We start from the raw sequence: 72,089 nt of genomic DNA, 5'->3' as shown, positions 1-72,089 counted from the left end.
TAAACACACACACACACACAGGCCACATCCACATCACAGCAGCCTGTGGAGTCGTCACACCAGACCCACAATCAAACCTCAATCCCAGCTCAGGACAGCAGCCAGCGGTTGTGGAGCGTCGCCTCGAGTGCAGAACGCCACTCTTTTAGGCAACGGCGGTTACTTCCTGTTTCCTGCTGGTTTCCTTGAACTGGAGAATTTGACACTCACAACTCAAAAAAAAAATTGCTTTGGATAAAACTGTCTGCTAAACGAATGACTGTAAATGTAAATAAATGTATTTTTTGATCACAGAGTGCAAAATTGACACTCGACCAAAACCAAACTAAAATGAAAATAAGAAAATATAAGAATATATATATATAAAACAATTATTTGTTTATTATATAACGGATCATCATGGAAACTTGAAAAAAATATATATATATATCGATAAAGTAAAAAAATATATAATCGATATAATACATATCATACAGATATTAGTCAAATAAACCTAAATGGTACTGAATAAACAAAAAATAAAATATTTTGAAAATTTAAATTTTTGTATCATTTATATATTTAATTCTATATTATATATTTACATTTTATTATATAATTTTTTTAATTATTATTTGTGGTGTTTGCACAGGCAAGAATTATTACTACTACCAATCTGAACAAACTTCTACAGGTTAAAATTTAACTGTGATGCACAACTATGTGCTTTGGACATGAATGGCACTTTCCAGTGCACCTTTTCTTAAGAAAAAGTAAAAATCTCGTTTTATTAGATAATTTAATGCAGTGCCTTAGAGTTTCACATAAATCTGAGATGAAGCTGATCTTCAGCTGGTGTGTTTTAGTGTTTCAGCGAGTGACGGGGGGATCAGACGGACTGTAATGTGTGTCTGTACACTGCTCTCACACAAACACATCACATCCACAGGAAACACACTCTCAGCCCTCCGCATGCATGAATCAACCATAAAATTGAACAAAAAAACATGCATTCAATAACATAAATGGAAAATAAACCATGCAAGTATAAAAGAAAAAATTACAGAAAACAGAAAATAAATCAAGTATGAATAAAATAAAGTAAATAAAAAATAAACTAACACAACTTCTGCATGAATAATATGTACAATGAAATAATTAATAAAGAAAAATAAGAAATAAAAATAATATAAACCATGTCTAAATAAAATAAAATGTGGCAACAAAAATAAAATAAACCATACATGAATAAAATAATGATACAATTTTAAAAAGATATATTTTTAAATAAATATTAATCAAAATAAAATAAAAAAAAGATTAATGTATAAATAAAATATAATTTTTATATAAATAAATATATCACAAAATAAAAATATGTAGTAAATAATACTAAATGTAAACCATGCATGATGGTTTAATGACAAATAAAAAAATAAATCAAAATAAAATACAAATGAATAAAATAAAATGGTGAACGGTGAAGCTCAATGATCACCTCAACATGATAAAAATCCCTAAATAACCCAGCTAAGCAGAAGCTAGATGTTCTTGGTGTTATGTCTTATTTACTGTGTCTGTACCTTCATTTTCTCAAGCTCTTGCAGTCTCTCCTGCAGCTGCTGCTGTAAAACCTCGTTCTCGCTGCTCAGCTGAGCGCTGCGCTCTTTACTGGATCGAATCATCTCTTTGCATCTCTGCAGGAGACTCTCTTGCCTTTTGATTCGCTTCTGAAGAGCCTCAAGGTCCACCGCGCTGCCCGGCTCTCCGCTGCCCTCTGCTGGCCCCACACACAAAACACAAACAGGTTAGAGACGACGAGTGCTGAAAACTGTTCCAGGAACTTGAAAACCTTGACACACCTGTGTTAAGCGCAGAGCCGTCATCTTTCGAGGGGCTCTGAATGTCAGTGTTTGCATCGACCGTGTCTGTGGACTGAGAGGTCTCTACCTCAGAGGAAAGCACAGCTCCAGACGTCTGCAGACGCTTCTTCAACAGAGACACCTGAAGACAACAGCTTCGGGATCACATCGGGTAACTAGGACATGCACAATGAGATGGACACACACAGAACACTGGTGTACTTGCGTCTGAAGCACACTGATCATCTGGTCCTTCTCCTCCAGAGCAGCATCAAACTCCTCCTGCAGGTGTTTCTTGGCCTGCTGGTCCATCTGAAGCTCCTGAGGAGGACATATGAGGCTCAATAACTGATAATAATATCTTAAAATCATTTATTTATGCAACATGTTATTAAAATAATTCAAAAGTATTTCAAAAAGCTACATTTCGACTGTTTGTGCAAAAGAAAACTATAAAAAGACCTTTTCCATATTAATACAACAGTGTCAAGCAAGTCAAGTTTGGAGAATTTGACACTCTCTACTTTAATAAAAATTTCTTTGGATAAAACGGTCTTCTAAATTAACAATTATAAATGTAAATGAATGTATTTTTTGATCACCGAGTGCAAAACAAACAAAAGCAAATAAAAATGAGCCTATATAAACAAACTCTGCATCAATAAAATAAAATGCATTTACAAAATAAAGAAAGAAAAGAAAACATGCATAAAATAAAATAATACAACTAAATAAATAATATAAAAATAAACCAGAAAACAGAAAATAAATAAAGTATGAATAAAGTAAATAAAAAATAAACTAACACAACTTTTGCATGAATAATATATACAATTAAATAATTAATAAACAAAAATAAGAAATAAAAATAATATAAACCATGTCTAAATAAAATAAAATGTGGTAACAAAAATAAAATAAAGAAACCATACATGAATAAAATAATGAAAATAAATAAATAATGAAAACATGCATAAAATAAAACAACTAAATAAATAATATAAAAATAAACCATGTATGAATAATACAAAATAATCTATACATATAATGTATTAATATTTTTTTACATTTTTTAAATTTAAAATGTATTAATGTTAATTACAAATAAAAACGTTATGCTAATTTATTTATTTATAAACATTATATAGACATATTTAATAAACTACTAAAAATGACAAAAACGCAACAAAATTACTAAAGATTTTACTGAAATTAAAATAAAATACTAAAAACAAAAACTGATTCAATAGTTTATAACGCTATGCCAAGGTTTATTTTTATTTTATTCATGGTGTATTTAATTTAATTTAATTTAATTTAATTTAATTTAATTTAATTTAATTTAATTTAATTTAATTTAATTTAATTTAATTTAATTTAATTTAATTTAATTTAATTTAATTTAATTTAATTTAATTTAATTTAATTTAATTTAATTTAATTTAATTTAATTTAATTTAATTTAATTTAATTTGCCCAATTCCTCTCACAATCAATAAAAAGCAGATCCTAAACGTCACATTGCAGACGTTAAGTGCATTGTGAAAGCCGTTTCATAAGGACACAGTGTGAATGGAGCAGTAATAGAGATATCAGAGGCAGAAAAACATTGACGCAGAGCCTGTGATGAAGAGTGCAAGTGTGTGCCAGACAAACCTCCCTGAGCTCTCCTATTCTTCTCAGGGCTTTATCTTGACTCTGGCTGAGGATGGCCTGAGAGACACACAGACAGAGATGAATAACAGACTGACCTCACAGCAAAACAAACTACAGTCATGTATTCTGCTGCATCGACTGAATATGACATTACCTGCGTTTTCTCTTTATCCCGGAGTACGGTTCGGTAAGCTGTAACCAACTGAGAGAGAGAGAGAGAAAACATCAGTCATCTAATAATCATACACACACATTTCACAAATCAAACTGTTCCATTCCCAAATCAGTGATCACGTCTGATCAGAATCACTAGTTTGTGTATGAGTCGACTAGATGAAGGTCAGGTGCTGATACACAATCCCTTTCTGATGGTGGCCAATGAGTGCAACTATACATCTCAAATGATAAGCTACTACGAAATATATTGTAGGAACTGAATTTTGTGTAAAGCTGCTTTGCATCGAATTGTATCATGAAAACTAAGCACTATACCTGAATTGAATATACTCCATGAAATGCACACATTTTTAAGAAAAGGTAAACAAAAAAACGAATGGGGGAAAAAAACTAAACTAAAGTAAAGGAGGACATTTTAATTTTGTTGTGCATAACAATATTAATAACAATAAATATTATTATTATAATTGTAAATGTAACTTTCGTCATCATTTGTGATTGGATTTCGGTGTTATTTTAATATTACATATATAATATTATTTGTTCATATTTTTTATTTTTAGAATTTCAGTTTTTATTTTATTTTTAGTTTAAGTTTTAGTAATTTTGTTATATGTTTTTTTTTTCATTTTTATTCGTTTTTATTACTTTTATTTATGTTTTAATTTGAATAATTTTATTATGGATGAATGATTTTAGTATTTCAGCTTTCATTGATTTATTTCAGTTAGTTGCCAACATTCATTAAACCATTTTTTTAGTAATTTAAACATTAATGAATTGATTTTAGCATTTTAGCTTAAATGTCTTTCATATTCACTTAAATTAGTTATACATTTAGAATTTTTACATTTACATTTTTTTTCTGCTTTAATATTTAAATGTAAGTAATTTGATGTTCTTATTTCAAGTCATTTTTATTAGTTTTTTATATTTCTATACAACTAAAATTTGTATTTCCATTTTTAATTCAGTAATTTTAGGATGGATGGTTTTAGTACTTCAACTTCAATTTTTGTTTACAAAAGTTTATGCCTTTCAGTTTGTTTTTTCACATATTTTCAATTCCAATTTTATTTTACCTTTTTTTCAATAACCAAAAATATGTTTTAATAGCTTTAGTGTTGGTTAACAACAACATCACTGTTTCATATAAGAGTGGGTCACATTGTTCATGTGGCAAAGTTTATTGATTTATCACGGGACACATCCTACAGCAGAGGATACGAAGCGATTTCAAATGAGCAAAAGAGATTTTTGTGAAAAATTAAACACTACTACATCTCAGAAACCTTACTCTGCAAAACTTTCCAGATTGTGCTTAAATTTCCAATTAACTGTGCATCAGAGATGGCAGAACTTTAGATACAGAGGCTTGCTACAAGTCATTATTTAGATTAGCAAACTGTAGCAATTAACAAATGTTTGTTCAAATCCCTAATGAGCATTTGTAATATTTACGGGATAGAAATCTTAGGCCACTGGTTAAAATTACAAATTTTAAAAAGTAATTGTAACTTTTACCTTGTTTCTGCAATTGAGAGTTACAATAATAAATAAAAAAACAACAATAAAAAAGCAGATCTGGGAAATGTTTAGTTCATATCCCACCATCTAGTCTTTTTTCTCAGAATTCCAAGATAAAAATTCAAAATTGCAAGAAGAAAAGTCCAAATTGTGAAATATTAAATTGCAATTATGGTTTTATTTTTTAATCCATAAAAAATAAAAAATAAAAATAATAATAATTAAAAGCTAATTGCAACTTTTACATTATTTTTAAAATTTTTAATAACTCATACTTCTAGGCCGATTTTGCAAAAAATTTAAATCTTGATTTTTCCAAAATGTTTGACCAATTCTCAATGTTTGTTTAATGATTTTAAACCATATATTTATGGTCCTTCACATCGTTCATTTCTCTTTACGGTTATCACCGGCATATTGTCATAGTGTCTAATTCGAACATTTAGTCATTTCTATTCAAGATCGTGATTCCTCGATTTAAAAAAAAATAATATCATGGCAAAACAAAATTCAAATGAATCAATAAAAACGGGAAAAGAGCCCAGCCCTACATACTACTTAGATTTTGAATTATGAGACAAAAATGGACAACTACCTTGCAATCTTCCATAGTTACACCCTTCGTATAACAAGCACTGTGCACTTTTGTGTTTGACTTCAGAGGTAATCTGACCCTCATTTACAATAGAATTAGATCTGATCTCTAATGTTTAGAAGCGCTCACCTCGGAGTACTTCCCCCTGTAGTTCCCGAGGCTTCTCTCGACCCGGTGCAGGCGGTTCAAGAGCTGCTCTTTAGACAGACTCTCTGCGCTGCCGGGCGAATCCTCCGCCTCGCTCTCGATGTCCGACGGAGGGTCGAACGCCGGCGACGACTGGGCCTCATTCTCTCCGACGAGAGAGAGCGATTCTCTGGAGGAGCTTCTGACCAGACTGTCCCGGGAGCCGGAGCGTCCGAGCCCTTCACCGCGGGCCGAACCCCGGAGCAGAGACTCCACCGAAGAAACCTTCTGCTGCAGCTTCTGGGCCAGAGACTGAGACTCCTCTTTCTGGAGGACCGGTTTAAATAATCAACATTAGATGAACAATAAGCAGATTCTGTTTAAGGTCAAAGATTCAAACTGTGAGCAAGCCTCTTTCTCAAAAATGACATAAAAAATGTAATACATTATAATTCTAAGAACTATTTATATTAGTTCTACTGCCTCTAATAATGATGGTTGTTGTTGTTGTTGTTATTATAATACTAAAATATACTATATAAAGCTAATTAATCATTTGTATTTGTAATGTTATTAAAAATAATAATTAATAGCTATTTAATCATTTTGCTACTATTAAAATTAATTATTTGTAAAACGAAGATTAATTCTCATAGTAAAAATTATTATTAGTTAAATATTAGCAATTATTATAATGTTATTTACAATATATATTATATACTTATTTATTTTATAATTTCATTATTTCTATTGATATATAACTTGCATCATACATGTTAATTGAAAATAAAAATGGTATTTACACACCTAATGTTGCATTGACTGACTTGTGCAGATCTCAATTTAAAAGAATTATGCTACAGTACTGCATAATGAGAACTTATTTTGAGGGAAAATGTGTTTAATTGTCATTAAAACAATGCACAAGGGAGATGCGATGTCTGTCTTACACACAGTACTGTGCAATAGTCTCTTCTGCTCAGCAAGGCTACATTTATCGGATAAAAAAAAAAACATTAAAAACAGTAATATTGAGATATATTTTTACAATTCAAAATGGTTTTCTATTTGAATACAAGTAAAAAAAAATTCTGTGATGCACAGCTGTATTTTCAGCATCATTACTCCAGTCTTCAGTGTCACATGATCAACATTTATTGAAAACGGTAAAATTTCTGTGAAAACTGATGCTTTTAAGGATTCCTTGCCACCATGTGTGCCAACAAATATTCTGCATCAGACACTGTGTTCAAATCATTTACAATGCATCTCATTAAGCCACTTTCAGATGCAATGTGAACAGGTCTTTGGTCCATGAATGTGAAACACATGAACTATTACTTGCCTGAGGAGAAGCGATTCCATCCCCGTTCACACTGCCTCTCGGAGAGCTGCTGGCCGCTTTAATGCCCTGCATCGCAACAGAACCCACAAACATGAGTGAAAGTGCGTCTCTGCAATCAACAGGAGGGTTAGTATTCCTCCGGCCCATCGTGCTACACACCGCTTACTCTGGGAGCAGTATTAGTCAATGAAAAAGACACATATCAACAGATCTGCATAATTATATTGCCCCGAAGAACATCATAATGAGGCCAGTAATACAGCAGATCACGTGATGAGCGTGTGTGATGTGACTGGCTGTGCTGTTTGTCAGCTGATGTGTGTGTAATGAGCTCAGGTGTGTGTGTGTGTGTGTGTGTGGAGGATTATCTGTGTGTATAGAGATAAATCCTTCAGTCTGAGCGGAGCCTCTAATGTCATCTCAAACAAACATATAAGATGGAAATCTTAAACTTTATGTATGTAGCCTTGACAACAAACTAAACTAAAAATAAGTTTAAAAAAGAAATACAAATAAAGATAAATAGAGATATTTAAAGTTAAAACCTGAAGAATAATGACAAAATAACATAAAATTACTACAACTTAAACTTATAACTGAACTTGAATGATTTTAAATAAAAAAAAGCTAATTCAAAAATACTATTAAAATAGTATAATAGTATATAAAAAATAAAAAACAACAATAGCACAGATATTTAAAATAATAAATAATATAATAAATAATAATATTGTATATATATTATACAATTTCTTTTTTCTTTTTTTATCGGTTCAAGTTAAAAAATAGAGATGTGAATCATTACCCTACATTTTTTTAATTGGATGAATGAAACCTTTTTTAGACCCAAAGAAGCCTTTCACATTTTATGAGGATGCTGTTTAACAAGAAACTGTTTGCAGTCAAGAATGAACAAAAGAAAACATCATAGATGACATATCTGAGCAAAGAACAGAAAAAAAGTCTTTTAAAAAGCTAATTTTGTTTATACACCTCAGAAAGAAAAAAAAATAGAACAGTCTGATGTCAGGTGGGGATGTGCTTCCCAAAATCATTGTGAACCCAAGTAGATCATGCACATAGCTTCTACATCAACTAAGGCTTGCAATGTATTTATGAAACGCAGCCCTGATCGATACCAATTAGCCGATATTTAATACTATTTTAATTCAATTCAAATAGCTTTATTGGAATTACTATAATACAATATTGTTAAGGATATTTAAAAAATAAATAAATAAATAAACACCACATATTATTATTACTATGATATAAAATGTATTATTATATTATACATTTTCTAATGACAAAAAAAAATATTAAATTTTATTAAACTGTATAGTTTTGACTCAAGCGATATTCTTGGATTTTAAATTCTCTAACAAATAATGTAAAGATATAATATAAATACTTTTAAATAAAAAATATAAATTCAAATTATATTATTAGATTTAAATTTTATTTATTATTTATTATATTATTTATTTTTATTATATTACATTTAAAAATATATATTATATTATATTACATTTAAAAATATATATTATATTATATTACATTTAAAAATATATATTACACTTAAAAAATATATTATATTATATATTTTTTTACAAGAACTTAAGGGTCAGACTTCGTTCCAGAAATCAATGCGCTGGGAAATACTGACAGAGTCATGCAAAAGAACAATTTTCCAAATATAGAAATACGTTTAAACAAAGAATCAGCCAAATTAATTTCACAAGGAAATCAAAAGAACTCTCAGGGAAGAGCAAGGGAACATTCAACACTGTAACCGCGGGGAAGCTATGAGGATACGGGACAGGGAATCCATGAAAATATCTAAAACTACGGGAAGAACATTCATTCCTGGAGATGCCAAATCAGAAGAACCATTGCCAGGAACAAAAACGGAGAAAAGCAACTGCCATCCCACAAATCAGGCCTAACGAGGAACGCAAGATATTAGATGCAGGGGTTAGGAGCGAGATGCCTTTGAGTTATGCAGAAACGCTGCAAGCAGGTGTTACTCGGCCTCCTCTAGCCCATAACCTCCAAAGGCATCGCAGACGGGACGGGGTGAGGAAGAGGACAGACTCACCGCACTGGGCACCTGGGCCGCTCTGGGTCGTTTTGGGTGGTCCAGAGCAAAGATAGTATACTCAGAGAGAAAAGCAGGCTCTGCTATCATCCCAGCCAGCAGCTGAACGACCCCCCCACACGAGTCAACGCATTAATGAAGAGCAATGAGAAAACAACACAATGAGTGAGAGGACAGAAAAAGAGCCAGAGCGGAGGAGAGAATGACGTCTGTGGAAACAGAGAGAGAGTTGAGACAGCGGATCCACACTGTTAGATGTCTCCACTGAACCCTCCACTGAACCCCAGCTTGAGATCAAATCATCATATGTTGAGAATAGAGACATCTAACAGGTCAATCTAGCAGTCTGTGGCACAGAAGAGATTAGGGCTCAAAAATAAGGAGGAGATGACAAAGCAGTGTTGTCTCTTTTATCTTTATTTTGAAGATATACACAGGTTTTTGTATGTTTTATTCCTTTATCAAATATGCCTGTAAAGTTTTGATTTAAGTGATAGTCTTGGACTCTGGAAATGCAGAGATGATGTGGAATTCATTCTGAAATCTGATGAAAAAAATAAAAATAAATAAATAAAGAAAGAAAGAAAGAAATACAAAAAGAAAATGTGGTAAAAAGTCAAAAGTCTGATCAAAACCTTGGCTCACTGATCAGTAAACCCTGCAATGATGATCTGCTGTACTCTGAGGTACAATCTATTTTAGCTGCGATTCATAAAAGAAGACAAAATCTGAAAATGTTCAGAAAATGTATTCACATGTCAACATTTGTCGTGCTTAAAGGGGGTTTAATGTCACAGTCCAGAAATTACAAAACTGAACCGTCTAGACTATTATTAGCCTGCATTAGTACAATAATAGCATGTCATGTGATAACCAACCAGCTGGAGATAATCAAACTGATTTGATCTCTCCAAACAAAGTTCTCTTTAAAACAAGACTAGATCATTTAACTTAAGCAATGTACATTGACAGAATCTAGTGCCCCAGACCCAACCCCAAACAGTTATTTAGACATTTACAGGACATTTAATATTTCTAAATGTGACATTAGATTAAGTTTAATTTAAATGCATTAATTTAAATCAAGAATGAAAGCACGAGCACACTTTTTAAAACTCAACTTTTCAAGCACATTTCTTAGGTTTAAAATGATAAAATTCTAGATACATTATATATATTGTATCACGATGAACTGACAAACACCAAAAGATCACCTGAAGTAGCTGATTAATGTATCATGCCTGCATTCATGAGAAAAGCCTATTGTGTATTCTTATGCATAACAGTTCAGATATTAAACACACAAGAGCATATCTAGCACATGAAAGCAGTTGCTGCTCATATACATGCAATCAAGACCAGTGAGAAGATGGGCTGTGTGCATCTGACCGCTCACCTCTCTGTCGTTGGGAGAGGCCGGGTTCGGGGCATCTTGGTGCAGATGAGCGCGCCTCTCTCCTGAACTCACCTGCTGCACGCACACACACACACACACACACACACACACACACACACACACACACGTGACACACATCAAACACCGCAATCACAATCAGTGCACCAAATACACTTCAAATAAGCTTTCTGCTTAAAAACACTGCATTTATTTGATTAAAATATAGTAGAAATTGTGAAATATTATTATTATTATTATATAAATATTTTTAAATATATACTGGTTTTCTATTTTAATATATTTTAAGATCATATATTTTATTTCTGAGATGCCAAGCTGAATCATAAGTCTTCAGTGCGACATGATCATACAAAAATCATTCTAATATACTGACTTTTGGTGTTTAATATTTTTTAGAAATTTGCAGGAATTTGTGGGTAATAATTAAGCACATTTAAACATTTAAACAATTAAACCAGTCTGCTGTAACATAATGTGTGTGTGTGTGTGTATATATAGACAGACAGATAGATAGATAAATAGTACATAATAAAATGTTAAAATATTTTAAAATAGAATATACAATTTTACATGTAAATATTTTATAAAATATTAAAATATTAAATTAAATAAATTTAACAGATATATTACATTACGACACAGCGGCTGGTTTTAGATTTAGATTTAAAACCAAAATATCCAGCAAATTTACATAGATAATATAATAAAATATAAAAATATTGTAAAATAAAACTATAAAATCTATCTTTTTTGATCTATAAAATAAAGAATAAATTTTATATATATATATATATATATATATATATATATATATATATATAAAATAAAGAATAAATTATATATATATATATATATATATATATATATATATATATATATATATATATATATATATATATATATACACACATATCCTGCAAATTTACATTGTGTTCATGTGTGTTCCTAGCATTCTAATATAATTTCATTTTATTAAAACAAAGAGATACAAAAATAAATAACCTTCTTTTTTTCCAACTATGACATGTTTTGATCTTCTTTACTGTTTTTTTTTTTTTTATAATTCTCTGTTTATAGCTTTACTCAATAATTAAACGACACAGTCTTGAATGTAAACTGAAGTTCAACCTTTAATATTTAGTCTGTTTGGGGAGCTCTATTTAACAGGTCAGGCTGGTTTGGAGGTCATTAAGTAGTAGTCAAGCAAGATATTATTTATATTATTTAAAATACCGTTATACATGAATATGGTAATCTTCCAGCATCATGGTAATGTACCATATCATCTCCATCTGATTGCTTTTTTGGTACTGTTTGTTAGTGTATAACTAACGTTAATCAGCTACTTTATTAAGGTTTAAAGAGCTAACGGTGTAATTTGAATGTTTAATACAGTAACTAGGGTGTTAAACTTCATACCTGATGTTTTGTTTTGTTAGCATACATGCTACATGAGCAAAGTGCACTGACCTGCGCGCTGCTCCGCTGAGGCGACTGCTCCTCGATCACCTTCTGCTTCAGTTTCTTAAACATCACTCCATGCGATTATTGTCACGTCAGGAAGGATTTTACTGTCCGATTACCAGAGTAAGAAACCTAATATACTGTATGTGTGGATGACAGCAGAGCGCAGATGCAGCTGACGTGGAGGAAAAGCGAACAGCTACGGCTCCTCGAGAGGCTCAGAAAGGAAGGACGATTCTGAATCGCCGACTCGCATATTTCAGTAGACCATTAACTGAGACAACATTACATTAACAACACTTTGATATATATAACATGGTACTTAAATTCATTTACCCAGGGTATTTAAAGTGGTAATAATATATAAGTTATTATATATAAGTAAATATTTTTAAATCCCTTCTAACATATGTAAAAAATAATAAATAATAATAATGTTGCCAGTTACAGATGCATAAAGTAGTACTTTAATATAGTCCAAAAAGGGATCCCAAGTCTTATAAAAGGATTTGAGAGAACCCAGGGGCGGATCTAAAAAAAAAAAAAAAAAGTGAAGTGAAGTGAAGTGAAGTGACATTCAGCCAAGTATGGTGACCCATACTCAGAATTTGTGCTCTGCATTTATCCCATTCGAAATGCACACACACAGAGCAGTGAACACACACACACACTGTGAGCACACACCCGGAGCAGTGGGCAGCCATTTATGCTGCGGCGCCCGGGGAGCAGTTGGGGGTTCGATGCCTTGCTCAAGGGCACCTAAGTCGTGGTATTGAAGGTGGAGAGAGAGCTGTTCATGCACTACCCCCACCCACAATTCCGTCCGGCCCGAGACTAGAACTCACAACCCTTCGATTGGGAGTCCAACCCTCTAACCATTAGGCCACGACTTCCCCCTACCAGGGTGGTCCCTAAAAGAAAGCCCTGGCAGCAACGAATTAAAGGTTATGGCCAATTTAAAAAAATTAACAAGCGCTAATCTTTTGTGATTCGTGATCCCGCTCCGAACTCCCGAACTGATTCAAATGATTTGCGATCCCCAAACTGACTCAAATGATTCGCGAACCCACTTTGAACTCCCGAACTGACTCAAATAATTCGCGAACCCGCTACGAACTCCCGAACTGATTCAAATGATTTGCGATCCCCAAACTGACTCAAATAATTCGCGAACCCGCTACGAACTCCCGAACTGGTTCAAATGATTCGCCATCCCGCTACGAACTCCCGAACTGGTTCAAATGATTCGCCATCCCGCTCCGAACTCTCGAATTGATTCAAATGATCCGCGAAGCCGCTCCGAACTCCCGAACTGATTCAAATGATTTGCGATCCCCAAACTGACTCAAATGATTCGCGAACCCGCTCCGAACTCCCGAACTGACTCAAATGATTTGCGACCCCCAAACTGACTCAAATGATTCGCGATCCCGCTACGAACTCCCGAACTGATTCAAATGTTTCTCCATCCCCAAACTGACTCAAATGATTCGCGAACCAGCTTTGAACTCCCGAACTGACTCAAATGATTCGCGATCCCGCTCAAAACTCCCGAACTGACTCAATCTGCCTAGGGCACCAACTCCCAGAGGGGGCACCATCCCAGTTGCTCCAAAAAAAAAAAAAAAATCCCATGCGACCGCTCGCACCTCATGTTTGCGGCTGAATGTTCATAATTGATGGATGAATCCAATCCAGCGAAGAGAAAAGAAAACTAAAAGTTAAAAAAAAAGTAAAAAAAAAAAAAAAAAAACAGACATAAAGTTGGCTTGAGGTGGGACGTTGTACGAGTATCAAATTTAGGGACCGTCTCTAAAGTTACATGCGATATTGGTATACACTTTTCTAATGTCAGTAGCATTTGAAGAGAATGACTTATAGTCATAAAAACAACTGTAATTGTTCATGTAGGTGTCAGCTATAATGCACAATTGAATTAAATGTTTGATATTTATTAAAATAATCTGTAAATTATATGTAAATTATGCTACTCTTTCACATTGGCTCAAACGCAAATTTGAAGCTCAATAGCATTTGAGGAGAAAGACTTGCAGTCATAAAAAAAATTGTAATGTTTTAATTTAGGTGTCAGCTACAATGCACACCTTATACATTTTTAATATATATTAAAATAAAGTATAAATCATTTAGGTAAAAATGAGGCCCGTTTATCACTTTCAGGCACATTCCTGTTTTTAGGTTCCCTCACGAAAATTACCCATGTTTTATCAATAACACCACTAATCATCGTTCTTGTAGCCATGGTAACTGAAAATTAACCATGGTTTTGTTACTTCAAATAATAATTTACAAAGTATTAATATACTGTAATTGTTTTTTTTTTTTTTTTTTTTTTTTTTTGTTGCTATAAAAACAGACCTAAGCCATCAATAGCCTTTAAAATGACTTAAAATGCATTATATAAAAAATAATGATGCAATAATGATTGGTTAATAATAACACGGTTACAATACATAATCTAGGCAAATACAAAATAAACAATTTATGTACATGTTATTACAAATGCCATGTGATTGCTGCTGTTACACTTACAGGACGATCAAATCCTTGTTTAGGCTACTGACCAAACATTAATTCAGATATTCACGTAATCTTTCATTTTTGGACACTTTTTTGCTATATGACACAGCCTTTATAATTTCTTCAACAAAAAACGTGCATCTCACAACCCTTACAAAAATAAACCATGGTTTTATCATAGTAAAACTGCTTAGTTTCCTTTTGCATGATTTTTGAATGCTGGAGACTATAAAATAAATTAGAGTCATAATAAAGTTATAGCCACAGGTAAATGTCGAGAGCTACAATTGTGATTTGTAAATAATACAATTTATTCATTAAGTTTTTTTATTTGATTAAAGTCATTTTTTCACCCCTATAGTAGGGTTTTTTCCATCATCATATTTGAGGAAGGGGGGCACAACAATACAATCCTGCTTAGGGCACACATTTGACCAGCATCAACCCTGAAGGTGTTGTTATAGTATACACGTCTCTGGGAATGTGTGCTCTACTACACACACACACACACACACACACACACACACACTGAAGCACGCGTGGTGTTTTCAGCTCTTCACTATATTGACGCATGATGTAGGCTACACGTGCACGTCAGTGCGCTATGAGAGGATTTCACCATTTCATTTGATAAAACTCTCGTCATTCATTCGTATCGTATACACAGACTGACAGAAACGGCAATGTCTTTACGACAACCTGTCAAAATAAAATGTCGGTATAACTTGAAGAAATTCCAACAGAAATATAATACTGCACAGTTAGAGTATGCCATACGTCAAGTAGGCCTATTAGCTAATAATAATAGTTAATTAAAAAACACTGAAACTCTAGTTACAACCCAACAAAATAAATATCGATCGATAATCGATCATTTTGACCCATACAATGTATTTTTGGCTATTGTTTGTATTTTTGTAATGTAATGTAAACCCAATTACTGCACACACCAATTGAAACTGTCAGGATAATTACACACTTTATATGCTCATAACTAACATTTAAAACCTCTTTGACAATTATCTCCCAATGTTTTCATTAGAAATAAGAATCTGTCCTTATTTTTCTCATTCTTCTTTAACCCCATTCAGCATGAGCACCGGGTTTCTCCAGAGGGACTATCACTGCGAAACTGCACTGTAATTCACTTCAGATAACAAGTATCCACCTAATGAGCCATAAATATTAGATTACTGTGAGCTGTATGATTATGCACGTTATATACGGATGAGAAGTCTAGGTGTTGCTTATTCAGTGTGTCAGTATTACTTCTGCTTTTATACATTAGTTTTGCTCTCCATTGAATCTAATTGCTGTCTAATAGAAACAACTGAGATATTAAAATGTTATTTTTCTCTTTTATTTTGGTTTAATGTTGCACATACTCTTGAGAAGCTATAGGGGGCGCTCACTATAACTGTATTAAAGCTGTAGTAAACATTACATCAAAAAGTGTCTCCTAACGTCTCTGGAAATCCCTTATTGATTGACCACTATTAAATATTATAAGAAAGTGTTTTTTTTTTTTTTTTGTATAAACCTTTGTGCAATATTCAATGCACGTTTATTTTTCATAAAATTAATCACATTTAAATGTCCTGTTTCTCTTTGCATGCACTTATTCTACTGCTCACTGTTTTAATATTCATATTTGCATTATTGTGTTTGTATTTTTTTGTAAGTTATTCAAATTGTTCTCCAATTCTGTGTCTGCTAATTGTAATTCTATAAAGACTGAAACTGACTGTAAAGACTATAAAGACTGTTACCAAATATTTGTACATGATCCAGTAAAACTCTTGATTATAATAAACTTTAACTAAAATTAAATAAAATATAAAAATCTTAAACTTATTTAATTTCAGCCGAGGCAATATCTCTTATTTTCATTTAGCTTAACTAATATTAACTTAATTAACTAAAAGTAAAACTGAAATAAAAAATAATAAAAATGATATAGAGATACTGTATAACAATAATAATTGCTACAAAACAACTGCTAAAAACATTTACTAAAATAAAAATAAAAACTATAAAAATAAAAAACTAATTCAAGATATTACAAGAATCTCTAACAGTATCTTAATGATAATTAACACTGGTTACAAGTTGAAATACATTTTATATAAAAAAATACAAAATAAAAACCTTAAAATAAAAACTAAAATAAATAAAACTGAAATAGAAATGAATAAACATTAGACAAAAAATGAATAAAATGACAAAAGCACAATCAAATTTCTAAAACTTAGCAAAAAATATAAGATTATAAAAAAAAGAGTAAAATGAAAAAAAATAAAATAAAAATAAAAATATTGACACTGATTATGGCACTGCATCACATTAAATTTCCACTTACCTATTTCCTGGCAATTTTATATAATTATAGGCCTACAGTACCCCTCATATTATATCTTATATTTGTTTAATATTAAAGCAATCAGCAAGATGACTCCAACATTTGCTCTTTTGTCTTTTATTGCAAGAAAATATTTTTGAACGTTTGAACGAATTTGAACGAAAACATAAAAAATAGGACTGAAACATTTCACAAGCCAGCCTCAAACACAGCATACTGTAACTTCATGTCATGTGCATGACATCAGCATGTCAGCTTTGCTCAGTCTGCTCTCTGTTCTTCTGTTTGACCTCTTTACATTCAAAGAATCAAATCACGATGCCAAATAACATCAATCTTCATGTAACTGGAAGGCGTCCGTGCATCTTAGCAGCACACACATGTGATTTCTGTCAATCATGTGCTGTTTCATAAAATCATATTTCTGCACATTAGTGTCAGAAACATGTTAAATTCAGCATTGATACAAAGGTAAGAAAGCATCATGGGCATCATCCAGTATGTGAGAAGGTAAGGCAGGTTGGTCAATACATTTATGTAATATATGCATTACAATTTAAAAAAAAAATGTAATTGCCCAAAGTATATGTACAGTGTAAACTCAATACACTTTTATTATCCCAGCCTCAGTCTAGCCATGATGCAGTTGTGCAAACTATAATTTATCTACAGTAATATTATGTCATTTATGCAGTAAATCCGGCAGCATCAGCAGGTTTCCAAACGCTCAAGACAGATGTCAGCAGCTGCATCATTTGCATAAATCTGAACCTTAGTGCACTTTCCTTGACATTCTCACCACCCCATCAATCCCACAATCCCCAGCGCGAGCCTCCCATAGAGAATGAATGGGAAGCGTCTGCTCGTCTCCGCACCAGCGGACACATGTCTTTAGTCCGTTCCTTATCTGGAAGCAAAAACAGTTTCATCTCTTTCTCCCCTTTTAAAACAGATCCTGCACGTGTCCTCAAGGAAACGGCCTTTAACATTATTCATTGTTTTCATCCCCTTCTCTTCTGCGCCCATGAAATATTCATCCAATACCGAGTGTCAGTCGGAGCGGGGGAAATCTGGAGGAGCCTGGTTATTCTGAGGTGAATTGATCGGCCTGTTGTCAGGAGGATGTTCTCTGCGTGTGGAGAGAGACCAGAATCACACCCACAATCTTTTGTTACTTACTAAATCTAGTTTATAATCAAGGTCAGGGATTTGAATTTACTCTGAACTCAAATATCTCTTCTGAGGCTCTTCTGAGCTCTTTTTGACAGCAACACTCACTCATTACAGTACAATCACTCAGATCACCTTGGCAAACACATAGCAACTAGCATCATAGACGCAAATTTGGCATGAGAAGCATTATTTTATATGCAGCAGTTTATTAATTTAAAACTGTAGTTTATAATATCCTGCATTTTATTGATTTAAATATGTAGTTTATATGTTGCCAGGTTTGGTAAAAAAAAAAAAAAATTGTATTAATTTTAAAATCTAGATTATAATATGTTGCAGATTATTTATTTAAAACTGTTGATTATAATGTTGCAGTTTATTGTTTTTTTTAAAATCTGTGTTATAAATTGAATTAAAATCAAAAACTAAAAGGAAACTTGATTAAATTTAATTTTTACTGTAAAATGTGTATTATTATTTATTTATTTGCTTGTTTGTAAATAAAACAAATATTATTAGAGTTCTTTCACAAGAAAACACTAATTATAGTGTTTCTAGTCTTTCTAAATTTCATGTTTTATGCAACGTGTTACCTGTGGTTTTTTTTTTGTTTTTTTTGTTGTTGTTTTTTTGCTTGTTGTTGTATTAATTTGTGAAATTTACAAGCAATTTCTGAGTGAAAATTATTTCAAAGTATAATTGTTATTAGTATTTTGGTTTCGCTTTTATTTGCATATTTTAATTTTTCATTTTAATCTTGTTTTAGGTTTTAGAAATTTGTATGTGTTTTTGTAATTTAAAGAACGAGTAATTTCCTTTTGCCTTTATTTTATTATTTTATTTATTTATTTATTTTTGTTTGTTTTAATAATTTTAGTATTTCAACTTCAACTTATTTCACTTATAAGGCCACATTTTTAAGTTTTTCAGCTTCATTACAATGATCTTATAAACATTTTAGAAATAGTTGTAGTTTTATGTGGTAATGATGGAGTTTCTGTATGTTTGAATAAACAGCAGATACTCTCTCGGCTGAAGTCTCGATGCAGAGTGATCCATGCTCTCCACTGGCTTCTCAACTTCTAAATTTACACAGAATATCTTTAAACACCTACACACTCTTCTCAGGCCTGGAATGAGGAAAGGTTCGTAGCTAGCATTAGCATTTTCCCTCCATTTGAGTCAGAGATGTGCGGGAGACTCTAGAGGACAGACAAGCCATGCATGATGCAGCTATATCACACATTCAGACTAATATCTCTCCAGTGCATGAAAACATTTTAGTCTGGCATACTAAAGCTATGAACTTGACTGTAAAGGGCTCTTAATCTGAACAGGATACAGGATACAAATTTTTTTTAATTAATATAAATGTAATTAATTATATAAGTTGGTGACCTTAAATTCTAATCATCTGAATAAAGTCTCCAATTACACAGGACTTGTTTCATGAGCTTGAGTTTTATGAAGATGTCTAATCAGCTTCATAATTTATTTCTTTGTTGAATCATTGCACTGATAGAAAATACATTTAGTCAGAATTTAAGGTTATTGTGGGGAATATTTATGAAGAAAGAGCAGAAAATATAACGTCAAATACACAATAAAACCAATATCAATATACAAATAATACAATCAATAAATAAATAACAATAAGCATAAAAATAACTTCAATACTTTACTATCATTATAAAGTGCAATTCAAAGAAATATAAATAACAATAACATTTAAAATAACAAATTAAATAAAATATATAATGTAAAACAGAAATCTTAAAAGCTCAGACAATTAAATAATAAACTAATCTGAATTATAGTAATAAATAAAATATATAATTTAAAATAAAAATCTGAAAAAAAAAACTAAAAATGCAGTATGTAAATAAAAACTGAATATAACTTTTATTTAATTTTTACATTTTATTTAAATTAAATATTTATTAAAATTATACTGTACATTTCTCCTGTTTAAGAAACACAAACACATGTTTAAATGTTTAAAATACATTTTAATTTATCTCACCTTACTGGTAAAGAAGAAAAATATAATTTAAGAATGTGATTTGGCAAAAGCATTGCACCGTTTGCATATATATATATATATATATATATATATATATATATATATATATATATATATATATATATATATATATATATATATATATATATATATATATATATATATATAGTTTCAAAAAGTTTGGAAAAATGCAAACTTTCTTTCAAAATGCCCAAAGCATATAAGAAAGCATATAAGAAGTGTACCTTCTTTACACTTTTGTCAACCAGCCACAGTCTTTATTTTAAATCTGAATTAACTAGTAATGTATAACAATGTGATTTAAGCACTATTTGTCTATTGTATAATTGCTGTCAATATATCTTCAGTAGTCAAAGTCTTTTGGTTGTAAATTGTAATTTGGGGCAGTTGCATGCTACTCTATAGCAACACCACAAATAAACTCCTCTTCATCTCAACAAGTCCCTCTGAAAGATGCACGATGGGTCACATGTTGACTACTAGAACGCTTGAATCACAGGCTGGATATACTGTTGCCTCAATTCACCCCGTCCTCCACACACACACACACACACACACACACACACACACACACACACACACACACACACACACACACCAGCCATTACCATAATAAAAAGCCTTTTAGAGCTGACCTGTGGTGGGCTCTCATGCATAATAAGGGGTTCAGGAAGAACAGAGCGGGTGAGAATTTCATACACAAGAAGATATTTGCATTGGAGGAATAAAAACATGCACACACTCTTGCCAGAGCTATTGTTATCTAAACCTTTCCCAGCACAGCTCTTTTCCAGCGACAGCATGAGATTGGAAGATTTATCTAGATTAATCACTGCTGTACATGTGGAATAGATATATGTCTGTTTTATATGTTAATTTCTTACACACTGGTTCACACTTTCTGAGGACTTGATGATGCATGAAAACAATTACTGTTGTCATTTAAAAAAGGGCAACTTCTGACCCCATGACATAATGAAACTGGTCTAATAGCAATGTGTGCTTTTCAAAATAATAAAAACTTATCGATTAAATCACAGATAACTTAGAAAGTCATGGAAATTAAGTGTTCAAAAGGAGTGGAAATACTGAGGGTAATAGATAATTACATTAAATGATTAAACAATTTTTATTAATAATAAGAATATAAATTATTAACTGTCAATTGTTTATAATGGTGATGATTATTTATGTATTCATTTAAATTATTATTTATTTAGATTCTTTAGAAATTATATATAGACAGAATAGATAACTACATTAAATAAAAAAATTAAATTATTATATTATAAGTAAATAGTTCATTAATTGTTACTTAATGATGACATATGCTTTAGAATTAAATTCAAATAATTTAATTAGACTGCATTCTATTTATTAAACAAAAAAATGCAGTTTATTAATTGTAACTGGTTTATAATGGTGATTTTGATCTTTATATTTATTTATTATTCACTAAACAGATTCTCTATAAATCAGCAGAAAAGATAATGACATTCACTTTTTCTAATTATTCGATTATAAGAACATAATTGATCAATTTCACTTGTTTATAATGGTGATTACAATCTTTAATTATTTATTATTTATTAAACAATACAAAAATACAGCAGGTGATCTTGAAATTAATTACATTAAATTAAATATGGTTATATTATATTGATATGTCTAAGACTATAATTAACAATAATATAATTTATAATAATATATAGTTCTTTTGTTAAACCTTTATTTAATCATTAGTAGCTTTCTCTGTAGTTTGATTATTTAAGTTTGACGTTTGAAGTCACAGAACTCAATTCCACTACTTTTTCAATACTAGACCTAAAAGTCATGCATGCAAAAATATGCATGAAATAATGTCCATGAGAGATAAATGTCTATCTGCTTTTGATTCACCCCGACAGATCCACTACAAAAACAGATGAAGGAGATTCTTAAGATCTACTGGATTGTAAGATGTAAGATGTTTTTTTTCTCACATACTGAAAAGCTTTTGAATCTGATCAGCAATTAAACAGTCAGTCGTAACTGGAAGCTTTCGAGGACCTCGGTATCTGAGGGGTGTTCAAATGAGATGTTAAAATACTTTCTCCATTATTTAAGATTCTGAGTCAACAGTTGTGAAAAGTGTTACTGTGGCACTATCAAGCATTTTATATGTTTGATTAAAAGGGACAGTTAAATCAAAAAAGACCGTTTGCAATTTCTTTGGTGCTGCTAGAGGAAATTACACACTTCAGCCCAAAACAGCAGCATTAATGTTTCTTTGCTTTTCTTTTTTTTTGTTTATGATGAATCTGTTCTTCATATTTTGTGTTTACTTTTATATCCATGGAATAGTTCGCCCAAAAAGCAAACATTTGCTGAAAACGTGCTCACCCTCAGGCCATTCAAGATTAGGATGAGTTTATTTCTTCATCAGATTTGGAGAAATGTAACATTGCACCAGTGTCTGCACATTTGGTCTGCACCAGGTTTGATTCAAGCACCTGTCAATTTGGAGATTTTGGGCTTTTTGGTTTTTCATAAAGTGCTTTTTCAAACTAGTGTAAGGAAAACATCCAAAAGACACTGTTAAGTATTTCTTTTATAGCACTTTATCTGTTTGTGTCAATAGATTTCAATTACAATACATATTTTTAAAGGCCGTTTTCTCAAAATGCGTTTTTTTCTGACCCATAAATCTCCGCTTCAGTAGCATTTACACACACCAAACTTGACATTTTTATTGCTGTCTATATTCTGAAGGTTTTTACAGAGTGATTTGTTCATATATATTTTCCTTGATTATATACAACATTTTATTCCCCCCAAAATTGTGAAAATATATTGTTTTCTGGCTGTTCAAAGTATTTTATGAATTATGGAGTGACAAAAAAAGATGACCAGAATTCCCTCTGTAAAAACATTTGACTCTAATAAGTCAAAAAAATTAAACAAACATTTTCAAACTAACTTCACCTAGTGTTCAGATTTTTGTACTAGACATTTATGCAAATTAGCACATATTTCATTAAATAATGCCTCATTTGCATATTTAAACATAACATTTTTGAAAACTTGTAATACAAAAATTTTTTTGCAATGATCAATATAATCAATCAACTGGGTAAGTAAGGTGATAGCTATTAGTTTTTTTTTGTTTTTTTTTCTATTCACCTGCAGTGTCTCGCCTTAAAAGGTCTTATTGATGGATTACAAACACGCAGCTTTTGGCTTCACAAAACATTAACTGATGGACTGGAGTGGTGTGGATTACTTATGGATTCTTGTTATGTTTTTAACAGCTGTTGGACTCTCATTCTGACGGCACCCATTCACTGCAGAGCATCTATTGGTGAGGAAGTGATGTAATGCTACATTTCTCCAAATCTGATGAAGAAACAAACTCGTCTGAGGGTGTGTAAAAATTCAGCATATTTTCATTTTGGGTGAACTGCTCCTTTAAAATAATGAGGTGAATAAAGTAGACAAGCGCACAATACTCAAACACAAACATCACTCTAATGAAGGAGTGTAACTTGTAAGTAATGATCAAAAACGTCCAAAATGTTTGGCTTGATTAATGAGAACACTGATACCACAGCAAGCTCTAAACAAGATCATCTTTAAAAATGCAAACGCTGCAAAACTAGATAACTCAGCTCATGCAGATGCTCAAGTGTTTGTTCAGTGACTGCCAAGTTGTTTTTGTATTTGCCAGCTGGTTAATTACTAGTCAAAAGAGCCCTAAATCTCTACCATAAGCTAGATAAGATAATGAAGGGGAATTTGTAACTAATAGAAATTTCAGTTAATTGATTACATTAGGAACTGCAAGCATTTGTGCATTACAAGGTTTCTAAAATGTAATATTTAAATATGCAAATGAGGTAGTATCTAATCAAATATGCACCGATTTGCATACATTTCCAGAACAGAAATCTGAACACTAAATAAAGCCAGATTCAAATAAAAAATAATGACATATAGAAAAAAAATAAAATAAATTTTGTTTTATGATATCAGGCAAATGTTATATGACACTCCTCTGTAAAAACCTTATAGAATATAGAATATACATATATGATATACATTATGTTTACAGCAGGGAAAAATACAGTAAAGTTTGATGTATGTAAGTGCAGCTGAAGTGTATGAAATTGCATTAAAGTACAGTACACTTAAAAGTGTATAAAAAAAGTTTTCCCCGCACTCGTCTTAAACAAAACGTTACGAAATGCCAAAAAAGGGCAAAATTGCAAAACTGACTAGTGCACCCTTACGAAAGGAAAATATATTTACCAATATATTTCTTAAAATACATTGTAATATATTGTAATATATTATTTTCCCTTTTTATTTTCTAATATTTTATATATTTGAATACATTTAATAATATATTGATGATACATATATTCTATAATATATTGCAAAATTTTTAAAAATAAATATATATAAGAATATATGCCTAATATATTACATGATATTTCCCAATATACTGCAATATATTTTTGTTTCATAAGGGCATACAAAACTTTGCTTTGTTACTTGTCTGTAGTGCCTTAGAAAACAACACTAGATAAATCTCTTAATACTGTATGTACATGCATATAGTTATGATTGCATGTGTATAGTTTCTTTATGTTTGTATATAAGGATAGTGCAATAAAATGTTTCGACTCTGTTGTCAGTCAAGCAAACACTTTAACTTGATGCTGCTCTACTACGTGGAAAAACAGTCAGAAATGAAATAAAACAAAGGGTTTCTTTTGATCAGTGAACCCTGCAGTGCTTGTGGTTGTTTATGTGCATCGGTACCTTGTGACAAATGCTGCTTGTTTTCGGTTGCTTGAGGCACAAAGCCACATCATTCAAACCCCCTGCTTTCTCAACAATACGACACAGATTTGATCCAGAAGAGCAGGAGCTGCTGCAGACAATTTGACGATTGGTCAGTTGAGCAAGAGCAGTTTTAAAGAACATACCTGTTGAATGAATATGTATTTCATTGAATTACTTTTGTGTAAAGTGCTGAGGTTGTAAACCAAACAGTTTCTTTCTCAACCTTCTTTAGCTGCACCTCATTCAGCCTCAGTTTAATGTGCAATGTTTGATCAAACGCTGTGGATGCTATATTAATCCTCATTTGATTTAATTGTGGCTAATTAAATGAGCTGTTTATATCCAACAGTACTTTATCAGCAAGAGACGAAGTCCATCCTACACTAAAGCAGAGCAGGTTAGAGTAAAAAGAGTTGAATGTTGTGTAATAGCAATTCAATATTGTGTAGGGCACAGAGTCTGCATTATCTGAGAGACACGCATATGCACATAATATGATGAAAAGAAGCTGTAAAGCATTCTGTCACCTCCTTCTACACACATTAATTATTCTTGCTTTATGTGAAACTCTGGGTCTCTTCATCATGTACATCAAGCACAGCACTCATTCTTTGTGCATGCACAATTAAACCTGTATCCTATTTGATATGCAAATGTGTAAGGCTTTTCAATTATCAGAATTTTGTTGAAAATCCCGTTGCACACAATCTACTAAATGCCTCCTGCATGTCATCTGATTGACAGTTTAGACTTTATTAGCCAGTGTTAGAGCTTTTAGTATAATTGTACAAACGTCTTTCTTAAGCTTGTGCTTTACATGTCTTTTTGCTGCGAAATCTGATCTTTGAGAATACCTTTCATATTATTAGTAATATTTTAAGACGAACACTTACTGGACTGAAGGTTCATAAGTTTACTTGATTATCCAGGCATCATATTTTCGAAAAATCATGTAAACATGTGAGTACCAAATATGATCAGGCTTTCGAGGAACATTAATTTGTTCATCTCCCAGTCGTCATTTTATTGCATTGCATTATATGTTTTATACAGGGCTTTGATCATAAAACTAAGCTTTTAAATGTTAACTGATTTGTACGTGCATTTTATTTAAGTAGTCGCTCTATTGTCTTGAAGATCTGAACTGAGATTGATTTACATTACAAACTATCAGAATGTCTATACTTTCTGTCCATATAAATATCAGCATCCTCACAAAAATCATAATTTTATTCAGAGAACCAACCTGAGCAAGAATGAGTATTGTTGTGTCCTTCATGTTCTCATTATATCTTTCTACATGAGCCGTGAAGCCCTGATGTATCAAATTTGACCCTCAACAAAAACACATCTACAAATGCTGTTTTATTTTTTTTATTTTTTTCAGAATGTCAATCTGGTTAAGACATATTGGCTGAATATTTGTATTTTAGGGGTAATGTCAACTATTGCATCTAATTTTTATCTGTGGTCTATACCAACTGCATTATTGCTAGCCAAGTATGTGAAATGAGAAAAAGTGCTTACATGCTCCAGGTTCGCTTTTGGATCCAATATAGTTCACATTGCTCCACAGTTAAGTCCCATCACACTGTGACAGAATCATAAATCATTTAGTGCCACTTAAACAGTTCACATCAGACTGAAATCATCAGTGATCTGGTTAAAATAAACTTGTGCTTGCAGTACTTCCTCTGAAGGATCTGCAGAGACACATAAATGCACACCACATGTTACGCTTTCGCTCAAAATCATTATTGTAATGTAACATTTCAAACAAATAATGACTAGTCCCCAGTGGCTGGACAAACACATCACATCTGTTTAAGCTTATAAGTAGAAGGGTGAGTGATGTTAACCTTTGACCTCTTCTCACACATGTTTAATGTCATCACTGGATCTGAAGGGTTGTGTCATCTGTCAGCATCACTCACTCGCATCTGTCAGTGATGGATGAGGCACAGTCCGTCTCTCGGTCCTCACTCATCTGTGGAGGAGAATCTGAATGTGTGAGAGCATCTTTAAATACAATCAATGTCCCCAGTTATCTGCAGATGCAAATGTGTTTCCCCTCATTCCAGTAAGAGGATGATCTGTGTCAGTGTATGGAAATGAAAAGTCGTCCTATGTGTTGTCGAAAACATAAAATATGGAGATTAAAAAACAGAAAGCACCATGGAGAACATAAAGGGATGACACATAGATCATCTGCATTCGACTCATCTTCGCTGGAGGGAAATGCCTTTCACAGAGGACTTATTTCCCAAAAGCAGTTTGTAGTTTGAAAAGTTACAGCTGAAGTGAATAGTCAGCTTTACTACGTTATGAACAGAAAAGTAGCAAACATAGCTGAAAACCACATAACAACATCCTAGGAACATCTTCATAGTTGGAAAAACCAATTCCAACAACAAAACAATATGTTTCTCACTGTCCTTCTCGCATCTCTGCACCATACATACATGAATCCACCTCTCTCTCAGTGCTGGACATCAAGAGGGATATCTACTATCTGCAATGCCTGGCAAATAGTTGTTTATGCGCAGCTGCTGTTGCATCCTGGCTGTGCATGCATATTCATACACAGTTCATTAACTCATGCTCTGTCTTAATGTGCTGTGCCCGAGGCTGGTGTGCACAGAAAATCACTTTGCTGAAACACAGGCCATCCATCAAAGAAATGCAAATCTTTCTGGTGAGCATGTTGTGCTCTCTTCAGGGGGAATAATACAGAGATGAGGAATGTACAATTTACCGTAAGTGATAGAAACTCACGTCAGTCGATTTGTCAAAGGTTGAAACTTTGAGGTTCCGAAGAATGGAAAAACCAGATGCTGAAAAAATTAATTATATTTAAAGAAATGTTCATTTAAAAAAAAAAAAAAAAAAAAAAAAAAAAAAAAAAAAATTTGCATTGCATCGGTGTCACATCAATGGATGCTCTGTAGTGAATGGGTGCCGTCAGAATGAGAGTCCAAACAGCTGATAAAAACATCACAGTAATCCACTCCACTCCAGTCCATTATTTAATGTTATGTGAAGCCAAAAGTTTTGTGTTTGTAAGACACTAATCCATCATTGAGATGTTTTTTAACTTTAAACCATTGTTTCGTCTAAAATACGAGTCCATAATCCATATATACACTTCATCCATTGAACAAGTCCATCTCCTGTTGTCTCTCGCATGAAAATCCACTCTTAGTTTTGTACCGATCTAGCTTGTAGACAGTGCTTGATCTGTGCAGATTTCTCTCCTGAATCAGATGAAAGTACTTTTTCAATAGAGAAAGCAATAATATGGATCAATGACTCAGAAAGAACAGTTTGAAGTAACAAAACATGATGGATTTGTTTCTTACAAACACACAGCTTCACTTCACAAGACATTAACTGATGGACTGGAGAGCTGTGGATTATTGTGATGTTTTTATCAGCTGTTTAGACTCTCATTCTGACGGCACCCATTCACTCCAGAGCATCCATTGATGAGCAAGTGATGCAATGCTACATTTCTCCAAATCTGTTCCCATGAGTATATAAATGAGTGTATAAAACAAATGCAAACATCAAAATAACTGCTGAAAGTAAATAAACCTAAACCCAAATGTAATGTGAAAAAGTACTAAATTAAAAACACATCAGAAATATACCATCTTCGTTCAAAATGACTTTATAGCTGATTTCACTGAGCTGAAGCATTCATGCACAAGTGTTCAATGGCAGCCTGTAATGCAGCCGCTTCTCAGGGAATTAAAGAAGCGCTGCTGTCTAATAGTGACTATTAACTCCACTCAACAGATTTTTACACGTGAGCGGAGAAACCGGCTGTCTGAAGGGACGAGGAAAGCATGAGGACATGTGTGTGTGTGTGTGTGTGTGGAAGGAATTACCATACAGATTGGCTCTTTCAATGTTCCATTATGCACTGAGGTTTCATTATCATGGCAGGTTCAGCTGTGGAAAGGAAACAAATGCCAAATATACATTAAATGACACAGACGTTAAATCCACAAAATAGGTGGAGTAAAGCATGCTGAATATCATGAGTTTTGCATTCATGAAATTTCATTTAATTAATTCCACCGGCCACACTAATCTCATTTATCACCAGAATATGCCTGTTTGTGCAATTTACGATAGCATTCATAGCAGACTCAGTTTAGCACGGGATGCTACACTTCCATCGAAACAGAAATGCTGGCATAGCATAACCTGACACCGACAGGCTCATTACTGATGTGCTTAACTCTAAACTAATGCCTTTTAAATTCTGAGTTATGAAACAATGGTCAAGGCTTACTACTGTAAGCATGCAAATAATTAAAAGGGAAAATATATATTTTTAAATAATTAAATCTAAAATTAAATATAAACAAATAAGTAAAATTGAACAAAGGCGAATTAAAAGGAAAGGGAAAAAATGTATTCAAATTTTAATTAATTAATTAATTAAAAGTCATACATTATTATTAAAATATATAAATAAATAAAGGAAAGGTTAAACATTAAAGGAAGGAAAAATACATGTATATAAATAAATAAATACAAATTCAAATATCATGTCACATAAACATAAAAATTCAAATATTTAAATAAATACATGATATCAAAGGTAAGGGAAATAAGGAAAGGAAGGGAAAAAATCTATGTAACGTGTAAACAAATGAATTTTGATATGTCATGCCAATAGTTCTTATTTCAATAAGAAATACATAAACATATGAAACTGTGGTTTTATGGGATATTTGAGGTGAATTTTAAAGTCAAAGAGCTTGTTTTGATCTTTTCTTGCTTCATCAGCAATAATCAGGTGCCTCCTGCCCTTCTCTGCTTCCTCAGTTCTCTGGTAATTTGGCAGACAGCTGTTGAGGCAACGGCTTCATCAATCAGAGTATTTAGCAGCGCTCTTTTCCTCGTCCCTGAATTGACTTTCCCGTTAGCTCTTCTGTGGGTGTTGGTAGGGGACATACATTATCTGTCGGGTTTCACCGTCAGCCTGTCGAATAAATCATCTCTTGTCACATGTGGAGGTTTTATTTGACATGTAAAGCTGCTGACACGTGGAATACATGATGAGAATGAGCTGATGGGTCTGTGCTGCGACGTTTGTTGCGTTCACAAAGGAAACACGACTGATGTTTCTCCATATTTAGGTCTCTTTCACTTCTCCTCTACTGAGTGTGTTCTAATTAGCCACTAAAGCAGAATCAATACAGCAAACAGATAGTTTTAACAAAACCTATCCTCAATGAGCTGGTCATTTTATGGAACGCAAGCTTTTTCTATTTTGGAGAAATTTCCAAGTAAATTTGTGTAAGATTTCAAAAGAGCGTCTTAATTTGCTAATAATTTATATTATGTTATCTCAAGCTAAATTATTAAATGTTTTGGGATATTAAGGCAGGTGGAACATTTCAAGCAAAATACATAATATTTATGCTGTTTAAAATATATAATCTGCTTTAATTAGCATGCAAATCCAAAAATATGACAAAGAAAAATTTAATTTCATGGGAATTTAACGTGACACTTAAATTTGTCTAGCACTAAAAATGTATAAAAATGTTACATGTGAGAAGAACTTAGCAACTTCTGAACTCTGAAGACTTAAAGTCACTTTATTAGTTCATGCAAAATTTAATTTTGAGATAAATAAGTGTGCCGATATGAACACAAACACAAAAATAATATATATATAAATAATAATAATAATAATAATTATAAATGCAGTTCTGTTTTGATAAAAAGGATGTGAATACCGATTTCTGTAAGATTTTAAGTAAATATAAATAAACTACTTAATAATATTAAATAATAATAATATTAATTATTTCATAATTTATATAACTTGCTTTACATGTATATAACTAGCTTTACAAACACACAAAACAACGTACAGACTCATAAAACAAAAATAAATAAGCAAACAATCACGTGAAGTATTTTTAAAATAATAAAGTGCTCTGGACACCTTTCACTTTTTATGAGTTTTAGACGTTTGCTCAAATGACTAACTGTACGTGAGCAATAGTAATAGACATATTTGGCGTTAACAAACAGCAGTTATCTTGGAAGTATATTTTTCAGCTTCATTATTCTGGTCTGGCTGATGTTGTACTGCACAAATATATTTCTATAGAGGCAGTTTATACTATTTCAAAGTCTAAAATTGGTCAGTAAATGCTTGTTATTCTGTCCTCCCCGATGCACAAAGCATCTGCCAAATGAAACCTCATTTTGCTCCAGCACTCGCATGAGTTCAGCTGCCACTTTCACATGATAATAGAGCTAAAAACAGTATTGTGTTTCCCCAGCCACGTTCTCACCTGAATGAGGAGGAAGCATCAGACTGTGCTCGTCTGCTTATCTACTGTACGAACAAACATAAATGACAGTCTAAATTAATCATGCAGTGCTGCATAGTCTATATGATGCATTTTAAATGCTTATTCAACAACAATTGACCCGCTTCACCAGCGATTTTATAAGACCAGCACTGGAATAACAGAAATCAACATGTGACTTACTTTCTTCTGTGGAGCATGAAAGGAAAGGTTCATGCTGATCTTGATTATACGATGAAAACCGAGAGCGACAGACACTGCACACCTTAAAAATGACCATAAAAATAGTTCATGTGCTATATTCCAAGTCTCCTGAAGCCGAACTGTTGCTTTAAATGGGTCACATCATGAAAAAGAAAAGTTTCCTTTTTTTTTTAATAGCTCATTGTACTGGTATATAAATATATTGTAAATAATAACAGAAATAATTGCATATGTAAACTTATTGTAATATTGTATCCTCCCTAACAAATACAGCTTATTTATTTAACTAAAATATGGTATTGTAAAATTTAATGACGTAAAACGTTATTTATTATTTCAGTATTCTTTGATGAATAAGATAATTATAAGATAATTATTAAGATTTTTAAATAGATATATTTTGTAACAATATCGCCATTGTCATTTTTGATCAATTTAATGCATCCCTGTTGAATAAAAGTATTAATTTCTTCTAAAAAGTCTGTGTTTATATGATTCAATGTACAGCAAAACTGTAAAATGTTGAAATATCTGATAATAATTCCTGAAGATCATGTGACACTGAAGACTGGAGTAATGATGCTGAAAAATGACCTGTTTAATATAAAGCAGTTGTTTAGTAAATAGTAAAACATGTTTCACAATATTACTGCTTTTGCTGTATTTTGGCATAATTATATTCCACACACACACACACAACATGTATACTAATAAATAATACACCAATAAAAACCTTGTGATGTGATTCTGTCAGATGCTATATTGCAAAACCATCTTTTATTGAAGGATACCAATTATAATTCACCCATTTCAACTATTTAAAATATTTATGGCCCATTTATTCAGAGAAAGGCTGGAAAATTGTCATAAAACTTTCTGTGCAAGACATCATGAACAATATTAGGACCAGTGTCCTCTAGGCGGAAAAAAAATCACATAAATGATAAGAGCCCATTATGCACCAGTGTTTTCATTTTCTGATCATTTGGCACTATTTATTATTTCAGACATCTTTGGAAGTAAATGGTCATTTATGCTTTTTGAGTGTGCAATAATCAGCCGAACTAGATGCCCTCCAATTATTCTATTCAACCATGCATTTTTCTTGCCGGTTTAGTTCTAATTACAGTTCTGTGACAACACAGAGATTTGCATTGCATTACAGTGATGATGTGTGTTAGCCTGATGTAAGCAGCTGTTATTATATCTCTGTTTAATGCAAGCCCACAAAAGACCTATTGACTAGCAGGCCGTGATTATTCGGGTTGTGTAGGACTGATTGTAAATCGCTCAGGGCTAGTCTTCAGCTTCACAGCTTGTTTCTGTGCACAAGGATCACGGCCTCAGCTCGTGTAGAAAACAATTTGTTCAGTGGTGACGGGAGACTGGAGTGAAAACGCTGCTTCAGTTTGAATGAGCATCACCGGGAAGATTCAGTCAAGCAGACATACACTAGTGAACACACACAAATGCTTTCTGACACGTCTTCACACACGAAACTGTTACGAGACATAGACCTTGAGAAAAGTATATAACTGCTGAATAGGTAACATGAGCTCAGTTTCCAAGACGTAGTTAAACATGGGACGTAATGCAACTCAAAAATGAGTTTTTAGCATTTTTTCCTACAGTGGGGAAAAACAAACAAACATAAGATTGCTTCTTATTTAACAATTGTTTACTGAACAAATCGTGGCTCTGTCTTTAAATAAATGTAATTATAATTCACATTTTCAAATGCCGTGAACTACAGACAGTCCTATTACTAAAATATTAAAGATTACAGAGCAGACACGATTCAATTGAGTTACTCTTCATATTTATGATTGTTTGAGGAAGCCTGACCTGAACGTTTGAAGTAGATTTAATTACTTTAAGTCAGAAGGTTTTAAGTTTTAAATAGTTAAAAGTTTAAGTAGTTTAAAAAGACAAAGACAGTAGATCGATAATGTACAATGCCTATTTTATTGATAAAAGTACTTTTCAGTCATCACCTTCAGCATGTATAAAAACAAAGCCAAAGACGTTTTTGGCAATTTAGAAATCTCAGCTGGTAAAAAGAGGACTTACTGTATGGTCTCTATTCATGAACTATTCATGTAAAATTTTGTCATAGACCGCTCAACTGTTTTGCTGTCTTGCACAAAGGCTAAAAAAAAAATTCACGGATCAATTTCAACAATATGAACCACAGATGGCAGTATGTGCAATTATTCACAAGGTATGAAAGGAAAAAAAACAGAGATTCTTAGAATAGATTTTTTTATTTTATTATTTCTTATATGCATGACTCATTAGATATCATATTTTCAAAATAAATATAAAAGTACAATCATCATTATAAATGTGCAACTTGCAACAGAGAAGTAATTTGCATACAGTAAATCAATGGAATGCCACGATGCAGGCAACATGGGACGGGCCTAAACGAAAGACTCATGATAACCAGGTAACCAGGTCTAGATTACTGACCAGCTCTTCACACCACACAGATGATGAAAGAAAGAAAGAAAAGAAAGAAAGAAAGAAAGAAAGACAAGAAAGAAAGAAAGAAAGAAAGAAAGAAAGAAAGAAAGAAAGGAAAGACAGACAGACAGACAGACAGAAATAAAAAAAAGAACTGTCTCAACCATTTCATGAACTGCTACTATAATTAAATTTAGATGAAATCAAAAATCAATCCATTTACTTAAAAAAAACATGTAAATATATTTTTTATGAAATATTTATATTTTTGATATAAACATTAAGACTATTTACTATTAACAAATTTTCATGAATCAGATTTATTTAAATAGTGATATAATAGTTTATTTTATTGATATATTTTTTTCAATTTATTTAAAGTTTTAGTATTTTTTCTGTTTTGTCATTTTAATTCGTTTTTTTTATATGTCCATATAATTTAATTGATTATTATTTAATTTGTTAAGTCAGTCCATTTTTACTATTTATTATTATTTTAGTTTTAGTTAACCATAATACCCCTGCTGTGAACAATTCATTAATTAATGTTAATTAATATATTCAACTTTACAATTGTTTATCAAAATATCATAATGCTTATGGTCTTTTATTCTACCTGTCACATAAAAAAAAAAAAAAAAAAAAAATCCAATAAATTCCCAATAGATTTTTCGTGTTTCAATCAGAAATGTCATGTTCTAAAAAATAAAATTTAATGTGCACTTAACCGTCATTGTAAATTTTCCCTTTTGACTTACATAAATCAAATCAGATGGTTAGCTCACATGCTTCTGCAAAAACAGAGAGAAATAAAGAGAGCAGGAGAGATAGATTGAGTAGGTTGAACACAAATTCTGTTCTGCTCTTCTTGCATACTGATATGGATTCTTTCTTAAAATGTAATGATGATGGAAATTGATGTCAACAGTTAAACAGTCTGAGTCACACTCATCACAATAATACAATCTGATATGCACGTCAAGCACATCTTTTCATTGAACAATGCAAAATTATGTCTGAACGTGTTTCTAGAGGGAAGACCAGGAATAATTGTAAATTTTGTGCCTTTGCCTTCATAAATCATAACAACTACTATTATACCTGCCATCTTCTGGTATAAGAAACATTCATAATAATAAAAGTTGCATGAAATAAATACATTGAGAAAGACTGAACATAAGGAGGATAACATGTTTCTTTCAGCATATTGTTAAAAACATTACAGAATTATAAACCATTTTCAGCTGCCAAAAATGATGTAAAAGAGCCATCATTATAATTATCTGCAATGATTTTGATAATGTAATATAAATAGCCATCAACTAGATTATGTCATGCACATTAAATAATACATATTCAGTCTTCCAGTTAACCTAGAGAGACATCTTATCTTGAGATTGCAAAGAAAGAAAAAACTTGTCAAAAAAGAGATGAATCATTTAACTTAATCGTGCGTGTTAGAATTAAATATGAATTTAAGATAGTTAAGATAACTGTCCCTGGTCTCCCATACAAAAAACAGTAAAAACAGATTTAGAAACCTTTTCTCTTTTTATTTCAACTTTTGAAACATGAGCTCTTCACTCTAATGACAAAAACACAAAACAAGTGATAGAATATTGTTTCATCTATTTAGACACCATTCTCTACAGCGAGTCATGTCTTTTTACCAAAAATGAGGCGTAATCTAAACCTGGTTTCCTCTTCACACACTAAAGTCAAACATCCTTGTGACAACTGATACTTGGACTTGTTTGGCTTCATATTGCTGTTTAAAACACAAAGGTGAAATTAATGGAGGAGTTAATTTGAGTCCATTTCAGAGGCTACGAAAAAAGACAGATAGATAAATAAATACAACCTGAAATTCCCAGATCTCCCAAGTCCTGGAGAAAATGGAGGACTTCAGTTCAGTTAGATCCATTGCAATCAATGGAGATACATTTTGCAAAATGCAAAAGATTTACTTTACAGCATAAATCATATCTACATTATAGTTACATGGTTGAGGGACAAAATAAGGCAGTTGATATTGATCCATGCATGCATTTTAAGAGAACAAACTTAGTCTGAAATAAGCTTATTTTATATATGTCAATGCATCTCCAGGCTTTTAGAAACACGCTCTTTCTCAAGCTCATACCAAGAATTGTTTTTAGTTGCATTTCTGTTGCATTGTTAGCACAGCTCTGCTTTACATCTCAAACTCTCTCTTCATGCGCAATGATATCTTCATGATGTAACTAGCGCTTTTCTACAAGTTTTCTGTGAAATTCTAATGTGAAACAGGGCTTCATTAGGGATCAGCAGTGTGACTGACGAACTATTAAAAAAAATTAACCTAAGCTGAAATAAAATCTAAATATTAGATTAAAACTTAAAAAAAAAAAAAGTTTAAGCACTAAAATGACAAGCTGTAAATATGAGCAAATAAATAAATAAATAAAACTAACACTGAAATAATAAATTAAATCAAAATTATAAATAGTTAATAGCTAATAAAAATAACAATTGCACATAAAATATGAAATAAAAATTAAATATAATTTTACTAAAAACTACACTATTATATAATCCATATTAAAATAGCACTGTAAGGTATATAGCATGTTCATAAAACTAGTTTGACCACTTTAAACTAGCATGACCAGTTGGTAACTGGTTTATTGTTGATCCAAGATGGAGCTAGAAACCAGTCACCAGTTTAAACTGGATTATACATCAGAGAACACAATCAGATAATCAAAACCTTAAAATTCACGGGATTATAAATGAACATTATCTTGTTTTAACTTAATATATAAACATCTTTGAGTTTAATTTCATGATACATACCTTAACTAACTTGTAATAAGTTATATTTTGTTCATACTGCCAACCCCTAATCAAGTCATTTGTTCTTTCCAAGTACACCATCACTGCCAGATAATACTTTAATATATTAGTATATAAAAATAGACCTATAAGAGATACAAGTGCCTCTCGTATGGCTTTACCATAGTAGCATGCAAAAAACTACATCAGAAGATTGAACTACCTGAGGCTACCTGAGGCCAGTCCTCACAGTTTCCCTTTGCAATGTGCAAAAAGAATCAGAGATTGTTCTGCTTGAGTATTTACAGTGAGTTAGATACAGGTAGATTCACTCTAAGTGTAGGTAGAGAGTGTGAACTGTGCTGTAGGTGTGTGTTTTTGTGCTGTGAATGCAGACGTGAGCTGTTGTTCTCTGGAGCAGAAGAGAGCTGAGCAGAGATGGTACAGATCACCAGCAGAGAGCTAGCTAATGGAAACTACATCTGTGCTCACACTTAGGGACTGGATTCCCTCTCTTCTCCTGTCTTTCTCTCTCTTCTACTCTTATCATGTCAGGATTTAAGGGTTTGTAGCACGTTAGCATCTGTTTCTGTCTGCTACATGCACAAATGCTGGGTGACAGCTCATTATTACAATTATTCAATCAACATTCCTTGTTTTATTAAAGCAGTTTGATTTATCATTTGAGGAAACGGAGAGTTTGCATTGGCAGGGTTTTGCAGCAAGACGTTATTCATTTTCAATGAGGGCTGGTGAATTGAGGCAACATGAGCCAGTTTGTTTGCAATGCAACAAAGTCAATCAGAGTTCAACTTGATGCAAATGGGCAGTGATGCATTGTGGGGTTCATAAATGGGAGCACAGAACGGCTCAAAAATGCACATAATGGTAGCAAATGAGCATCATGAGTTTATTTACATGCACACTAAATAGTGTTTTTTTTTTTTTTTTATAAAAAAGGATTTTGTCCAAATTATTAAACCACCAACACAAGAAAGACTTGTTTGCATGATATCTTGAAATGATTAGGTTTCAGTTTTGCACAGTCAGATGTACACTTAGCTGGCAGAATGTTGATTATGCTTGCAAATGCAAATATACAAGAATGTTAATGAGTGCATTTACATGCATGATCTAATAATGTTTAAATTAAACTGATTTTTAAAGTTTATTTCCATTTTATTAAAGATGTAAACAGAATTTAGTTTTACTTTACTCAATTTGTGCAAGTCTTGTTTACATTTCGATACCAATCCATTTCAAAATCTCATGTAAATTTCCTCCCAATCTTATAAATCTCAAGGTTGCCTGCTTGCTAAAAAGCAGATCAGTGCAGGATTGTGCATTTAAATACATTAATTGTGCCAAACAATATACAGGGTTTTTGCAGGTTTTAAATGTAAAATATATTTAAGACCTTTTTAAGAAATACATTTTTTTAAAAATGAAAAGGAATGCAATACATCCTAAATCTACTTTTTTGATTAATCAAAATGAAGTGAGTTCATGGTTAAAACAAGAACATCATGCAAGAGAAAAAACGTTTTCAGACCACATTTGTGACCCTGGACCTTAAGTGTAAAATTTTCAAAACTGAGAATAATTAATCATATGAAAGATGAATAAATAAGCTTTCCATTGACGTATGGTTTGTTAGGACAATATTCCTTAGCAATGCATACTATTAATCACAAAAGAAGTTTTGATGTAATTACGCAAGGTAATTTACAAGATATCTTCATGGAACATGATCAATACTTAATATTCTAATGATTTTTAGAATTAAAGAAAAATCTATCATTTTGACTCATGCAATGTATTTTTGTCCAATGCAACAAATATCCCCGTGCAACTTATGACTGCTCTTGTGCTCCAGGGTCGCATTTGTTTATGTTTTAAGCATTAAACTCAATTTCGTAAAAAAATGTAATACTTCATTTTATTATATATATATAATAATTATTATTATTTATTTTTTTTGCAATGCTTGTGACATTTAATGTCATGCCTTTATGAATTTAAGACTTTCTACTCTGATTACATGCCTTCATTTGTGGATTTTAGGGGACTTTTTAATACCTGCAGAAACACTGAATATAGCATGCATAATTCCCTTAACTTCTTTCTAAATGTTTTTTTAACAACTAAGACTATTCTATTTGAATAGAGCTTCCCATGTTGAACACAAGACTTGATATTATGCATCCTACCAAGCAAGGGCATCTGAGAGGATTTTTACTGTATGTACTGTAGACAGTGTTAATAAGACGATAGAGGAGGGGTTGAGGGCACTAACGTTTGGTCTGCAGAGGTCTTGCAGATGAACACGAGCTCCGCTGGAAGTCTAGTTCTGTGCTGATAGATGGCTCATATTCTCTCTCTCAGGGCTTCTTCACTTTATTCTCCTTCACTCTGTCTCACTCCATCTCTTCAGCTCCTCCTCTCTCCTCTTTGGGGAACAACAGAGTTTAGCTTTGAAGTTACTTTGCTCAGCTCATTGGTGCATCTCATCATATAACAACGAGGGTGTAAAACCCATCTGCATGAGATACTAGGACTTTATTCATGTTTATACTAATATACCACAACACCCCCCACCCCCCTTCCAACTTACTTATATTTATGCTGTGTAACCATAAAAAAAATATTATTAACTTATTAAAACATTGTTTTTTTGTACTGTTGCACTATGGAAGAGGAGAGTTTTTAACAATAGTCTTTTGACTTTTTGCCGAAAGGAAGTGTCAGAGAATGATAGATTGAAACATTTTGTTAATTGCATGAACCTAAAAATTACATCATAAGTGAATTCAGCTGACATAGTAAGGGAGGCTGTGCATTTTGAGACATTGTAGTATGTCCGAATACTGAGTATGGACTTTCCATTGAGCAGAGAAGCACATACTTTTAGTGCACAGCATAAGTATGCAAACCAGGATGCAGCTCAAGACTAAGCAAAAACGAATATGTTTGTGACATGGACATGATGCATAGTTGTAAATCAAGTGTGCTGTAAGTAAATAGGATGCTACTTTTACTTATCTGAGATTTGACAAGCTCAACTCAGCTCCTATGAATAGCCACTGGAAGTCAAGTCTAACTTCAGAGCGTTTAGGGTTAGTTCATGTTGTACAGTATTGTCTACAAATTCTAGAGAATATGATTCGGGTAATTAGGGTTTCTCGTGGTTGATTACTAAAATAGGCAAAGTCACTTAAGGTGCGTTCAAATCCTCCTGGAAGTTCATATGTGTGAGTATGGAAGTCATAAATATGACATCAGGTGCTTAGGTCTGTGAAGTTTGGTTGAAGACTTCATGTATAATGCTTTATAAAAGTATTTTAATGCTTTGTAATGCACTTTAATAATGCATTTTATGATCTCTTGAATAATTGTAGCATTCATTGTTACACCTTAAGGAATAATGAATTGAAACACATGACAAACCACCAATTTGTGGGAATTGGTTGGTTGTCAAGGAAAGCAAATATTATAATGCATTTTATGAAAAGATATAATCTGAATATATTTTTTGAACACTTAATAATGCACTATACATAAATGTTTCAAGTAAAACATTAATGATTTCTTACTATAAAAATTATGACTGAATGTGCATCTGGTGTGTTTTAACTTTTTATGCTTTTATAACATTTTTAGTGCTGTAAATTGAACGATTATATTTTCCAATGTTATTGCACAGTACTATGGTATTTTATGAATGCAATTTAGTTCATTTGAGGCAATTGACCATTAATATAAAGGATGCATTCATTGCATCTGACTCAATGACACGATCGGATCCCAACTCTGGGGATTTTTTTTTCATTTCACACTCATAATTGTGACTTTCTGACGCTCATGTGCTTTCAACTCATAAATACGATCTATCCAACATGATTTGAGCACACCGTTATTTCCTAGCACGCGTTTGTAGCAAGTCACGATCCATATCCTGTGGAGGATATCCTAAACAGTTCATGCATGCCATGCTGTTCTACACAAGCTCGAAAACTGAAATCGCAAACCCAAACCGCTCGCCGTCCAGAGAGAGTTGGAGAGGTTTCACTGCTAAAAACAATAATTTCTGAGATGTTTACAAGCGTTACCTCTATCTAGAGTCACTGGTTTCTGCTAATCGGTTGTTCATGATGCCCAAAGCACCAACGCCGCCGGAAAAGCCGTTCTGCCGCGAGCTCCCACACACCGTTCTGGGATATCCATTTGCTGACTCCGACAGCTGTTTCTGCATGATGGCAAGCGAGATTTTATTGGATCCCGTCAAGTCCCGCATGGAGATCATCTCGCCCGAGAGTCTGCGTCCTTCAGTGTCGCTATCGCAAGGTCCATCCGAGTCCGGCGTCCGACCGAAGCGTCCGCGTCTGAGGCGCGAGCCTGGCCTGATGGCGTTGCGGCGACCCAAGAAAGCATTGGCTTTGTTGCAGCGCTGGCAGCACAAGCAACTCATTTTCCCCAACATCCAATTGAGGACCTGCTTGATGACGATGGAGATGACATTGAAGAGCGAGTAGATGCAACATACTCCAGTCAAGATGAAGATGAAGTTGGCCAAACGGTAAAGTCCTTGGTAGCCGTACGCGGCGCTTTGGCTGCTCACCAAATCTCCGAAACCAATGGTGCTGAAGGTGACGAAGCAAAAATACAGCGAGTCCAAATACGCCCAGCCTTCGACTGGAGTGTACATGGCCGAAGCGCAGCAGGAGATCACGATGGCCGATAAGCCCAGAATGAGCATCACGTGATACACTGAGGGTTTCCAACCGGGCAACGTACTCGCCGCGAAGTCCTGGCAGATCCCCGGCGGGAGGAGACCACTGGTCCGCAGACGGCGCAGACGCACGGCCTTCATCACCACGGCCAGCAGCGTAATGATGCGCTCCAGAAACAGGTTGAAGAACAGGATGGTGGCCGCACAACCCAACAGACCATAGAAGATCAAGAACACCTTTCCAGCTACCGTCACAGGGGTGGTCATCCCAAATCCTGCAGAGACGAACACAAAAAGAGCTTGTTAGAACATCGTATTCTTTACTTGCAATACTGTATGAAGATCATTCAAGCGTACACTTTTCGAAATTGAGATTTATACATCATCTGAAAGTTGAATTAATAATCTTTCCATTTATGTATGGTTTATTAGGAGCGGACAATATTTGGCCATGATACAACTATTAGAAAATCTGAGGGTGCAAAAAAAAAAAAAATCTAAATATTGAAATAATCACCTTTAAAGTTGTCCAAATGAAGTCTTTAGCAATGCGTATTACTAATCAAAAATTAAATTTTTATATATTTATGGTATTAAATGTACAAAATTATCTACATGGAACATGATCTTTACTTAAAACTGTATATTAATGATTTTTGGCATAAAAAAAAAAAAAATTGACAATTTTTATTGTATTTTTGGGTATTGCTACAAATATACCTCTGCTACTTAAGACTGCTTTTGTGGTCCAGGGTCACAATTGGGAGATGCATCATGTATTTAAAATCAATGAATGAAAATAGCACAAGCATTTAAATCAAAGGGAGGAAACAACACAAGTGCTACTGTGGCAAATTTTATTTTATTTTATTTTTATTAACTAAAACTTAATGCCTTAAAAAAAACGAGCTTGAAAAAAAAAAGTTAACTAAAATAAAACTAACTTATTTTATTTCAGCTAGTTGTAAAGGCAATGTTTTACATTTTCATTCAGTTTGAATTACAGTACTAAAATAACAAAAACTAAAAGTATTAAACACACAACAAGATATATTAAACCTAATAAAAGTAACATAGCTACTAAAACTTTAACTAAAATTGAAAACAGAAAATGTAAATAAATATATAATAAATAAAATATAAAATCGAATAAATTACTAATAATAGTAAGTTGATGCTAAAATAACACTGACGTGAGTACTAGTAAATTGTCATATGATGTCATAAGTAATATTATGCAATGAATATGAGGCCTGATGTATGTGTACATTTATGTATTAGGCAAACACTTTTATTCAAAGAGACTTGCATTGCATTCTAGGGATATTATAGTTAACTATAAATGTATGCTTTAATTTATGGTTAAAGGTAGCCTTTAATTTATGCTGAAAAAATAAAAATAAAAACACCACCACCAAGAGTTTTACAGTAGGATACTTTGTTTTTCGATTGATTCCCTGACAGATCTCCTGTCATCGTGTTGAGAGAACATGGGAGTGAGATGCAGAGGCAGAGTACAAAATATTAAATTAAATTCCTTCAGCATAGGCTTATTAATTTCACTTTTTGTATGAAAGGGCCTTTACAGTTACCAAAAATAGAACTCTTGGGTTTCCTGTTATTAAAAACTTATAAGCAAGCCCAGCTTAGGTGACAGCTAACTTGAATGCAAAAGTACCATAATGCATTACTTTCCATTAAAATTAATCAAGTTATGCAATTACTTTTTGTATAGCGTAACGCAATATTGTAACATATATATTACAATATTCTACTTTTTAAAGTATCTTACCCCAACATTCCAAAGGATATAATGAATAAGACTGTTATTAGACTTGACTGTGACTGCTAGGTCGCAAAAAAATAGCTGATATTCTTAAAATTTGAGTATTTCAATAACGACTGACCTTCAGCAATGCTGCAGCATTCACATCCTGGTGATTAAACTACTGTAGCTTAGCTGGAATTGATTTAGAGAGCTATATGTTAAAGGGGGATGTTTTCTAGAGGACTGCATCCTTTGGAACGCATCAGTATAGAGAGTCGTCTGAATAATTAACAGATTCCTGGGAGAAAAAGATAAAGCACTTACACTTTTGTTGCAGTATTTGAACTGATTATAGTGAAAGAGAAACTCTACATTTCCTTTAGGAAACAGCAATGCGATAAAGGCAGCAAAAGAACAGCATTAAGATGCATATGGGTAGAAAAATTCTTTTTGGAATGTAATATGAAAAATTACAATGCAATATGTAAAATGGCAATGTAATTCTAGTATTTAAATTAACATTTTTCACATTACATTTTAATTAATACAATACATGTTTTTATTTTTCTATTTTAATTTTTATTTTATTTTATTATCCCTTACGAAACAAAAATATATTGCAGTATATTGGAAAATATCATGTAATATATTAGACATATATTCTTATATATATTTATCTTTTCCAATATATTGCAATATATTGAAAGCGGCATTCATTTGTATATTTTGCAATATATTATATAATATAGGCATCAGCAATATATTATTAAATGTATTCAAAAATGTAAAATATTAGAAAATAAAAAGGGGAAATAATATATTACAATATATCACAATATATTTTACGAAATATATTGGTAAATAGATTTTCCTTTCGTAAGGGATGTTTTAGTATTTATTTTAATTTTTATTTGTTGTTGTTTTTTATAATATGTCTATAAAGTTTTTATTATTTATTTTCAGTTTTAGGTTTAGTTATTTTAGTACATACATTTTACTGAATAAAATTAGCTGAAATAAAATGTTGAATTTTTACAACCATTTTAATTTAGTTAATGTTTATTTTAAGTAACAAAAATGTTTTTTTAATGCTTTTTCTTAGTTAACTATTACAACACTGATTCAACCTAAGCAAGACAATAATTTTTTTTTTAAGATTTTATTTAAAAATGTTTAAAATGACAAGCCCAGAGTGCTAGACACATCTTTTAAGGAGTGAAAGAAAAATTCATGACTTCCCACAAAATGACAGAATTCACCTGTAATGCATTTATATACACTGTTAAACAAAATAAAAGTCTGCAGTAGCACAAATGCCCATGTTGCATTCTGGACTGTTAAGATAACGCTTCAGTCTCAGGAGTCACACAAAGAGCAATGCCACAGACTGAGCTGAAACATATCAAATGAACACAAGCAACATTCACTGACTGGGAAGCACAACTGCACAGACTCTACTTCACTACACGACAAAAATAAGGATAACAGTGAGCAGAAGAGCGCCCATGTTCCTGATGGCAATGCACAACAGCCCATTCGCTCTGGCATAAAGCCACATGGCACAATCAAGCAGTGCTCTTTATAAGACAAAAAGAGAACAGGATCAAATCTAACCTCTCAGACGTTCATCTCTAATTAATTAACCCTCCTAGTTTTTCCACTGGCCTGCTGCTGAGATGCTCTTGTTAAGAGGACACTGAGGTTTCGTCTGCCAAGGGCCACCGCAGCTCTCTCTCATTAAAATCTCAGTTACCTCAACCCCCTGAACCATCGATTGTGTGCTGTTTCAGAGCAGACACTTCAGACTAGATTTCTGGAGACTTAGGGACAGAGAGAGAGAATCGCAAACACACCCAAAATAACTTTGAGGAGAATTACAACTCAGAGTCAGCACTGCTCAAGTGTGTTAAAAAATATAAAAATAAAAAAAAAGATCATTGCCAACCATTGTTTTATGATCTTATATTTGACATTCAGTATAAAACAACGTGCCAATCTGGAAACAATACAACCCAGCATATAAACTCCAGATATGCCATCTGTTTTGAAGTCTGCATGACATTAAATACCTCTTTTCAGAAACAATTAAGAATTAACAATTAGTAAACTAATGATGTCAACATTAATCAAAATGCACAGCCCATTTATTTCTGTAAAGTAACCAGAGTAGGTTTATGATACCTGCAGAAAATGATCATTGCATCTCAATGGCGTGGAGTGGAGGCGTGTGTGTCACACAAAATAGTTCACCACAAAATGAACATTTGCTGAAATGTACTCTCAGGCAGTGGTGGACGAAGTACACAAATCAAGTACTTGAGTAAAAGTACAGATACATATGGTAAAATATTACTCCAGTAAAAGTAAAAGTACTCCTTTTTCAATTTTACTCAAGTGAAAGTACAAAAGTACTCAATTTTTTATGTACTTAAGTAAAAAAGTACTGCAAGATAGATGTTAGCAATTTTATATAGGCTACTTAATTTTATTTTAGCACATTTTTTATAATCCTACTGCTCAAAATACCTTGGATTTTTTCAAAATAACCACTATATGGAGTCAAGATATATTTTTGTTGTTGATATGGACTACGTTGATGAGAGTGATGTTAACTGTGAAGCTTACACTGTGATGTACCTGAGAGAAAACAGAGATGACCATCTGATTTTCACCAGTAAGAACAAAAGTATTTTAAATTTAGTTGTTTAACAGAACATCACAGTTACAGCACAGACCAAAAGTTTGGACACACCTTCTCATTCAAAGAGTTTTCTTTATTTTCATGACTATGAAAATTGTAGAGTCACACTGAAGGCATCAAGGGCTATTTGACCAAGAAGGAGAGTGATGACCTGGCCTCCACAGTCACCGGACCTGAACCCAATCCAGATGGTTTAGGGGTGAGTTGGACCGCAGACAGAAGGCAAAAGGGCCAACAAGTGCTAAGCATCTCTCGGGGAACTCCTTCAAGACTGTTGGAAGACCATTTCAGGTGACTACCTCTTGAAGCTCATCAAGAGAAAGCCAAGAGTGTGCAAAGCAGTAATCAAAGCAAAATGTGGCTACTTTGAAGAACCTACAATATGAAATATTTTCAGTTGTTTCACACTTTTTTGTTATGTATATAATTCCATATATAATCCACATGTGTATATTCATAGTTTTGATGCCTTCAGCGTGACTCTACTATTTTCATAGTCATGAAAATAAAGAAAACTCTTTGAATGAGAAGGTGTGTCCAAACTTTTGGTCTGTACTGCATATATGACATGATAATAAGGCCTGAAGTTAGGAAGAACATTTTAAGGAAAAAAATAATAAAAAAATGTTCATAATGATTTTTTCCTTCTCAAATCTTGTATGTGGTTTAAAAACACCCCTGGCCAAACGGGGTGCATCTCTTCCCACTGATAATTACTGTAGTTACCATGTTCTGAACATCACATCCTTTCTTTTCTAACCAGATGTAATCTATATTATGTAATCTATATAATCTATAATCTATATATATAGGTGGCTGAATAAAAATATGTGGACATTATTTATAAAAATTACATCAACTTAGCACCAACAAGCTTGTTAGCTAGACAGTTAGCATCAGCTAACAATATTCATGTCTGGTTCATTAATCCAAACAATATACATATGTATAACGTTACTTTCGATAAACAATATAAAAACAGACGTCACATAGGAAATTTTAATAAAACTGTTAACATTACGGCAGCGGTGAATTTGAACGTGCATGAGTTATTGAATTTAATCTGTGTTATTTTATGGAATTTTTTTTTTTTTTTTTTTTTTTACCTAAAATTTATGTGTCTGCATCGTCTGCACTCGAGCATTTCAGTGGGCTGAAATAGATCACTCTTTACAACGGATTTAGTCCCCAAACAACTGACAGTTTTGACCTAAATATGATATTCAGTTACAATAATTAATCCAAAATTTCGACATTAATAACTTACTTTTAGCAACGTCAGACGCACGCACGCTCACAAGATCTCCCGGTTCTTACTTCTGGAGACTCGCACTTAACGGTTCATTTGAATCAGTGAGTGGTCGACTCCAGAACAGCTGCAATCGGATCATTCTAATTCGTAAACGAATCGTTTGATGTGATTCGGGATCCAATTTAAAAGTTTATTTTGAAAAGACTCAGTTCGTTCATGATGAATCAGGCACCGCTTCTGCGTGTCGGAGCACGTGATATATTATAGTGAGTAACGATATGTTTTATGAAATGTAGTGAAGTAAAAAGTACGATTTTATGCTTTGGAATGTAGTGAAGTAAAAGTAAAAGTTGCTCAAAATAAAACTACTCCAGTAAAGTACAGATACTTGAAAAATGTACTTAAGTACAGTAACGAAGTAAAGCTACTCCGTTACTGTCCACCACTGCTCTCAGGCCATCCAAGATGGGTTTGGAGATTTGGAGAAATATAGCATTGCGTTAGTGTCTCATCAATGATGGATGCTCTGCAGTGAATGGGTGCCGTCAGAATGAGAATCCAAACAGCTGATAAAAACATCACAGTAATCCACAGCACTCCAGTCTATCAATTAACATTTTGTGAAGCCAAAAGATGTGCGTTTATAAGAAACAAACCCATCATAACTGTTACTTCTGGCCTAAATATCAACCCATTATCTATAATAACGCTTCCACCAGTGAAAAAATCCATCCCTCATTGTCTCTCACATCAAAATCCACCCAAATACTTGTTTAAAACTGTTTTGGGCTTGTAAAAGCTGCTTGATGCCGATTTCTTTCCTGATTCAGACCAGAGGAAGTCAAAACCAATGGAACACAGCTTTTGGCTTCAGAAGACATTAACTGATGGACTGGAGTGATGTGGATTACTTTTGACGTTTTTATCAGCTGTTTGGACTCTCATTCTGACGGCACCCATTCACTTCAGAGCATCCATTGATGAGACACTGATGCAATGCTACATTTCTCCAAATCTAATGAAGAACCAAACTCATCTGTAAATATTCAGCCAAATAAAACTTTGGAGTAAATTTCTTTGGAATATAAGTCATAGCATGATTCAGATGATTAAACTTATACTACAAAAAATGTGGTAAGCGTCATGTTGCCTGGCCTACAGCATTTTACAGTTTTTGTGCTTGAATGTCATGCAGTAAGAGTAGTGTGTTCTTAAGAAATGAATAGCATATGAGCGCTTTACTGCGACAGATGGTTTCAGCTCGTTTCCAAACTCAGTGCAGCACACAGCAATCTTTGCATCTCAATATGCCAGCACAGTCTAGCTATTTAGCACCTTTCAAACCCTGCAAGCACATAAAAACATAATTGTTCACGTTGACAGCAAGTGTCCTAATTTCACCAATCTGCCATTTCCCTGCCCTGGACAGAGGCCAGTTCAGTTGTCCTGCAGTCTTCAGGGATCGCAGGCCAGATACAGAAAATACAGAGATGATGAGGAGGGATGGTGTTTTTATTCTCCTGTGACGAAGAGGAAATCATTAGTCACTGGCTGGAGTGCAGGGGGTCTGCGGAGATCGGGTTCAGGGCTGAGTAAGAAGTATCTGGCGCCTTCCCTACACTACACTACCATCTGCCCATCACTCGCCTTGTTACACCTCATGTGCCTGATTGCTTACACAAGCATGTGATGCACACCAGTTTGTTCTGGCATTGAAGAGAAACCTGTGTTTCAGGTTGCATAAAGAACAAAAGTAACAAACTTTAAACCCTAACATAAAGGTGCCCTCAAATAGACAAGATTAACTAGATTTATGCTAAAACTAGTGTACAGTATTTCCCCATGCAAAACCAGTCTTCAAAATTTCAAGTCACCTCAAAAAAAACTACATTTAAATATAAACTGAAGGCAAGACACTACAGGCAAAAACGTTTGTCATTCACTGGTCAATTTTAAGATTTTGGACTAATTGACTTTTCTGTTCTTTTTTTTTTTCAGACTAATGGGAAGGAAACATGCAAAATATACAGTCAAGTGTGCACTTTTAATCATAATGCATATTTTTAAAGGCTGTTTTTGCAAAACAAGTTTTTTTTTTTCTCATGGCTTCAGCAGCACTTGCACACAACAAACTTTGTAGATTTATTCCTGTCTATATTCTGAAGGTTTTTAAAAAATGGGGGCTCGTACATGCATAATTTGCCTGATTTTATAGAATATTTTGTTCAGTGCTTTAATTGGGCCGGTACGCACCGGTACTCAGTACCGCCACTTCCAAATATAGCTCTTGAGCGTACCACCACCTCAGTGCGCCCAGAACGTGCTTTTAGCATAACGGAACGTTCATTTGGACATCTGTTTTAATAGAGGTTTTAATCCTTTGCCTTCACTGCCGCTTTTCAGAGCGTCCTTCACAATGCACCCTTTCTAATTCTTCCTAGATCGTAGTATGAATCATTTGAGTCAGTTCGGGAGTTCGGTGCGGGTTCGCGAATCATTTGAGTCAGTTTGGGAGTTCGGAGCTGCTTCGCGGATCATTTGAATCAATTCGAGAGTTCGTATACGGTTCGTGAATCATTTGAATCAGTTCGGGAGTTTGTAGCGGGTTTGCGAATCATTTGAGTCAGTTCGGGAGTTCAAGCGGGTTCGAGAATCATTTGAGTCAGTTCGGGATTTCAAAACGGGTTTCGCGAATCATTTGAGTCAGTTTGGGGATCGCGAATCATTTGAGTCAGTTCGGGAGTTCAAAGCGGATTCGCAAATCATTTTAGTCAGTTTGGGGAACGCGAATCATTTGAATCAGTTCGGGAGTTCGTAGCGGGTTCACGAATCATTTGAGTCAGTTCGGGAGTTCAAAGCGGGTTCGCAAATCATTTGAGTCAGTTTGGGGATCGCGAATTATTTGAATCAGTTCGGGAGTTCGGAGCGTGATTCATTTGAGTCAGTTCAGGAGTTCGGAGCTGGTTCGTGAATTATTTGAGTAAGTTTGGAAGTTTAAATGCAGTAAAGCAGTAGCTCTTTCTAAGGGTATTTTTTCAAAATCCTTTTTTTTTTCTGGTTATTGACAGTATTTTCTGAGAAAACTCCAAAATCATTTTAGCAAAAAACATTTAACCTTAATATGTCAACTAAATAAAGTGATCATTTTAAACCAATTTTCAGATTTCTCTTCTGGAAATGTATTCATATTCGTTTTAAAAAAGCTATAATTAAACAGATGACTTATTTTCATTTTTAAACATAACATTTCAGAAAGAAATGCAATCCTTAATGTAATCAATCTACTATTAATATGTTTATTTATATTTGTTAAAATTTTACTTTATTCACCTGAGGTGTTTTGTATTAATGCATATAATTAAACATTCATTTAGAAACCCTTATGCAGATGTGCAATAAGAATTTATTTTACAATCTCAAAATATTGGTTTACACTCATTTTGAAAATGTATTTGCTGTGGTAGCAGACTGGAAAATACCCTGCGAGTGAGCAAGAAAGCATATTTATTATTTATTGATTTTGTACAGCAGAGTTGATGTGGTGACTTGCCACATGCACTCCATGATATCAAAACTCGGAGCAGTGAATTCAGCCTGTCTCTTCATTCACAACTTCCTGTAAATGGACTGCAATAACCAGAAAATAATGAATCATAGCAGAGAATAACAGAATCCCATCCACAGCAATGCAAGAGTTGAGAACATAAACAAACAACATAGACTTGCAGTTAGTTTTGCATTGATTTACACAGAACAGGAAAAATAAGAAAAAGAGAGCAAATGTCTGGATGAGAGAGGGCTTAGGGAGACGTGGGCTGCATATGTTTTACTCAGTGCTTCATCCTTGTCTTGCGCTCTTTCACTCTGTTGAAATTTCATTAGCTGTTGCTTTTGTTTCTAAGAGTCGGTCGGACCATTTTGAAATGTATTACAGCATCTACAACCAGTTGCATGGTGTCTTTCTAGTGCGTCGCTGACGGGCTCACGCTGTGAGTTAGCTCTGATCTGGGGCTCCTTGTCACAGTTAGAAAACATGAAAGAACGACAAGCTTGTAGTGTGCACTTCACTGAAGGGGGCAAAATCTTCTCAAACATAAAGCATTTTTCAATCAAATAATTATTTATCTCCCACAAATAATATCTCTTCTAGAGTGACCCTGACATCTCACTGATTTAAAAATGACACTCTACATATAAATGTGTAGTAAATACAACAGAAACTAAAAACAACACAAGCATTGTTGCATTTTTTTCCCCTATATTTCTCTATAAAGTATTAGAGGTCAAAAGTCCAAAAGAGACTATTGGGCTTTTTATTGTAAACTAAAACTAAAACTATTAAAATGGTTTTCTTCATTAAATGAAGATTAAATAAACTATAAATATTACAAAAAGTGTTTCGGTTTAAGTTTAAATTGAAGTACCAAATTTACTCAAAACTAAACTAAAAATGAAGCTAAATAGAAAAAAAAAGGATTTGAAAAAAAAAAAGACAGCTTAAAGTGAAATTTTAATATTCAATATTATATAAAATAATACATTGAAAGTATAATTGTTTAATACTAAAATATAACTGAAGTACAAAAATACTAATAGATAAAGCTAAATAGAAATATTAAAAAAAAAAGCTAACAAAAAAATGACAAAAGCATGTAAAAAAACCCTGCAAAAACGGAAATTAAAATATAAAATAATATAATGAAATAATAAATAACTATCTTAGTAACTAAAATTACAAAAAAATATATAGTTTTAAAAAAGTTAAGACATATAACTAAATTACAACTTAAAATTTAAATCTAAAGTAATATAAAAATACACAGAAAGTATATTTATTCTATATATTTTAAAAAAAAATAAGCTAAATTACTATAATAGGATATTAATAATACTAAAAAAGTCTTGACATAAACTATCCTTTTGAATCATTTTTTAATAATAAAGTGAGTAGAAATATTTCCCAGTTAGAAAGTTACAAGTTCCATCAGAATGCCTTGCCTCATGAGATCTCACTAAGAGTCATGAGTATATACACATTATAAAAAGGATTTCTGGATTTTCTTTCTGTAAACTGTTTAAATGGTTCTTTGTAGTGTGTTTGAATGGAAGAGCTCACACTGTGTTCAAACATGGGCTTTCACACAGCGTTTGAATGGAAAAGCTCACCTGCACCCCGACGAGAGCGTACAGTGAAGCTGTTTTTGAACTGAGGAAGTCACACAGCGTTCCAACGGTAGATGAACAAACTGAAATGCCTAGAATGCATTAGAAATTAGGCTCACACTGCATTTGAACCAAAGCTCACAGTGCAATTTAAAAGAGTGAAAGTAAATACATTTATCTGCTAAAGATTTATGGCATGGAATCGAATGTGTAGTGCTAAAAATGTATTAACCCTCAGGTCATCCAATATGTAGATGAGTTTGTTTCTTCATCAGATTTGGAGAAATGAAGCATTGCATCAGTGTTTCACCAATGAATGCTCTACAGTGAATGGGTGCCGTCAGAATGACACTCCAAACAGCTGATAAAAACATCACAATAATAATACACAGCACTCCAGTCTATCATTTAATGTGAAAAGCTATGTGTTTGTAAGAAACAAATACATCATTAAAACGTATGGCTAGAATATGAGCCCTATTTCAATAATATAGCTTTCTGCGGTGAAAGGGTTGTTTTTTCTGAATCAGCAGAGAAATATGCACAGATCAATCACCGTTTACAAGCCAAAACAAATAGTTGGTATGACAAAAGCAGATGAATTTTTTCAAATATTAATTATGTACTAATATTACTGCCTGAAGCAACGGTTTAAAGTTAAAAACATATTGATGGATTTGGTGGAACACAGCTTTTGGCTTCAAGAGATAGTAACTGATGGACTTGAGTGGTGTGGATTATTGTGATGTTTTTATCAGCTGTTTAGACTCTCATTCTGACGGCACCCATTCACTGTAGAGCATCCATTGGTGAAACACTGATGCAATGCTTAATTTCTCCAAATCTGATGAAGAAACAAACTCATCTACGGTATTTTGGTTAATAAATGACAACTAATCCTTAACATGATATTACAAAGTAGCACAAACACAGCACTGTTTGCTTCCTGATACTTATTGTTGCTGAATTATTAAAGTCAGTGGTTATAAGAACTGAACACAGTCAGGTTTGTTTGAGAGTCTGTCAGTATTTAATTTTACACACAGCAGTACAGAAGAGAGCTCAACATCCCGTCTGTTTCTTCATTGATTTATTGTCGAAAAACTGAGCAGCAATGCCTCTCCCTCTGCATTTATTTCCTTATCGACTTGGACTTGTTTTCACAGTCTGCCACAGACACTTACAGTTGTATGTGCAGTATGCTGTGAAAAGATTACTCAGGTTAATGACAGATTTTTACACATCATGAAAGAACGGCTGGCTGAAACAGCATTCATCTCAGCTGTAGAAGTGAAGCTGTGAAGACCATGTTGCTGCAAAAGTTCTTGTCTTTTTAAGCACAGTGCATACTACAAAAGCAGCTCATTGCCCTTTCTTGATTTATGTTTGTGACACAAACCTCCAGACTGTCTTGTATTGTCTTGCAATGCACAATTCGGGAAATGTGGTAGGTCAATCATGTATTTAATGCATATAGAAAATTATCAAACGGTGCACTTTCTGCATTCTACAGAAAGAGTACTACACCACACACACATACGCACACACACACACACACACCCAGAAAGCAAGCAGTTTCGGTCCAGGTCTGGCCCACATGAATTTCATGCGGGCCAGATGTGGGCCGGATCTGGGCCAACACTATGTTGCTGTTTGGGCACACACACACACACAAAACTTCTTTATTTTAAAAACTTACTGTTTTAACCATAGCTACCATTAGTGACCAGGTTTTTTGTGCCCCGATCCGAGACACTGAATATTTAGTATCTGTCGATACCCTGTCCCAATCCGATACTTGTATATTCCTAGTACTTTATGCACAATCCAAGTAGGCCAACATTAAAGTTATTAAAATCAATATAACGTATACAGAGTTGTGCAGTGTGTGCATCCATATATATGATACACTCTCTCTATCTATTAATCTACACATACTGTATAAAGACATTGGTAGAATATGTGACTACTGATGTAAATTTCTTTTATTTTATATGTACAACAAAACAGAATGATTGCAACATTATGGTAAAAAAAGTGGAGATATGGTTAGAAAGCATGAAGCTTGCACTGTCAGAATGCTAGTCTGTCAATCAAATCCGAAGCAAGATACAACTTATAGCAATGCATTATAATAGCGACATCTCAGATAGTCTGGTGACAGATAAAAGTAAACCATATATGACTGAGTGATTGTTACAAAAGTAAGCATCAAATACACTGAACACGGAAGCAAATTCAGCTTTGCATCACAGGAATAAATTACATTTATTGGGAAAAGGGTCAGGCAAGGTCCGTGAGCCGGACCTCGAACTCGGGACATTATGGGTCCGCATGTCTCTTTTCATCACTACAAGTATACAGAGCCTGTTAAAAACCTGGTGCACAGCACAGTTGTATTTTGTGAGTGTGCGGTCCATTCTTGTCTGCCTGGCATTTTATATACAAAAATCTGTTTAAACAAAGGCTCAGCAAAACTGCACGAAGCGCAGCACTTTCCCAGAGCAAACACACCTGTCCCTCGGGGCATTTTCTAAAGGCTGAACAAAAGAACTTATATCTGCATAAAATCTGTTATATGATTCAATGAGCACAGCATACAAAACACATCATGCATTCGAGAGCCAATTACAGTGATTCATACTCTGATAGCACTCACGACACACTCCGAAAGTGGAGAGCACTCGATCTACGACGCTGTCCGTAAATGAAGAAGAGTTGGAGAAATTAGCACAGAGACATGCTCGAGTTCACGTGAAAGTGAAACAGAGAAACGAAGAGTCCAGAAAAGGTCAAGGCTAACGGCTAAAACCACAGAGATATCATTCTTGCATTTTAGAAAAATGTGTCTATCCATCACTAGTTAATTCATATTATAGATAAGCACTGACCCTTTCAGCTGATGTCATGGTGGTGCATTTGACTTTCAGAATTGTCCTTAAGGCATCTCAAGCTTATCCTGGCCGAGAACCATCTACTAAGACAAGATGAGATACATAAAGTGACCTTTCCCCACACCAAAGTTGTGAATAAAAATTGTAAAGAGTATGTTTTACAAGACAATGTTTTTTTTTTTCTTTTAATAAATAAAATATCTAAAAATAAATAATGGCATCAGCTTCAGCTCACTCTTTCCCATAAGCACATTTAAACTCTGTTTCAAAGCTGTAAATGAAATACTGGAGCATGTTTTACCAGAAAATACTATTTCAGTTTTTCTACTTCAGAATGTGTCAAAGTGTTACTTGTTTATTTGCAATTATTTGCCAAATTTACAAGCATTTACAATTTTGTTTAACCTTTGTCATCCTTCCCTCGCATTTTTTGCGGAAAAAAAAATGACGCAAAGAGCCAAAATTAAACTAATTTTTTTTTCCAGAAAGTTTATATTGATCAATTTTTATATCTTTTTTCTTAATATTTATATAGGGTTTTTTGTTATTTTTTTGGTTATTTCTATTTAATTTAACTTTTTATTTACCTTGTTTACCTTAATCATTCATGTTATAATGTGTCTCTATGTGTTTGTAATTATGTAATTATTCCCGGTCAAAATTACCCGAGGGATGGATGAAGGCTAAAGTAAATCCTACAGATCCTATTTCATTTCCTTGGACAAAAACCTGTGTTGCTTAAAGTTACTTTGCAGTGAGGTAAAGCTTGAGGTGAAGCTAAAGCTTGATATTTTGCTAGTTTTGTGTGCAATACACATCAGACGGTCAGTGAGCGATTTGTGACGGGTCTGTAGGTGCGCCAGCTGAGACTAACTTTGCACAGATGAGATACAAAATCTCTTTGATGGTGTGTAGAACAGGCATCTAAATTTACACCGGCACATGGGAGGGAACGCCATGTCCAAAATCTGAAGAAATAATGCTGATGCACTGCAGAGTTCTCAGGCTGGCTCTCCTGACAGTTTTAAATTTGATGAAAAGATGGTAAAAAGTTTCAATAATGCTCAGAAGTGCAGGATCTGCAAAGCTCCTGACCGCTTTAGTAGTGACCCTGTACGATATTAAAGAACGAGGGCAGGTGCAGCTCGGCAATACTGCGCTCTTACCACCAATTCAATCAAGGATCCAGTTTTAACAGGAAAATCCACTTAAGTGAATATTGCAAGAACAAGCAACACATACACACGAACAAACACACAGAAAAGCTTTAACCACTTTTAGTAATGACAGACTACAAAGGCAAGGTCGCACAGGTTAATCAAAGCACTAGACCTCAGTATAATTGTTTCTTCCGATGAAAAAGGTAAATGTGAGTTACCAAGTTCTTCAAAAACATAACAAGGAGTGCTTGCTTTCCTGGAAATATTTCATGCAGCAGCCTCTCACATTAAATGATGGTTGACCCAAAAAAAATTAATTACTAACCCTCATATGGTGTTACAAAAATATTAATAAAAATGTATTATAATATTATGAATTTCCTCTCAAAAGCATTGAAAAATGTCTTCACAAATATTTTGAGAGTGAACACATATCCCTTTAGGGGTTCTGTAAAACAAAACAAAAAAATAATGTTTTATATATATATATATATATATATATATATATATATATAATATAAATGTGAAACTAAATATGAAAGTCAATATATTTACTTAGTAATATAAAATCATATAATGTAAAAACAGTATTAAATTTTTTAAACATCTAGTAAAGTAATTTATATATATATATATATACACACACACAGGTGCATATAAAAAAAATTGAATATCATGAAGTAGCATGAAATCATATTTTTTACAGCACATTGTGAAAATGACATGAATATGGCAGAATGCAAATGCATAAAGTGCAGAAAAATTTGAAATCACAAATTTAATGTTTAAAGCATTCAATTCGCACCGAAAGTCATGCGAGAACTCACAATCATGCAGGATTCACATGCACACTTCACAAGATCTCACAACTGGATTCAACTTGGTTTGCAAAGTTTGTGAAATTTTATATTCATTAGCCATTAAAAGATTTGTTTAAATTATATAAAGGCATATTTGCTGAATGCTGACTGTATAGACAAAGTATTATAATATTTGCCTTTCTATTACTAATAATATAAAAGCAATCATTATAATACTTTTTATGCATTTTAATCCCTTTGTTTAATAGCTCAATCTGATTATTAGACAGACTTCTTCAATCTGTATTAGACAGAACTGTTAATGACGACGGAGAACGTGAGCAATGTGTGCTCAGGCGCTGCTGTTATCAGTGTCTTCAAAATAAAAGTCCCGCCTCGAACGTATCGGCCAAACAGCAAAACTTATCAGCTGATGACGATATTTGAAAATACCAAATATCGGTCGATAAATTGGCCTTGGCGAAATATCGGTCAACCACTATTCTGGACCATCGCCAAGTTATTGTGGTTTCAAAGAACAAGAGATATCCAGAAATTATACTGTAGGGATGGTCATTAATGAAACTCAAATGTAAATATTCTAATATCTTTGAATTTCATCAGCTGTAAGCTCTAATAATCAAAAATAATAAAATAAAAATAAACAAAAACGTTTGAAAACCCCAAAAATTACCTTTTTCATGATATTCAATTTTTTTTATGCACCTGTGTATATATACAGTATATATTTCAAAATTTTAAAAGTAAAATAGTAAACAAGTGAAGAATCTTTCATTCATAATAGCACTGACCTCATATCACGCATTCATCGCATTCCATGTAATTAAAGTGATATTGGTTCAATACATTCTTTATTCAAAATTATATAAAAATTCCATATTTGTGCACTTTATAATCTAGTCATATGAACTCCTGTTATAGTGCTTTATTGTCCTTTTTTGGAGGTCAGCAGTCTTTTTTTACTTTGTGCTGTCATTGATCGTCCTGATCTCATAAATTATTCAGAATTTCACCTTTGTGCTCTATGAAAGAAAGTTAAACCGGTTTGGAATGACACGAGGGTGAATGAATGATGGCAGAAAGTACTGTTCTGGGTGAACTGTCCTTTTAATGATGGATTGGTGGCTTGCCACTCAGAATATTAGTTTAGTGTAAAAACGCATCTGACCTTTCCAATCAAACCAATATCTTGGATACTGATGAGATTTGTGATTCACTTCAGTTTCTAAAATGAAAGAGCATGAGAAGTATGCATGTACATTCGGTGAGGGACATTTATGAGGTTATTGTGGTCTGTAGATAAGGCCATGACAGCAACAAATCTGTGGTTTGACTTAAAACAATAGCTCTCTGCTCTAGAGTGTGTGTGCTGTGCTGTGTGTGATTGATCGTCTGTGCAGACGCCATCCTCAGATGGAAACGCTAAGCATTGAGATTTATTTACAGTCTTTGTGTGTTTGCTGGGGCATATCACGTACATGGATCAAGGGCGAGCGCAGGGTGACAGAGAGGATGTAGGCCAGACATAAATATACAAATAGGACAGGCAGTTTTCCTGACACGGATTTGTCATTGCATGGGTGTATCTGTCTGTCTCAACTGCTGTGTAGCTATAAATGCAAAGATCACTATAAAGAATACATGTTTTGTAGTGCTACTCTTTAGCAATATTTGCAACAACAATCTAGCAACAGCCGGCACACACTAGCAACCACATATTAATGCCTAAAAAACTAAAAACCGACTAAGCATCTGCATTGCAACCACCCAAAACATCTCAGCATTGTTGTGGCAGGTTTTGAAAAGGGAAACCAATCACATTTACTTAAAAATGTAAAAATCCAGTTAATCTTAAATTCACCAATGACCAGCTGTCAGTTCCTCTTTTATAAATCATTTACAGGATAAAATATGCAAAAACAACTGTTTTACAATCAATCTTGGCCACTGTGCCATGTAAAATCCTCTTATTTAAAGTCACATATTAATCCCTATACTTATTTTCACAGCCATTGTAATGGGATATTTCTGCACAAAATAAAAGTCAATCTTGCTACACTATTATAAATAAACAATCCAAAAAGGGCTTTTTGAAATTGAACTTTACAAAAAAAAAAAAAACACCTTAAGATAAACATTAAAAAGGCTTTTTGCAATTAAATGTTCCAAAAATGACTCTTTTTTTATAAATAAACATAAAAAAAAAGTATTTTGACAAACTAACATTCCAAAATGTTCCAAAAGGGGCTTTACAAAATATAAAGCTTCAAAAAAAAGGCTTTTTTTTCAAATAAGAATTTCAAAAAAGTTCGCTTCACAATTAAATGTTCCAAAAAAGTCATTTTCTTAAATAAGTGTTCCAAAAGGAATGTTTCACAAACAAACATTCCAAAAACTATAAGTATATATATTTTTGAAAGTGAAGATTCCAAAAAGTGCTTTACACTAATAAGCATTCCAAAAAAGATCACCTCACAAATAAATTTTCCAAAAATGTATTTTGTCTTTTGGCAAATAAGTGTTCCAAAGTGGGCTTTTTGTAAATAAACATTCGCTTTTCGGAATGAAGTGCATAGAATAAACTTTTTCCACTATCAACAACCTTTTGTGGAATGGAAAGTTTCTTTAATTTTAAAATTAAACAATTTGTAAAAAAAAAACATTGTTGCCAATAAAGAACGTTGATTTTTAAGTCTACATGGTAGACCGCTTTAAAAGGTCAATTCAATTCCAATCAATTTTACAAACATTAATGTAAATGAATGTAAAACAAGATGAAAACCATAACAGTCTCATGATCTAAACTTACGGTGTTTGTATTGTGTTCAGAATGCCTAAAATACGGTTCACAAGTTCACACTTACATATAATAAACAGAGTAAAGGTTATGCGTATTTGGTGTGCTGTCTGAGAGTATCTTCAGTATTTCCAGAAAATAGCATGATAAGAATGCCCATGTAGTTTATTCATAATAAAAAGGTTAAATGATTATCTATATTATTGTAATTGCCAAGAAAATGATGTCACAATGTCACAAATAATATTACAAATAATTAATACAAATCTTGATAATCATTCAGTCCTTTTTATTTATTTATTTATTTTGGGGGCGGTTAATATATGACCTAGGCACAAGATCCACCCAACCAGAATGGACCTAAAAATAAATAAATAAATAATAATAATAATAATAATAATGCTGAAAAGATTTTTAAAAACTGCAACCTTTGTCCCCTCTTTAATCACATTCTGTCTGGTCCCGTCTGATTCAGTATTGGTGCTTGAGTAAACACTGGTGAGAACAGCACACACACCTTCAATGTGGCTACACGCCCTCTTCCATTTTTAACTTTGACATTTTCCAGCCCTCTGTTTTTACTGAGCGACCCAAGAGATCAGAGAGAGAGGGAGAGAGAGGGAGAGATAGAGAGGGAGAGAGTGAGACACCGAAAACGCAATGAGGGACAAGGTGCTGCTCTCTGCTCCAGGAAATCAGATGATAAACATAGCTATAAATGTCTATCAGGAGTCTCATAATACCATGCTATCATCCTACTCTTACTATTTTTGCAGCATGTTTATTATGCACAATATTCCCATTATGGAGTACCTGGATGATATTTGAATCCTGATATTGGAAAGTTTAAGTTCAAGTAGTTTGCAAAAGCGCAATTATGAAAACAATGAGTCTGTAAGTAGATGAGGTTACCTGTTTTTAGCATAATGAGGTTTAATGTCACCCAGAACCTCTGTAGTCCTATTTAGCTACTTGTATTGCTGATGTATTTTATGCTGTACATAAAACAGGAAACAGACCTTATTTTAGACCAAAAATCCATTCAAAAATACCCAGTGGAGCCAAGAAAATTCAACTGAAGCTCCTGAAGCATATGGTTTCTTTCAGCACATGATTTTATGCAAAATTGGAAAAAAATGGCAAAACAGTCAGAGAACAAATCAAGAACAAATGTAGCAAAATACTGTTTTAACCTGTTAACTGTCACTCACGTTTTTGAAGATAGAGATGAATGTGCATGATACAAACCTACATTTTTATAATTCATGACTGAAAACATTTTGTAACATGATTTTGATGTACCATTTACATGGTAATGCAATGTCTGATTTTAAAATGGGTTTTGAATGATGAATTTTGAGATTTTATGTTTTCAAGTGATATATAACTTCTGATGATTTCTAAAAAGTTATAGAGAAAAAGGCAACGAGGAAGTCTTTTTTTTAAACAAAGGTCAAAGCTCCTTTTGTAATGTAGATTTCTGAGGGTGCACTCTTGTCATAAATTCATCTATTACTTTTCCTACATCATTTTTAACAAAAAATATTGGTAAACTATATATTTGGGAGTCTTAGACCTTTCCAACGATATATAGTTTGTCAAGATTAGATTAGATTTGATTGTAATATAGTATAGTCAACGTAGGCGTCCCGTATACGGGACGGGGTGACATTTAACAGGTTAAAAGTCTTATCACCGTGTATTTCTTGCAGTTTCACATATGAGTGAATCTCTTTAAACATGATCACATCGCAAAATGAGAAATCATTATTAGAATGATAAATATTATGCATAAAAGAGAATGATGCATATATGACAGAATATGATTTTGAAATGTGACATTACTTGTTAAAAATTAAAATTAGGCCCATTTCCCCAAACTTGTATTATTATAATACATGTAGAAACATATTTTAAATTAGTTTTTCTGTGCCTGCATTATTCTCAGATGATTCTCATTAGATTCTCAGTACTGTTAAACAATGATATTCAAAAAAATCAGATCATGTTTTTTTCTATGCATAACATTAATTAGAATTGTTGGGGTGATTGGGCTTAATTTTCTTCATGCAAAAATGAATTATATCTTCTTTTTGAGTTTGGGATGAAACACAACACAGACATGTTCTTCATGTGCACTTTATTCACCTTATTTTTGACGTAAGAGAAGGTTTGGCCATTTGTAACTTGAATAAGTGAGGCTTCCACTTTCATTCACTTCTAGCTAGCAATATTTATTATCATATTATTTTAATTCATTGTGGTAATCTAAAGCACACTGGTTTGTAGTGCAAATAGGTTTATCATTGCATTTTGTTATACTTTCAGTTCTATGTCATTGCTAATGAAACAGAAACATTGTGCATTCACACAAAAAAAGCTTACTTCCAAATTGCACAATAAAATGAATACAGTACGCAGTACACTACTATCCCATTATCAAAACAGCCGCTGTGAATCTGATAGCTTGGTAACAACATTGGCCCTTCTGAATGAAACACTGCATTTCATTGACCCAGATGATGTTTAATGCATAACGATGGCTAATCAATGTATCATAATTTCCTAACCTGCAATATGAAGTGTTTTTCACAAGTCAAGTCCGTCAGTGCAAACAGTGTGTGATGGAACACAATGAAATTAAAGGAGTGAGAGCGAGAAAAGAGGGATGGGGAAGAGAGGGAAACCATTCCTCTGCATTAGCCGAGCAAGTTATACTGATAGATGAGTCTGAGGAGGAAGAGAATATCACCGAGGAGACAATGATGCATGATCCAATCAAACGCGTGGCTCACTGTGGAGTAACCGGAGCAAACTGCACTGATTACTACGACACAGAAGAGAGCGATGAGAGAAAGACGAGTGCTGCAACGGGAATCCCTGAGGTTTACTCACACTACTGTCTATTCGACATCTCACCCAAAAAATTACAAATAAATAAAACATACAGTCATCATAACAAAACATTTGGGCCTAAATTTAAGATTTATGAACTTGAATTGCATGTACAATTTCCATCCATTTGGATTGCACAGTTTTAACAAAAAGAAATACATTTAATGTGATGCATATATATAACTGAAACAGGCCAGATTTCTGTAACAGTGCTAATAAAATACATTTTTAAATATACATAAACCAGGTTTATACAGTACATTTATTGTGTAAAAATGTTTAAAATCTTTAGCTATTTGAATATTGCTTGTTCCACCAATGTACTAAACTTAATGTGATGCATATTTGATAACAAATTTATATATTTTAATAAATGTTAATTATATTTAATATTATACTAATATAAAAATAACATTCAAACTGCTTAGAATAAGTATATATCTGTTTATTGTGAATATTTTAATAATTTATACAGTAAACCTGCTTATTGTTTTTAAAACACATTCAGTTTATTAGTAATAATACAGGAATCTTTAAATCTTTAGCCGACTAATTTAAGTATGACTGACAAATATGCATCACATTAAGTTTATTAGTTTGTTAAAACTGTGTAATCCAAATGGTTGGATATTTCATATGCAATTAAACTGCATAAATCTTCCATTTTTGGAGTGAGAGTCTGTTTCTATTGAACACACACAAAAAAAGATAAATGCCCACTATATTAACGCTGGGAATTGTGAAGTACAAAAACCCAACTTATTATAACTGTTGTATTTTTGCAGGGCAACAACACAGAGAAAAGTCTGGATGACAGCAATGCTAAACACTCAAATAACACAGAGGAAGAAGAAACTGTGAGAATGTGGAACACGCCTCTGCTTGTGGAGTCTCCGGCGGTGGATTCAGAGCTCATCTCTCCCGAGAGTCTCTAGAAATCACTTTCTGTCCAGACAGGCGTGTAATAGGCTGAGCTCGCACAACTACTGTATGCACTTCTGTTCTATCAGCGTCCTCCAGACAAACCCAACAGATCCCCTCCGTCACAACACAGGTCAAAAAGAGGAGATGGTCAGATCTAGACTCGTTTAAAACTGCTTTATCAACTCGTTTTCATCTTTTGCCTACATTACTGAACTACTGTTAGAGTCTGAGAAAATGTTTCAAGAGTTCAACACTGATGCCGATTCTAAATCAGGCCAAAAATGTCCCTTTTGTTCCAATTGTGAATAAAAATCATAATTGGGATCTTGCTTAATATCTCCATTGCTCCCACATGACATTAAGATTAAGTGAAAAACTTCAGCAAAAGTGCAGGCTGCGATGTTTCTACTGAGAAAAATACTCTCGTGTTTCTCCTAGATCTCAAACATTACTCATTCAACAAAATCTGCAATCAAATATCAGAAATCTCAAAATGAATTCAATATTTATTATACAAGTCTTCCAAGACCATGATATGAACTGCTATATACATTGATTGATTTTATAGCTCTATTCTTTTACTTTTATGATAACAAGTGATGAAGTTGGTATGTATAATTATGTTTTCTGAGCAATACAGTTCTCCTCCAGAAGACAGCAAAGCCAAGACTGGCACAAGTATACACTGCACACTGCAGTCCCAATGATGATTCATCATTCAGACAGCCATCTATTCTACAACATTATTAAATACAGAACTGTGCTATAAACAACAACAATGCAAATCATTTGACTCAGCTGTGTCTAGTTTTGTTTCTCATGAAGAATTTCAGGAGAAACATCTGAGACAAATTTTATTCTTTTATGAAACATGACTTTTAAGTCTTTAATTGTCATGCTATTCTTAAAATGACACACAGTAAACATCTTACAGATGTGTGGTTTCAATCTGCACAAGGGAGTGCCAGAGAAAAGTTTATAGAAAAACACTGACACAAACACACGCACACACACGCACACATTATATATATTATTATTAGTAATTATTATTATTATTATTATTATTACTCATGTAACCTAACCATGTAATCTGAAAAAAAAAACTGAAGTATGCATTTGTGCAAAGATTGGACAATAATCCTTCCTGTCCAACAACTTGTCAATCACATGATATTGCAGCAATTAACAAAGCAATCCAATCAATTCCTGATGAACGAAATAGAGTCATGTCCTACATTTTTTTCTCATTTGAGAAGCAAATTCTAGTAATTTATCACATCAGGGAAGAAAAGTCGATTGCAATATCCATTTACTTTAAATAAACAAATAATTACAAAATACTGTACATCTAACAGTACAAAAAAATGCAATAATGTAATGTAATATAATTGAAATATTTTCCAAAATATTTAATGCATAGTTAAAAAAATATATATTTGTCATTAAATAAAATGGTTCAAAATGTTGGCAAGGTTTATAAAATTTCAGGATGGGGGTTTCATGCACAAGGATGATCATATTTGGGGGTCCATGATCATATAAAACCCCTGTCCTAGAATACACATTATCTGTAATTATCCTGTTCTCCATAAAGCTATGAAAGCTGCGATTTCAAATGTTTTTTTCTCTTTGGAGAGTTACAAGCTCTTGGTGCATAAAGAAGATCTGTAAAATAGCAGAGCTTGTTTGTCGTTTCTCCGATCACAAATGCAGACATGGTTTTATGTTTACATGGCGCGATGCAACACAACGTGTACAAAAACAATATAAAGGCTGATTTATCCTCTCTGCATCGGACATACGCCATAGGATGTAAGTTTTCATTTATACTTCTGTGTCCGTTTCAAAGTGCAGTACACATGCAAACCACTATTCTGCAGTGTCCACGGACATGTTTGTGTTATCCACAGGCTACAGGAAAAAAAAGAGAAGCATCAGCTATGACAATGGCAAATAAATATCAAAGAACAGATCTCCATGTACTATGTAGTTTTGACGCAGAAGTATAAATCAGCCTTTTGTTTGCATGTCCGCTGGTTTAAGCGACCCCAATAATGTGATATTTAGCCCATAAAATTATAATTTTACCAGGGGAACCCCTTTAAAAATGTTTATTTTACCTCACCGGAATGTAATTTTTAACGGGGATCCACCTCGAAACATGATTGGGCTAGTTTTGAGTAGCAATTAGGTAGCTTTTGTTGTGAAAACCTGGCAACCCTGCTCTGCACATTTTGAATATTTCTCTCATCGCTTCAAACGTTTGTTTGATTTGAACGTAAGTGCCCTGCGAAGTGGACATCACATGATATTCCACCATGATTCCAGTTCGAGGTGAACGTTTATGTTCCATTCAAAGTGTACTTAAGTGTGCAAGACGTGAATTAAAATTGTATTTATTTACAGAGGTATATGATGTCACACTTGTCCGTTTGTGAAGACATTGCGCAGCGCAAATCCATGACTAAATGTACCAAAGTGCAGTAAACTTCAACAGATTTCCCCTGCTCAGAGAGTCGGGAGCACTGTGTAGGGATCATGTCAATGGGAACACAGTTCATGCACAGAGCTGGTCATCTGAATCAGGTGTGTTATCAAAGAGAGACGTGCAAAATATGCCGAGGTGTGGAGCGCGAGGACTGGAAATGAGAACCGCTGGTATTGTCATTATAATCCGTAATTATGTTCCCCATGCACTGGATGCAACAAATGCCTCATTTATAATGGGTTTTAATGTTTTTGTCTCGGCGCTCCGGGTCACACAGCATCACAATATGGTAAGGGGCATAACATTTTCGTCAAACGCTTGAGGCATTTAGCCAATCACAATGCACTATATAGCTGGCCAATAAGAGCACACCTCAATTTTCAGAATGATGAGCTTTGTAAAAATTGATGCGTTTCAGAAAGAAGGGTCAATGAAAAGAAACAACAATGTACAGTATGTGGAAAATAATGTTTTTTTTTTTACCTTAAACCACATAAACTCATTTCATTACACCAAATACACAACATAATGTTCTTATTAGCATCATCATACAACCCCTTTAATGAAATAAATGAAATAAAAGGTTAACATAAACAGCTACGTAAAGTTGGTAATTCATCAAATGTTTCTATTATAGACCTGTTCATGCGTTACTCAGGATTCTCAGTTGTTAGCATCTGGCCACTAATAAAGCTCTCCTGTCTTGCTGATGTGGGTGATGAGTGATGGTTGTAGCCTCCAGAAACGTCTCTAGAGCTCTGCATCAGACATTTTCTGAGAGCATGTTACTAACCGCTTGTCTTACAGAAAGTTTCCTCTCACCCTGAGCTGAAGCCGCGCTGCTGTTCAGATCCAGCATGACTAGAAAAACTCAAATACTTCTGCTAACAGACAATCAGAAATTGTCAGACAGAGTGCTTTATTCGGTTTTGTTATTCTGTCTAATTTAAATGATGCATCTTAAATTTGGCTGCTGTCATTTGTGATAAGGCAAGCACCATTTGCATTTAGTTTTCTTTTGTGGTGCACCAATGTTATCTACATTTGGGCACAATGTGTCTCATGTTAAGTACATTTATACTGCCTCAGCTACTTTTAAAGTCTGCCTAGTGGTTTCATATGTGCCATTTAACAGTTTTTATAGCAAATGTATACTTTTATTCAGCAAGGATGCATTGATTTGGTTTAAAAGTGGCAGTAAAGATATTTATAATGCCATAAAAGTTTTATATTTTAATTAAATTCAACAAAGAATCCTGATAAAAAAAATGCATCATGGTTTCCAGAAGAATATGAAGCAGCAAGACAATGATAATGATGAGAAATGTTTCAAATCAACATATTAAAATTATTTCTGAAGGATAATTTGACACTGGACTAATGATGCTGACAATTTAGCTTTGTATCGCAGTAATAAATTACTAAATTACATGTAATAATAATAAATTAAATTTTGAAATATATTCAAATTCAAACAATTTAATAATATTTCAGAACATTACTGTATTTTACAGCAAACAAATGTAGTTCTTAAAAGTGAAATAAAATCTTACAAGATCTAAAACTTTTGAATGGCGGTACATATAAAGCATAATGCATTTATTAGATTCCTTTAAATGTTGTAAGAAAATATTTTCAACCTTGGCTAATAAACTTATCTGAAGACACTCTAATTGTTTTACTAATTGTAAAAAAATATTTTTTAATATATTCTATATACTGTATGAATCCTTTCCACTGCATGAAATTCATCTATACAGTATGTGCAATATTTGGTCCTGAGAAAGCTTACCAGCAAACAGAATTATTAATCATTAATTTCAAATTCTGTTTATCATTATTGTTTCAGACATAACTGATTGACTGGGAATCAGCTTTCCCCCATAATAATGTCTGAGTGAGATTGTGTGTGAAATGGCAGGGGGTTTCACTAAGATGAAGAGGAAGTGCCTGTGTCGTCTCTAGAAAACCCCCATCATGACAAAGCCTGAGCACCTCACATTCACTGGCTTTGAAGCTCTTCCGGAGGTAGGAGGTATATAGAGACTTCACAGTGAGATGAAAGGAAGATGGAGACTGAGATGGAAGTACAATGCACAAAACACACATTAATATAAGCTTAGCAGCTATATAAAGCAGGATTGTACTTGCTAGACTGTACTCTCTCTAGTAGTCCCTGCAGAGACAGGGTATTGACTGCGAGCATGTAAATCGAACACATTCGTTTAGCTTCACATGACATTTAGAGATGAGTTTATCTGAAATAGTAGTTATAATAAAGATTTTTTCCAATTAAACTATATATATACTATATGGCAAAAACAAAAAAAAAAAGTTACTAAATTTTTAATGAAATGTTAAAATAGAAAAAAATATATATATAAATACTAAAATATCACTGCATGGCACACAACAAAGGTACTTATTTTATTAACATTTTAGTTAACATTATCATTAATTAAATCCATGAAAAAGTTCATTACTTGAAATATTAAAAATAACTAAAAATATAAAAAATAATATAAAAAAAAATATATATATATTTCAGTTTAAATTGAAGTACTAAAATAAAAAACTAACAAATAAAATATATACAGTGTGTAAATATATATTGACAGTCACACACACACACACACACGCACACACACACATATATATATATATAGTGTACAATATGCATGAAATGATCAGTAAATTATATCTGAAGTTGAGACTTAATTTTATGTGCTTTTTGCAAATAAAGCAGAGAACATCACAATCTTTGCAACCCAGCATTCAGAAACTTTCTCTGAATAGGAATTAATTGTGTGCACACATCTCTACACCCAATCCTGAAGCTTTTGAGCGAGTGAAGGAGAATAGCATTTAAACTCGACAGAGAATGGCCTCGCGTCAGTATACATCCTATTTTTCATTTGCGAAGGTGGTCACTGGCTATCCATAGAACATGCGCGGTTGTGTGAAGCCGCTTCAGTGACAGTACTGCTGAATACATTACTCAGAACTACAAAGTGCACAGCTATTGATTATTCACTGCAGATGGAAAGTGCAGGAGCCAAGGTCCATAGGAAGCAAATACACACAATAACCAGAGGGCGGCCTCAGAGGGACACTTGCACTTTAGTGACCTATAACAGGGTAAATGTTATCCAGGACATGTGGGCATCAGCACATTTGGTTTTTGGGACATGAGTCCCACAGCAAACTGCAAGCCTGAGGCTTGGTCCTGAATGCAGAGAATTGGCTTGGCTTAGCCTCAGCCTGGTACCCATGAGACCCCAACACTAGAGGGTGTTTATTGGTCTTCAGAGTACTTATGCTGGGGAAATGCCAATGGAAAGGGAAGTCTCCGCAGAGAGTAAGGAAATGTTGTCTCGACAAGGCAAAAGTACCGTCGTGAGTTTCCATGAAAGGTCACGGGGTCAAGCAAGGAGCCAGAGGCTGTTGCTGACACTTGAATTGCTGCTGTACTACTTTGCATTTATGAGCCCTGTAGTTCTATTTTGGGTATACAGTGTTACAAAGGCAAACAGGACAAGACAAACCTATAATATCACACACAGAAATAGATACAGTCTGCATTTTAAATCGATCTTTGGGAAAACCTTTTATATGCAGGCTATTAAACATAGTAAATCAGTTAAATTTGAGTGCATTGCACTCAAAACTGCAGCTCTCAAAGAAATACTTAAGCCTAAAAATAACACAAAACCAATTGTTCTCACATGTTTTTTCCATACAATGAAAGTGGACAGTGATTTATAATGCCAGGTTTGAAGGAAAAACAAAAGGACCATAAAAGTAGTTCATATAATTGTGTCCTACATTCCAAGTCTTCTAAAGTCACAATAGCTTTGAATGAGTTAAAGACTGAAAATCATATTGTAAATATTACCATCTGCCACAGTTCTCACATAGAATTTATATATGCATCATTGCATATTCCAATTCTGTCCATTAAGACTGTCAGGTTGACATATAATAGCTGATTGTGCCACAAGAAGTTTGAACATGTGCAAGCACAAATGAGATTTGATATCTATAATAGAGATTTTCAGCAACTAACAGTCTCAATATCCCTTGTCTCCATTGTACTTTTGCAATAGGTTGAACAAACACAGCCATCACCAGCTAAAAATATATTCCTACATTTGGCTAACGTTCCAATTAGGTTAAGAAAACGTTATTTCTGAATGCTCTCTGAACCTTCAAAACCTCTAGTATTTTAAATGAAAAAAAAAATTGTTAATGAAAGATTCCATTTAACCATTTTGCAAACACTGAGAATATTCGTTTTTAATATTCTAAACAAGTAGCAACAAAAAAGTTATATATATATATATATATATATATATATATATATATATATATATATATATGTGTGTATGTATTGCTGTGTTTTGAGAACATAATTAAAGACCAACTTTCTACTAATGTTACGAGAACAGAAAGTTTTGAGAGCATATTAAGTTAATAAGACATTAATGACTGTAATCAAACATGAGCAAAAATTTTAATTTTCAGTGAACTCTCTTTCAAGAAAAGCACTGTAATCCTATTCCAGAAGCCCAAGAATATTAATTATCAAAAGTAATCGTGCCTATATGAGAAAATCAAGCATTTGGTAACTTACCTATAGTAGACACCACTGTCCCAACAAAATAAAAGGCTCCTGTAAAATCCCATCTGGGTCGAAGAGCATCGACCCGAACTCCAGCAGCAATCGCAGCCTCGTACTCTTTCAGCAAGGCGCCCAGATCCTGCAAGCTGATATTGAACGTATCGCTAAAGTTCAGGAGGGTCCGGTTCCAGCGCCGGTGTGCTCGCATCTCAGACGGCCTCTCGATGGCGGAAAACACCGCAGCGCCACACAGCAGGTACACGATGATGAGCACAGCGAGCAGCAGAAAGCGCCCATTGTCTTCGTTAATGTGAAGGGAGCGGCAGCCCTGCAGTCGCTGCGCCGGCATCATCCAGATTTCAGCACCACGGGCGCAGTGGACAGCGACCAATGCAATGACATGGACCCTCTAGAGCTGCGCCTTCAGGACAATCCAAGACCTCCTGAGATCATGTTAACAATGGGATAATATGCATCAAGCACGGCAGAGAAGTTTTTAATAGGAGACAGACTTAATTTAAGACACTTACCAGCTTATTTTATCCATTTCTCATTACCAAAGGCACGGATCCTTTAGAGCTGCTGCTTCAGGACACTCCGATCTTCTTGGATCCTATTGCACGTTAACGATACGAGAGCTTTTGTATCAAACAGGCAAGATACGTTTTGGAATAAGAAATGGAACTAATTTAGGACTTCAATAAATTTCTACTTTTTACTTTTTACTGCATACGAAAATTGCAGGTGTTAATATCAACAATGCATTTTACTTGTTAATATCAACCTGCCCAAATGATGCATTCTTTAAAGCAAATGTCCTTTAAAACGCCACTTGTGGATCCGCATTAGTAGATTTAG

The 72,089-nt window shown here is 33.4% G+C and overlaps 2 protein-coding genes across 5 annotated transcripts in view; both read right to left on the bottom strand.

The window, feature by feature from the left end:
- LOC113056638 (golgin subfamily A member 4-like) overlaps positions 1–12,459 on the bottom strand; it is a 34,168-nt gene extending 21,709 nt beyond the window's left edge. Inside the window, exons 1-9 of one of the 4 annotated variants that reach the window (XM_026223420.1) lie at positions 12,253–12,459; positions 10,762–10,836; positions 7,268–7,333; positions 5,926–6,249; positions 3,652–3,699; positions 3,498–3,554; positions 2,064–2,162; positions 1,842–1,983; positions 1,563–1,759 (exon numbers count right to left, since the gene is read on the bottom strand). In XM_026223420.1, coding sequence (XP_026079205.1) covers positions 1,563–1,759; positions 1,842–1,983; positions 2,064–2,162; positions 3,498–3,554; positions 3,652–3,699; positions 5,926–6,249; positions 7,268–7,333; positions 10,762–10,836; positions 12,253–12,315 — 1,071 coding nt within the window. In that variant the 5' untranslated portion in view covers positions 12,316–12,459. The remainder of the gene's footprint in view (positions 1–1,562; positions 1,760–1,841; positions 1,984–2,063; positions 2,163–3,497; positions 3,555–3,651; positions 3,700–5,925; positions 6,250–7,267; positions 7,334–10,761; positions 10,837–12,252) is intronic. The other 3 variants (XM_026223421.1, XM_026223423.1, XM_026223422.1) reach the window with 3 other exon arrangements.
- A 28,245-nt stretch (positions 12,460–40,704) lies between these two features.
- Positions 40,705–71,822, bottom strand: kcnk12 (potassium channel, subfamily K, member 12). Its single transcript, XM_026224920.1, has 2 exons — positions 71,244–71,822; positions 40,705–42,022 (listed from the first exon to the last, which is right to left on the bottom strand). Exons 1-2 carry the CDS (start codon positions 71,581–71,583, stop codon positions 41,130–41,132), a joined length of 1,233 nt encoding a protein of 410 aa, XP_026080705.1. The 5' UTR covers positions 71,584–71,822; the 3' UTR covers positions 40,705–41,129.
- Between the last annotated feature and the right edge of the window lie 267 nt (positions 71,823–72,089).

This window comes from Carassius auratus, chromosome 38, assembly GCF_003368295.1.
Source record: "Carassius auratus strain Wakin chromosome 38, ASM336829v1, whole genome shotgun sequence".
NCBI lineage: Eukaryota > Metazoa > Chordata > Actinopteri > Cypriniformes > Cyprinidae > Carassius > Carassius auratus.
The sequence above is the reverse complement of the archived record's forward strand: the minus strand, read 5'-3'. Positions and strand labels throughout refer to the sequence as shown.

Excerpts from the sequence above, each read along its gene's own strand:
- kcnk12 (XM_026224920.1), bottom strand. The coding sequence starts at position 71,583 with ATGATGCCGGCGCAGCGACTGCAGGGCTGCCGCTCCCTTCACATTAAC. Across the intron at positions 42,023-71,243 it reads GACAGTGGTGTCTACTATAG|GATTTGGGATGACCACCCCT; the intron begins GTAAGTTACCAA and ends TCGTCTCTGCAG.